Genomic DNA, 72,089 nt, shown 5'->3' with positions numbered 1-72,089 from the left:
CACCCCTAGACGGAGCCCCTCTGCCTACTCCCGACTGTCGTCCACCTCCGGCTCCCCGTCCGTACTTGGGAGGGGCACTCTTATCCCCCTGCCCTGAACTGCTCCCAGGAAAGCCTCGCTTCTTTGCCTGAAAGTTTCTCACTTGTAGCCTAGCGCTTTCCACCCGCTGGGCTTTTTCCACGGCCTCGTTAAAAGCGTTAATCTGGGCCACCGCGAGATCCTTTTGTATTTCCACGTTCAGACCCTGAATAAAGCACCTTATCTGCCGTTGCTCGGTCATGATTAGCTCGGGGGCAAATTTGGATAGGCGAGTGAACTGGCTCTCGTACTCTGCTACGGACTGAGCTCCCTGACGCAGCCGAATAAATTCATCTTCCTTCCGTTCCTGAACTCGAGGAGGGAAGAATTTAGCGTTGAACTCTCGCATAAAGTTCACCCAGGTTCGGGGCATTTGCTCCCGTTCCCACTTCTGCCGGATGACGTTTCACCAGGAATGGGCCGCCCCTTCTAGCTGAAAGACAGCGAAGGTCACCTGCCTCTCCTCGATGTAATGCAGGGCAGCAAAAATATCCACCATTTTCTCTAGCCACCTTTCGGCTACATTTGGATCGGGCCCCCCAAGGAACTTTGGTGGGGCAAACTTCTGGAATCTCTCGAGAGCCCTGTCCTCGCTCTCCACATGGTTTCCAGAGTTAGGATTAGGGTTTTGACCCTGCTACTGCACCACTTGGGCCAATAAATTAGTCATTTGCTGCATGGCAGCAGCTATTTGAACTTTGGGATCAACCCTAGGTTCAAGGTCTGGTCCGGAGGAAGTTTCCCCAGCGCCCCTTTCAGACGTGGGTTGCCTACTCCCGCGTCCACGGCCTCGACCACTACGAGTGCCTTCCATAAAGTCTAGTCGATCTAGGGTGAAACGTAGATATAACAATAAAGGAAACGGTAAATTTAAATAAGGAACCAAAAAGGTGTGCACATTCAAAACATATTCACATATCACACATCAGTGTCAAACAAGTCACATATTAACAATCAGTCAAGTACAAACAAGGAAGTCCATGAGAAAACGGCGTCACCAAAAGTTATATATACAAAGCTAGTCCAAACATACAAAAATGGCTAGCTAAAGGTTCTTTCCCCGAACTACAGTTCCCATGTAATCAAAAGCGGTTCAAAAGCGGTCTTGCCTAATTCCCTACCGAGGCCACCGACTCTCCCCCGTGGCTAGAACTAGGGGTACTCCCCTCATCAGAGGTTCCATCACTAGGAGCCTCCACCTGCGCATTGGCGCCAATCACACCCTGGATCAGCGCCTCACACTCATTAATAATGCCACCGGAACGGTCTCTAACCTCTCGGACTGCAACTGCTCTTTAAGAGCATTAGTGCGTTCCTGCTCCATAGCTATGTCCTCCCGGCGCTTCCCTATCCGGTCGGCTTGCATCCTCGTGATGCCCCTCAGCCTAAGTAGCTCTGCGTGATCCCTGGCGGCGGCACGCCTAAGTCTCCTTCTTTTCGCCTAACACCGCCACGACCACATGATCGACGTAGGAGTGGTTTCGGCAACGGTCACAACGACGAGCCCGACTAGCGGTATACCAAAGCCGGATCGGGCCTCCCGGCCTCTCCTGGTATTCAATGACTCGTGGCCGCCTCTGAGGAGGCTCACCTCCACCCTCTCCGCTTGCTCCAGCCATGGCCTACAAGGATAGCAAAAGATTCATAACTCAGACAACGTAAGCATAGTCACACTTAACGGTATCTTAACACTTCCCTCACACAGGTCCTAAGGAACAAAAGTCAAACTTGCCTAGGTCATTTCTAACTTAGGCTCTGATACCACCTGTGACAGCCCCACCTTCCCCTAAGGCGTACCAAAGGGGTTAGCAGACTGCCTGCCCGACTCTCGCCAGGACTACTAGCGTGTTTATGTACAGTCTAGAACGTTCCGGAAGGTATTAGCGCGCTCAAACAAAACAAAACCATTGAAAATGGGGAAAAAAAAACCGGAAAAAATTTATCCGGAAAAGGGCCCGCACAAATAAAATGGGGAAAAAAAAACAAGTTTTTTGGGCCAAAATTTCAAAAACAATTTTTTTAATAACATGGTTAAGGGGGGTCTCGCTTGCCGTATTTGATCTCGCCCTGTTGACCCTCCGTCAACACTTAAAGAAGTAACCAATACCGTAGACCCCACTTTCTTCAATTTCCATCCACCTCACATACCCCTACCGAGCCCGAACTCCATTCAGTTTACAATGGTAATACTAGAGTATACCGGAATCAAGGGTCTCATACCCAATGATTCCATAGAAACGGTCCCCACGACTTATCAATCTCCTCGACCATGCCTTTGCTGGCTCGAGTGAATCGACCGCCAATGGAGTTGAGCTCAGAGCAAACAGTAAGAGTCGTTGGATACATGTCCAAACGACACCAATTCAGGTATATTCAAAGACATTCAATTGATACAGTAACTGTAACAGCCCCACCTCCCCCTAAGGCGAACCAGAGGGTTCGGCGGACCGTCTGCCCAACTCTCGCCGGGACTCACTACAATCCTCAGATAAATTACATCTCAAACTCCAAAAGGATATTAATAAACCAAATAACATTCCAAACTTAAAGGTTAAGTCAAAAGATAAACTTACATAAACAAAGTACTTGCATTACAACCAAACTCCCCACTTACAATTCCAAAGGACAAAATTCTAATTTACAATCACCTTAGTATATACCATCAAAATTTACGTTCATGTTCACTACCCGACCTTGAGTGTAACAAAACTAAAGCTACAAAATGCTCTCAATTTATGTCAAAGGATACTCTTGAAGCTACTCCAGTCCGTCATGACCGCCAGTTCCAAACACTTAAAATTAATAAGAGATCATTGGATGAAATGAACACACAGACGTTGTAACACATAATTTAATCACATGCGCAGTGGCACTTTCAACTAGGAGATGGTGTTCTCGAGAAGAACACTGCTCGAGCCTCTCAACTGAACAGTGTCTCGAGTGTCCAGGAGATAGGTGCTCATTTGGAGGACCTGCTCGAGTGTCTCGGACTAGAAGGACAGTGCAGTAGGTCAGTATCAGTTAGGGGTGAGCAAATTCGGTTCTTACCGAATTCATAACCGATTTCAAATTCAATTCGGTAATTTGAAATCGGGTATTTGGTAATTTGGTACAAATTCAGTACGTACCAAATTCACCGAATTCTAATATGGTATGAAATAGGTAATGAGATTATGAATTAGGTAATAACCAATTTCGCATTCAAATTTGGTAATTGAAATCGGGTACCGCATTACCACATTCGAATTACCAAATTGGTATATAAAATTATATAATATATAGATAAATGCTATTTAGTATTAGTATATACTACTAATACTTTATTATATTATATAGGTAAATGCTATTAATAATAATTAGTATATGGTATTATCAATTTATCATCATATCATGTACTTATAATAATAATAATATATAATAATGTACAATATATTATTTTAGTATTTGTTAATTGTTATATGACTATAATAATACCAATATATAGTAATACATAACAATATAAGATAACTATAATACTTATTATTTTATACATGAGTAACATGACTAGAATTAGATAATAATTAACACATATATGTATAATACTAAATATTAAACAATAAACATAATTAGTAATTAAATTTAAATATTGGTAATTTGATACATCATTCATGTTTGAATTATTTAATATTTGAATGTGTAATCTCTAACTTGCAAGTATTAGTGTACTATACATATTTAACATAAAAATTCATATTATCTATTCACTAATCTTAATTCTTAAGACTTTAAGTATAGATAAGACAACTAAGTAGTTAGCAGTGTAAGTGAATGCATATGAATTGCCAATCAATGTACTAGTGTATTGACTTTCACAATAATATATGTAAGTAAATAAGTTTTATTTTGATTTGAAATAAATTATAAGTTTGTAAGTAATATAACTTATCACTACTCATTGTAATTTGTAAGTTGGTAACTAATATTACTTATTATTAATCATTGTAAATTATAAATTCATAAATTATCACTAATCATTATACAGTCTAAGGTTTATTCTAGTTTAAATTAATCACTTTTTATGTGTTCCTTAAATCATAGACTAATGATTTTAGGCATAAGTTATCAAATAAGTTAAAATTCATATTATCTATTTACTAATCTTAAGACTTTAAGTATAGACAAGACAACTAAGCAGTGTAAGTCTGTAAGTGAATGTATGTGAATTGCAAATCAATGTATTAGTGTATTGACTTTCACAATAACATGTGTAAGTAAATAATTTTTTATTTTGATTTGAAATAAATTATAAGTTTGTAACTAATATAACTTATCACTAATCATTGTAATTTGTAAGTTTGTAACTAATATTACTTATTATTAATCAGTGTAAATTATAAATTCATTGTAACTACTAACTAATATTGCTTATAATTAATCATTGTAAATTATAAATTCATAAATTTTCACCAATCATTGTATAGTCTAAGGTTTATTCTAGTTTAAATTAATCACTTTTTATATGTTTCTTAAATCATAGACTAAGGATTCTAGGTATAAGTGATCAAATAAATGCCAATTAAACCACAAAATGATTAGAACATAAGTAATGTGTTCAATTATGAATAAATTTAGGGATCAAATCAGTAATAATTTATAAATCATAGATGAATTCGGTTTAATCGAATTCATTACCGTTTTCGAATTTGAAATCGGTTGCGGAATGAATTCGGTTATGCCCAATTCGGAATTGAAAACGATTTAAATTTTTATAGGTAGAATAATCGAATTCACCGAATTCAGTGCACTGAATTACCGAATTTGCACCGAATGCACACCCCTAGTATCAGTCAGTGCAGTAGGTCAGTAACAGTCAGTATCAGTGAAAACACAGAAATTTAGTTTTTAGTAGATCGAGTGCGATAAAGTACACACCCGCCTAATAATGGTATGACAGTTATCCAGTATTATACAAGAAAGTCACGTAGCATACACGCATGCAAGGAATACTCACCACTAGCGAAGGTAATCGGAGCTAATCACCGAATCATCTCTCGGCTCGCCCGTGAACTCTGTGGTTAAAGTACATAGATATTATACCAAGAATTTATCAAATTCAAATCACAATACTCGTATAAGAAGATAGCCATAGCCATCAAGCTCAACTTAAACACTAAGGAAGAAAACATCCACATTTAAGGGTTTAGTCAATCAAATTAAAAAGTCATATGCAAGAGCACTTGATTCAAAATCCCAGAAATATGTGAGATACCTAAACACATTCTAAGAACATACAAGCCACTTTGGATCAAAACAAAAAGATCTTTTAGGAAAAAAAATATAGCGTAACTAGTTTTCTAGTTTTTTTATTTTTATTTTGGTCACTATTTGAAAGTCAATAGGTGCAACTAGAAATCATGTTTTGAACACTTAGTTAGGTCATAAGAAACTAGGGTTATGATACTTATATGGTACATGCAAAGTCGGACCAAGGAAACGGGAGTAAAAGAAAGGTAATCAAGACGTAAAAACAATGGCAGTTTCGACACCCTACGGTATTTTGGGCACTACTGTGGCTACGCATCTCGGATTCATGTGAATTTTATGCCGTTTCGAAGCTAAGACATAGACCTACATTTCTTATGAAGACATCAACACCCAGTTCTCATGTTTTCAGGGTCAAACAGTCATGGTCAGAGGCTTCCGTAAAATCATGACCAGAAATAAGGCTTTGCGCGGACACTAGGATTCTGGCTGTAACTCAGGCTACAATGATCCAATTGATCTGAAATGTTTCAGGTAGAAATATAACTCAATTGTCTACCACTTTTATGTTTTGGACAAAAGCTGTTTCGATCTATAACATGTAGCAATTCGCAGCTCAGTTTTAGTCACAAAACAGGGCAGAATTAAACTGTTAAAGAAACTTACCCAAACCTTTCACACCGGCAGCATTCTTGACAAAATTTGAAACAGGGGTTACATTGGTCCAACCTTCACCAAATTTTGACACAAAAAACTACATCCAAAGATCTACATATGTTTAGAAGGTCACTTTAAGAGCTTCGGATCACAACCAAGTCAAATTTTAGCTATACAGTCCAGCAGCTATAAAATTAAAGTAGAACAGTATTGAAAATCAGCAAACTTTGGAAATTTACCATAATTCACACAAATAGAACCAAGGTCTGAAATTTTCATGGTTTATATCCCCATGAATCTAGTTTCCAACGTAACAAACGGAACTCAATTCCGACCTTCCTACACCAAGTTATGGCTATTCTCCCAAAACTGTTCCAAGGTACCTGCTCCAATTCGAACTTGCAAACTAACCATTCAATCACTCGTATCAATGAAGCCCTAAATTTCAGCAATCAATCATCAAACAAAATAGAAATATTAGCCATGAATCATCTAAAATTTAACCATACTTCTCCCCTTGTACAAGAGGTCCATCAATTAACAAGTATTACTTACGAATCAAACAACTAGTTACATGAACAAATGAAACCCTCAATTTCAGCCAAGGTAACCCAACTTCAAGTCCATAGAACTTCATAAAAATCATGTCTTTAGTCTTCTAATCACATCAATAATCAAAGGCCCTTCAAGTTCATAAAAGAAAGCTTGAGTTTCTAGTTTTACCTCTTGACCAAAGATGGAACTTAGAAGCAAGAAAAACTTGGTTCTTCTTGGAGCAAACCACCTCCTTGTTCAAGTTTTAGTGAAAGATTGAAGTGCTATGGCTTTCCCCTCTTGATTCCTCCAAGTTCTTTGCTACAACTCAAGATGAAAACAATGAAGCTTTCCCTCTTTTTTTTTTCTCTCCTTATCCACGGTCCTCTCCCTTTCTCTTCAACTCTTCAAGAGACCAAGTTATAAGATATACACTAGCTAATGTCTTGGTCAAGACTTAAGGGATGTGCAACACTTGTCTTGCTAGGATTACTTCTTAATCAAAAAATCTCCCAACTATGAAATTATTGATACCTAGCCCATTTAATTTTCCTTATCTCTAGAATTTACCCCACTAACTTATCAAAATAAACTTGGTTATACAAGTGCAACTCACATTGATTTCCAAAAACAAAGAAAGCAAAGTCATCCACAGACTACTAAATTTCAAAGTAAGGCTAATCAAGAAAAAAAATAGTTTTAACGAATGGTGTAACACCTAAAATACATATCTTTATCTATTCATATGGGTTGGTTTGAGTTCTCACAGTAACAGTCACATAAGCCAGTCACATAAGCCCTTGAGTGTAGGAGTGATAAAGTACACCCTTAACTCAACCAAGCTCATCAATACACAGAAGCATTCAAGCCATAGATTTCAAGTATAGCGAAGCCATGAAGTAACAAGTATGTGAGTAATACACTCACCAATCAAACAAAAGGAATTTCACAATTTTCCGTCCAATGAGCGCCTTGGGTCACCGGCACGCCCTAAAACATTCAAGTAACCACAATGAGACTCGAATACGAGTCATAAACCGAATCCACATACTAATAGAGTAAAATCAAATAGAATGTATAAGTGCAAAATCAAACTAGGACATGTGCGGAAATGAAGTTTAGGTTGGAAAACAAAAGGCAGATTTGACGTTGCTTAGCAGAATGAACACAACTGAAGCTACACTTATCGGATTGAGGTGAAAGTTATACCGTTTCGAAGCTAAGACAAAGGGCTACAATGTTGAAGAAGGCCACTCAGTCCAGTTTGTAGTGTAACTAGGTCAAAATTTCAATGTACCAAACCAGAATCGTACAAACAGGTTAGCTAACCGCATTCTGGTTAAACGACCATAACTCAGGCTACCGAAGTCCAATTGGGGCGTTTCCAGGGCCGTTAGAAATTTAAGACACATCAATAAAAATTTAATGTTTTGGCCAAAATCAAACTCAGTACGCATCAAGGTGAACGGTCGCGGTCAGTTTGGGTGAACTGCCAACCCTGACCGCTGAACTCCTACCTAGGGCAGTCTGGGTATTTCCATCGTTTCACAAGCTACCAAGCTCAGATTGAGCTGAAATTTTACAGAAAACTATAAAACATTATTTTCTACAACTTTCATGTTTTAACCTAAGGCTAATTCGACCTTCTTCCTATCCAAATAGTACCAGGCAGAACAGGGTTAATTGAAACCCCAATCTGGAATTTTCCGCACAAAGTGGAAATTTTCCGCAATTAGCTACAATTTACGCCCTATAGCTTCATTCTAGACTATCCCAAGCCATCATCCATGGCCACACAATATTAAACATATAAAAACAGAAAAATAAAGAATAAATATAAAAATTCACCAATCTCTTCCAAAAGTCAAGAAATCTTCCACAAAATCACATCTTTAACCAACACAAGTAATTAATTAAACATTATCAAGACCAAAGATGGAATTCCTTAGCTACTCACCTTGCAACCTGAAGAAAGGAAGCTACTTAGCACCACTATCTTCCAACCCACTTCACCAACTACTTTAATACCACCTAGCTAAGGGTTTTTATGGAGTGATTTGAAGTTTAACCGGTTGATTTGTTAGATTGAGCAAGATTGAGGCAAGAAAATTGAGAGCTTTTCCTTTCTTTTCTTCCTAGAGAGGGCCGGCCAAGAAGCTTGAAAATGAGGATGATTTTTGGGTCAATTTTTGTTTAATTGGTAAAGTGATGAATAGTGGTCAAAGGTAAGATTAAATCACCAAGTGACACTGTGACAGCCCCACCTCCCCCTAAGGCGAACCAAAGGGTTCGGCGGACCGCCTGCCCAGCTCTCGCCAGGACTACAGAGTCGATTCACACAAACCCAACATAGTACGCGCGATAAGATCCAAAGAAAATGGAAACTACAAATATTTACATTGGAGTCTTGAACAAATTCAGATACAGTGCAATCCGAGGTATTCATACTACACAAAATACAATTAAGGCTTCGTTTTCGAAAGAGCAAGTACAATTAGGGTTTCCAACCATTGAGGAGCTATACAAAATATCTAAACTAGCTCAACTCATGCTTCAAAGTCACAGTTCCCAAAAAGTGGTTCCCTGTAAGGAAAACAAAGGTAACAAAGAGGGGTGAGCTTGCGCTCAATGAGGTACCAGACATATAGCAGTAAAATCATGGCATTTCACGTTTAACAAATCAGGTACACATGCCAGATGTAAAGTAAAGTAGTTAGACACAATGATTCAAATAGGAAGGATACAGGTGGCTCTCAGGAGCCAGATTTCCATTTGCAGTACTTGATCCGAACCCGTTGACTCTCCGTCAACGTACATAGAACCAACATATCCGTAGACCCCACTTTACACCAATTTCCGTCCACCACACATACCCCTACCGGGCCCGAACGCCGAACAGAACAGAAGTGGTAATACTCGAGTATACCGGAATTAAGGGTCTCAATACCCAAAGATTCCTGAAACAGACTACCGTGGTTCGTTATCTAATCGACCAGGCCCTTGCCGGCCCGACTTGAGTAACTAGCCACAGGTGTTGAGCTCAGAGGTCACAGAAAGGTCGTTGGATACCAGTCTCCAAACGACGTCCTAACAGACTCAGATACAGATAACAGATTCAGATACAGATAACATATTACATATAGTCAAGAGGCATACAGACAGACAAGAGAACGAGTGTGATAAAGTACACTCTCGTATCAAACAGATTAAACAGATAGTACAATCATTCAGATTACAGATTGCAAGTGCAGAAATCAAGTTAAGCAACAAGTGAGGGGAGTGGTACACTCACCGGTTCAAGTACGGATACTTCAAAAGTTTTCACTTCAAACTGGCTTTAATCGCCAAGAAACCCTAAAATAACCAAAGTAAAACAATTGAGGGTTTCACCTCCAAAATCGAGTAAACAGAATACACAAGTGAGGCTCGACCACTAGTCGTATGCCTCGCCAAATAATTACTAATACAAGGGTGCAAAACATGATTTTGGAAACAAAAGTAACGAGAGGACCTAGGGTTTGAACGACCCAAAAAGCCTTTCATTTCTTTCAAAAGACAACTCAAACCTAAAGAGACTAAACGGCCTAGAAAAATTGGACAGCATTTCCCCTGAATTTGCTTACTTTTCCAGCCATCATGGCTTCATTATTTTTCTCACTCAAGCCCAAAGTCATACGCAATATAAATTCATCACAACAGCCGTTCAATAGGCTCAAAGTCATTCAAATACAAGAATTAGCTGGGAAAATGACCGGAAATGAAAGTTAAGCCCTAAAACCCAAAACAGTTTTGACGTCATTTAGCGTATTGGACACAACCGGTCCAATGATTATCAGATGGAGGTGAACTATACACCGTTTCGAAGCTAACAGAAAGGATTACAATGTTACAGAAGGTCACTCAGTCCAGTTTGTAGTGTAACTAGGTCAAAAGTTCAATGTACCAAACCGAACCGTATAAACAGGTTAACAAACCGCATTCTGGTTAAATAACCATAATTCAGGCTACCAAGGTCCAATTCACTTGATTCCAAAGCCATCCGAAAGCTAAGATACTAGGCTATATTTCTTAAGAAGACATCATTATCTACAATTTCATGTTTAAACCCAAGGCTAATTCGGCCTCTAACTATGAGGAACAGTACCGGGCAAAATGTGATTACATGAAACCCTAACTTCTGAAATTTTCCGTCAAATGCGGAAATTTTCCGCAACAACCACAATTTGTGCATTCTAGCTCCATTCTAGATTATTTCCAACCATCATACATAGCCACACAATGGTAATCATATTAAAACAGAAAAATCATGAATAAATAGAAAAATGTCATCAATCTCACTAAAATCATGAAATAACCCACAAAAACACCTCTTAGGCTACCACAAGCCATTAATTATACATCATCAAGAACAAAAGAGGAGTTCCTTAGATGCTCACCTTAGCAACTCAAGAAAAGAGACCACTTAGCACCTTAGCCTTCCAAACAACTTCACAACTAACCTTAATATCACCAAACTAAGAGGTTTTATGGAGTAGTTTAAAGATTAAACGGTTGAAGTGAAAGATTGGGCAAGATTGGAGACTAGAAAATTGAGACCTTTTCCTTTCTTTTTGGCTTGGAGAGAATTGGCCAAGAGCTTGCAATTAAGGGGTAATTTTGGTCAATTTTTGATTTATTTGGTAAAGTAGTGAATAGTGGTCAAAAGCAAGAAGTAATCTCCAAGTGACACTTGTCACTTCATTTAATACAACTCTATCCTTTTGTCTCTCTCACACCAATTCATCTAGTATCCTCTAATTATCTCTTAACACCTGATAAAATAAACCCGGTATCCAACACTTAACTTAATTGGCCGAATTTTACCGAACTTTCCGCACTAGCGGGTCCCACGTCCGGTATACACTCTTAATTTCTCAAAAACTAACCGATACTAGAACAATCATTTTAAAACTATATTTACTCATAAAATTTATTTTTAAAATTTTGCGAATAAAGAAAATATGGAAAAACGTGCAATTAAAAGAAATTAAAACCTAGAAATTAAGAAAATTACGGGTCCTCACACTCTCTCCCCCTTAAAGAAATTTCGTCCTCGAAATTTTTTTATCAACGGAATCTGTCAAAATCTAAGGTACCCAACGGACCATACCATCTACGTCCTCAGACGAGTCAGGACCCTGATGGTGTTCTAAAGAGTACACCTGAGCCGGTACCTTAGATCCAGTCCCTTCCTTTTCCGACTGTCCAGGGTTAGTCTTAATGGGTTGCGGGGTCCCTTTTCCTTTTCGTAATCGAACTGGGCAGTCAGCAATCTGATGATCGGTACTTCCGCAGCGCAGACATTTTCCCTCTTTCTTCCAACAATTTGCCTCCGTATGATTTGGCCCTCCGCAATATCCACAGGGACCACGAGTAGCAGAGACCGGTTCCCTCTGAGAGACATCACGCGACACCCCTAGTTGTCGCACTCCCCTGTTTCCCTTTCCAATCTTAGGGGGCGTACTTGTACCTTCTTGTTCAGAGCTACTCCCAGGAAAGCCCCTTTTCTTGGCTTGAAAGTTTTTCACCTGCAGCCTAGCATTCTCTACTCGTTGTGCCTTCTCTACGACCTCGTTAAAAGCATTAATCTGGGCCATCACGAGGTCCTTCTGAATTTTTACGTTCAAGCCCTGGATAAAATGCCTTATTCGCCGCTGCTCGGTCATGATCAGCTCAGGAGCAAATTTGGACAGGCGGGTGAACTGACTCTCATATTTCGCTACAGACTGGGCCCCTTGGCGAAGTCGGATAAACTCATCTTCCTTCCGTTCCTGGACTAGAGGAGGGAAGAATTTAGCGTTGAACTCTCGCATGAAGTTCACCCAGGTTCGGGGCGTCTGCTCCCGTTCCCACTTCGGTCGAATGACGTTCCACAAGGAACGGGCCGCCCCTTCTAGGTGGAAGACGGCAAAGGTTACCTGCCTCTCCTCGGTATAGTGCAAGACAGTAAAAATATCTATCATCTTCTCCAACCACTTCTCAGCCACGTCAGGATCGGGGCCTCCAAGAAATTTGCGTGGGGAGAACTTCTGAAATCTCTCAAGGGCTCTATCCTCGCCCTCTATGTGATTACCAGGGTTCCCAGGGTTGGCGTTAGGGTTTTGACCCTGTTGGTGCACTACTTGGGCTAGCAAATCAGTCATTTACTGCATGGCAGCAGCTATTTGGACGTTGGGGTCAAGGTTCAGGGTTTGGTCCATATGAGGTTTCTCCAGTGCCCCTCTCAGATGTAGGTTGCCTAATTCCACGCCCATGGCCCCGTCCACTACGAGTGCCTTCCATTGGTATAATCAATCTAGGGTCAAAGCGGGAATATAATATTAAACATAGGTAGGCAAAAGCAAGTAACAAGAGGTACGCACAGATCAAAAGCATATATACATACACAACTATACCGAACCAGTCACACAGTAGCAGTCAATTAGATACAAATATGAGAAATCCATGGAAGTAGTGGAGTCATCCAAATCTACGAGAACAACACCATTTATATCTTAATCAAGGTTGATCATGCTTAACAATACCCGGACAGACCGTGCGAAGTTCCATAGAATCACATTTCTAGTTCGCCCAAGTCCTTTCTAACCTAGGCTCTCATTTCTTTTGTACCCGGGGCGCAAGAATCCCATCGAAGATAATTCACAACTTGAGCCGGCCGGTCCCAAGAGTAAATCATCCATATTAAGGATTCCTACCCGACATACATACCTAACTTCTTCAAGTCCCATGATAAAGGTCTTTACACTTATGACATGCACGGTTCATAGCTTATGCTCAAACGGGCACTTAGACACATTCACGAAATCAGGACCATAACACCACTGGCCCAAGCTCACTCCACGCAGAGACCACGCGAAGCAGCTCTGATACCACCTGTGACAGCCCCACCTCCCCCTAAGGCGAACCAAAGGGTTCGGCGGACCGCCTGCCCAGCTCTCGCCAGGACTACAGAGTCGATTCACACAAACCCAACATAGTACGCGCGATAAGATCCAAAGAAAACGGAAACTACAAATATTTACATTGGAGTCTTGAACAAATTCAGATACAGTGCAATCCGAGGTATTCATACTACACAAAATACAATTAAGGCTTCATTTTCGAAAGAGCAAGTACAATTAGGGTTTCCAACCATTGAGGAGCTATACAAAATATCTAAACTAGCTCAACTCATGCTTCAAAGTCACAGTTCCCAAAAAGTGGTTCCCTGTAAGGAAAACAAAGGTAACAAAGAGGGGTAAGCTTGCGCTCAATGAGGTACCAGACATATAGCAGTAAAATCATGGCATTTCAAGTTTAACAAATCAGGTACACATGCCAGATGTAAAGTAAAGTAGTTAGACACAATGATTCAAATAGGAAGGATACAAGTGGCTCTCAGGAGCCAGATTTCCATTTGCAGTACTTGATCCGAACCCGTTGACTCTCCGTCAACGTACATAGAACCAACATATCCGTAGACCCCACTTTACCCCAATTTCCGTCCACCACACATACCCCTACCGGGCCCGAACGCCGAACAGAACAGAAGTGGTAATACTCGAGTATACCGGAATTAAGGGTCTCAATACCCAAAGATTCCTGAAACAGACTACTGTGGTTCGTTATCTAATCGGCCAGGCCCTTGCCGGCCCGACTTGAGTAACTAGCCACAGGTGTTGAGCTCAGAGGTCACAGAAAGGTCGTTGGATACCAGTCTCCAAACGACGTCCGAACAGACTCAGATACAGATAACAGATTCAGATACAGATAACAGATTACATATAGTCAAGAGGCATACAGACAGACAAGAGAACGAGTGTGATAAAGTACACCCTCGTCTCAAACAGATTAAACAGATAGTACAATCATTCAGATTACAGATTGCAAGTGCAGAAATCAAGTTAAGCAACAAGTGAGGGGAGTGGTACACTCACCGGTTCAAGTACGGATACTTCAAAAGTTTTCACTTCAAACTGGCTTTAATCGCCAAGAAACCCTAAAATAACCAAAGTAAAACAATTGAGGGTTTCACCTCCAAAATCGAGTAAACAGAATACACAAGTGAGGCTCGACCACTAGTCGTATGCCTCGCCAAATAATTACTAATACAAGGGTGCAAAACATGATTTTGGAAACAAAAGTAACGAGAGGACCTAGGGTTTGAACGACCCAAAAAGCCCTTCATTTCTTTCAAAAGGCAACTCAAACCTAAAGAGACTAAACGGCCTAGAAAAATTGGACAGCATTTCCCCTGAATTTGCTTACTTTTCCAGCCATCATGGCTTCATTATTTTTCTCAATCAAGCCCAAAGTCATATGCAATATAAATTCATCACAACAGCCGTTCAATAGGCTCAAAGTCATTCAAGTACAAAATTTAGCTAGGAAAATGACCGGAAATGAAAGTTAAGCCCTAAAACCCAAAAACAGTTTTGACGTCATTTAGCGTATTGGATACAACTGGTGCTACGATTATCGGATGGAGGTACAATATACACCGTTTCGAAGCTAACAGAAAGGGTTACAATGTTACACAAGGACACTCAGTCCAGTTTGTAGTGAAACTAGGTCAAAAGTTCAATGTACCAAACCAGAACCTTATAAACAGGGTAACAAACCGCATTCTGGTTAAATAACCATAATTCATGCTACCAAAGTCCAATTCACTTGATTCCAATGCCATCCGAAAGATAAGATACTAGTATATGTTTCTTAAGAAGACATCAACAACCAATTTGGTAGTATTCCTGGTCAAAAGAACCAATTACAGAAGCTGATTCTCAGTTTCGGGTGACTACAGGGCAGCAGGGGTAATTCAGTCTTTTCACAGGCTACGTTGCTCCGATTAAGCTGAAATTTTGTAGGCTACTATAAAAAATCATTATATACAACTTTCATGTTTAAATCCAAGGCTAATTCGGCTTTTATCTATGAGGAACAGTACCAGGCAGAATGTGATTACATGAAACCCTAACTTCTGAAATTTTCCGTCAAATGTGGAAATTTTCCGCAACAACCACAATTTGTGCATTCTAGCTCCATTCTAGATTATTTCCAACCATCATACATAGCCACACAATGGTAATCATATTAAAACAGAAAAATCATGAATAAATAGAAAAATGTCATCAATCTCACTAAAATCATGAAATAACCCACAAAAACACCTCTTAGGCTACCACAAGCCATTAATTATACATCATCAAGAACAAAAGAGGAGTTCCTTAGATGCTCACCTTAGCAACTCAAGAAAAGAGACCACTTAGCACCTTAGCCTTCCAAACAACTTCACAACTAACCTTAATATCACCAAACTAAGAGGTTTTATGGAGTAGTTTAAAGATTAAATGGTTGAAGTGAAAGATTGGGCAAGATTGGAGACTAGAAAATTGAGAGCTTTTCCTTTCTTTTTGGCTTGGAGAGAATCGGCCAAGAGCTTGCAATTAAGGGGTAATTTTGGTCAATTTTTGATTTATTTGGTAAAGTAATGAATAGTAGTCAACAAGTAAGAAGTAATCTCCAAGTGACACTTGTCACTTCCATAAATGCATAGCTATCATTTTGTCTCTCTCACACCAATTCATGTAGTATCCTCTAATTACCTCTTAACACCTATTAAAATAAACCCAGTATCCAACACTTAACTTAATTGGCCAAATTTTACCGAACTTTCCGCACTAGCGGGTCCCACGTCCGGTATACACTCTTAATTTCTCAAAAACTAACCGATACTAGAACGATCATTTTAAAACTATATTTACTCATAAAATTTATTTTTAAAATTTTTGAATAAAGAAAATATGGAAAAACGTGCAATTAAAAGAAATTAAAACCTAGAAATTAAGAAAATTACGGGTCCTCACAGACACTTGTCACTCTCATTAAATGCAAAGCTATCCTTTTGTCTCTCCCACACTAATCCATTTGGTAATCTCTAATTATCTCTTAACATCTAGTAAAATAAATCCGGTATACAAAACTTAACCTAACTGGCCAAATTTTACTGAACTTTCCGCACTAGCGGGTCCCACGTCCGGTATACGCTCTTAATTTCTCAAAGACTAACCGATACTAGAAAAATAATTTAAAAACTATATTTACTCATAAAAATTATCTAGAAAATTTTCCTAATAAAAAAAATGCAGAAAAGCATGCACTTAAATAGAATAAAACCTAGAAAATGAGAAAATTTACGGGTTCTCACACTTTTAGCTCATCCCTTTAGTTTTGTTTTCCTAAACCAGGGAAGGCGAGCAAGGATGAGAGCTCGGTATAGACTAGCTTAGACTAGTTTCAATTTTTTTTTGGTAATGGCTCTCACCCTACCTTTTGGTACGGGCTGGATGTATGAAGAATTGAGAACCTTTGTATATTCGGTGTTTGTACTCCCTTTTAAGGCAGTTATGTATATAAGTTTCACTTTAAGTTTTGGATTGTTATTTCGTTTGATCTTGGGGTTTTATTTCGGATTTGATTGAGGTATGAATGAGTCCCGGCGAGAGTAGGGCAGGCGACCCGCCGAACCCTTTGGTACGCCTTAGGGGGAGGTGGGGCCGTCACACGGAGCACTACTTTCACGTGACTATCTCCTCGGAAAGTTGCTAACTTGATGATCACCACTTCCGCAAATCAAACACTTCCGCCCTTTCCGCCAACAATTATTATCGATGTGATTGGATTTTCCACAGTAGCCACAAGTCAAGTGAGAAGCCATCTTTTGGCTTTCTTGAGAAATATTCTCATGTCCGATTTGGCTTCCTTTTGTAGACCTTTCATCTACCGCCCCTAATGTCTATGATGGGCAGGGTAAAGGGTTCACTTTATGCACTTTAGAGGGTGCTATCGATTCACTAAGTTCCTCAATCACACTACCAAATGCACCCCTTTTCCGAGTTTGGGAGGCTTTTACCTGTGCCTTTGTATTCTCAATTCGTTGGGCTTTTTCAAGGGCTTCCGTAAAGGTATTAACCTGAACCGCCGCTAGAACTGCTTGAATTTCCAAATTCAATCCCTGTATAAACCGTCTCACCCTTCTTTGTTCCGTGGCCACTAATTCGGAAGCAAACTTAGATAATTTGGTAAATTTTGTTTCATATTCGGCCACACTTTGGGTTCCCTGGCGTAGCCCAATAAACTCCTCCTCCCTCTTTTCTTGGACTAAAGGTGGGAGGTACTTCTCATTAAATTCTTTTATGAAATTCACCCATGTCCAAACAGTCTGTTCTCTTTCCCACTTTGCTTTAATCACGTTCCACCATGCTTGGGCCGGTCCAACAAATTGAAACACCACAAAGTTCACTTGTTTTTGCTCAGTGTACTTTAAAGCCGCAAAGATGTTGATCATGGCCTCCAGCCACTGTTCAGCTATGTCCGGATCAGGCCCTCCAAGGAATTTCGGAGGTACAAATTTTTGAAACCTCTCAAGAGCCCGATCTTCTCCTATCTCAGGGTTCTGGGGTTGATTCACAGGCATTTGGCCTTGTTGGTCCACTAATCGTGCTAAAATATTTGTCATTTGTTGTATTGCCGTCGCCATTTGGTCCCCGGCTTCAACCCTCGGTCCTTGCTCTTGTTCAGTTGTTGTTTCCCTTTCTTCTCTTGGCTCTTGGGCTCGCTTAATCCCATGGGCACGACCACGTCCGCGACTACGTCTTCCCTCCATACCCTTCTCTCTCTCTCTCTCTTTTCCAAAAGGTAATATAATGAATAAACTCAGTAAGTTGACTAAAGTAACTAAATTCTAGCACACCCAATACACAAATAGACATATACACACATAACACATCATATATCTAGGAGACAGATGATCAAATACACAAATACATATCAAGGTAGACAGATAATCATATACACAAATACACAAACTAATGTCATGTAGTAACAATATAAGGATGAATCAAAAGAAAAGGTGATGTCGTCCCAGTCTCAGGTAAATAACCCCGTCCGGTCTCTCACGTCACTTTCTATCCAAACTAAACATCCGTTGACCTCTTGTACTCATTCTAGCCAAACAAAGTCTGTTCATGTTTCCAAAATGGAAATCTCACATACTTAGCATCGCCTCAACTCTAGAGTACTCGGGCACGAAAATCCGAAATAAGACAATTCACATCTCGAGCTAGCCAGTCCCAAGAGTAAATTATCTACAATCGAGACTCTTACCTGACGTACCTATTTATTATCCTCAAATACCACGAGAAAGATTTAAGGCCTATAACATTCACAATTCATAGCTTATGCTCGAACGAGCACTTAGTCCTTCATACTTATTCACCACTTAGTCCAGGCTCACTCCGCGCAGAGACCACGCGAAGCAAGCTCTGATACCAACTGTGACAGCCCCATCTCCCCCTAAGGCGAACCAAAGGGTTTGGAGGACAGCCTGCCCAGCTCTCGCCGGGACTCAGTCGTTCACTTCAGTCCTCAATTAAAACCGGAATAAAACCACAGGAATAAATATAGCAACAATCCAAAACTAAAAACGAAACTTATATACATTTCTATCTCAAAAGAGAGTACAACTATCGAATATACAAGGTTCTCAATTCGTCATACATCCAACCCGTGCCAAGCTCTAGGGCGAGAACCATTACAAAATTCAGATGTGACAGCCCCACCTTACCCTAAGGCGAACCAAAGGGTTCGGCGGACTGTGAGAACCTCGAAAAAATACCTATATATATATATTCATGTATGCATATTTCATTTTGCATTTTTGATTCTTAAATAAATTCTAGCTTTAATTCTACTTGTTCTTAAATAAGTACGTAAAAATAGTTTTATGTTATAAATAATTTAATTGTGCAAAATATTGAATTATTTGATTCTCGCCAAGTTAGAATAATATTTCTTGATATAAACTATTTTATTGTTTTAAGATTAATTCCTTGAATTTTCGATAACTAGTTTTAATCGTTAATAATGTTAAGTGTTAACGGGAACCCTAGAATTAAGATGAATCGATATATATTAGATAAACCGTTACAGGTACACTGGGTACACTTAGGACGTTAAAATCTCTATAATTGAACTTTGCGAGATTAGTATACTAGTAGGTATTCAAATTGCATTTGGGGCAAATTTTGGAATTTGATTAGGATTGAGGACTTAAGTGAAAATTTGGACGAAATGTGAAAAGACCAATTTAGCCCTCCACCATCTCGAAAATAACCATGCAACCACCGAGCTGCATTGGCCAGCCTTCAAATCCAAACATTTCATTGCTGCCGGGTGCATTTTTCTCCACTCAAACACTGCACCTCCCTTACCGCGGCTCATCTCCATTTCACCTCCAACTCACAACAACACTTCACTTCCTTCTTTTGCCTTGAACCGAGAGAGAGAAAAGAGCCGAGCTCTTCATGCTATTCTGGTCGCAAGCTAGAGAGAAAAGAGAGAGCCGAGAGCTGCCATTTCTTTCTTCACCTCCAACTGCAACACCACAGCCTGCATCCACCAAGCTCAGACCTGCGTACCGAGTTGCTGAGCAAGCCGAGAGGAGAGGAAAAAAAAAGAAAAAAAAAATTCAGCTTCCTATCGCGTGAGCTGAACTGCCATTTGAGGTAATTTCTGGACTTAGATTAGTTGATTAGAGGTAAATGAAGTTATCTATGGACATGCATGTGGTGGTTGTACATTCGGATGATGAATTGAGACTTAGGAAAAATCTGATGTAAAGAAATAGGGGTTTGCCGAGAGCTTAATCTGGAAATGCAGCTTTAAATTTGTTCATCTGAGGTAATCTGAGCTTAGAAATGTGATTAGCTAACTGAAAACAAGATGATTAAGCCGTGCATGAAGTTAATTAGTCCGGATTACGCTAGAAAATAAAAATGAAACAGGAATCTGCTGCATGCAAGCTCATCCGAGAGTAGTGAACAAAATTCTGGAATTGTGGATGAATGTTGTTGATGTCCGAACCTGATTTGGACTAGAACTGATAGTAAATTCATTAATTAGTCATACATGTTAGTTTTGAGTACAAAATACAAAGATTTAGCCGAGGAAAAATCCAGATTAACGACTAACTAAGCTACTGGAAATTTTTCTGGAATAGCCGAGAGATTTCATGTTTGTTTGCAGCCGTAATTGCTGTCAAATGGAAAATTGTGTTATGAAATGCATGTAGTATGTTAGCTTTAGGTATTAAGTGAAGTTTAGTTGAAGAAAACCTGGGTAAAGGATGGAATTCTGGGTCGAGATCGCATGAAGAAACATGCTGAAAATTTTCCAGTTTCAGCCGAGGGAAAGAATTTTCCAGATTTCTTTACGAATTTTGGTTCTAAATTCTTACATTAAGGCTTGACACATTGCATAACACTTTAGTTTTAACATGCATGCTAGATTTGAGTACGAAATGAAGAGATTATTGGAGATATTCTTGTCTTTAAAGCTGATTGCTGCTAAGACCTTTCTAATTTGGCCGAGAGAGGGAAAAAGAAATTTTATCTACTTTTTCCTTCGAAACCTTGGCTGTAAATTTCATATTGCTGCTTAAGGTACACCGTAGCATGATAACAATCCTTTGCATGTTAAGTTGGGAGTGAGTTAAATGAAGAAATAAGAGGAAGATAGTTGTACTTAAACTGTCGAGCTGCTGAAAATTTTAATTAGCTGAGGACGGATTTATTGTGGTTTCTTGGTGGAATTATTTGCTGGAATTATATGTTATTTGTTCTAGTTTAGGTTGGACAGAATGTATGTTAAGCGATTAGTGTTTTATGCAAGTAAAACAGGAACTTTGTTGAAAATTTGAAGTCATGTTGCTGGAAACTTGTTTAATGGCCGAGTGAGAGAGGAGCTGAAACTCTTATATTGTTTTTGAAATTTCATGATAACTGGCTGCAATCTTGAGTAAAACATTGTATAGTATCTTGTTCCTGTTTTCATGAACATTTTATTGATTCTTAACAGTTGAATTTTGGTTGATTTGCGGTAAGAAATGATTGTTTGATACCAAGAGCTAATGATTGATGAAACCTTGGACATTTGAGTAATCTTTACAAGAGTTATAATTTTGATGGAATTGTTTACGTGATTTGGCCGCAATGCATTTGGAAAATTCATGATTTATGAGTTGGAATTGTTTTGATGTCTCGGACTCCATTTGTTTAATTTTTGATTAGAAATGAACCTTTTGGAACCTAGGGCTAATGATTGACGAAACCCTAGTGAAATTGATGCTTGGAATGAGATTTATCTATATTGGCAAATTGGAGTATAATATTCAAATGAATTTGGAATCGTGAAATCCGTTTGGTCCTTGGAACTCGAGCACTTTTAAACCAAGCTTTGTTGAAATATTTTTGTTCTAGTGTCAAGCTATAGAATTTGAGTATAGTACGATAGTGTTAAAAATTCGGGTGTCGGGATTTTTTAAAGCCTTGCCAACTAGTTATTTCTTTTCTTTGCTTAAACTAGTTTTATTACTTTTAGGAAATAATTGTATTAACTTCTAAACTTTAAGTTTTTCGTGAAATTATTCCTGGCCAGTTATTTTAGAGGAAAATTGTTAAAAACGCTAGATTTTAATAACTTTAACTAAAAAGCGTAGAAAACTTGTTCGGCAAGAAAACTTACTTGAAGTAAAGTAATTCTAGTTGCACCTCTAGAAAGAAAAGTATTTTTTTTTAGGAAACTATATGAAACATTTTATCACCTTTGCTAATCTTAATTCCAAGAAAAAAAATGTCAAGTTATCTCGAGAAAATACAACTAGGTATATACTAGATAATCTCTTATATATATATAAACCAAGAACTTGTATAGTAAAACTTATAGTTTTAAAAACTTGGTTTTCTAGGTTAGCGAGGGCGTGGACTTCGATTCCCAGCTTGACTTTTGAGCTTCACTCTTGGTGAGTGTCCCTGCTTGTTCTATGCCTATTTGGTTAAAGTGCTTTCGTGACTCGATATGCGATAATTGGAAAATGATTGCTGATCCATCGAAGTGAGCAGTGTGTACTTATCACACTAGCCTTTCGAGTGGTGACTTGTTTGAAGTGTTTTTTGTGAATATTTAGCTTGCGCTTGCTATAAGTGTTGGACGTAAAGTCGTTGGGTGAATCCCTCGACCAGTCTATAAGTGTTGGACGTAAAGTCGTTGGGCGAGGGAGTCTATAAGTGTTGGACGTAACATCGTTGGGTGAATCCCTCGACCAGTCTAAGGTATACTCGAGTATTACCACTTTCATGCTTGGCGTGCGGGCCCGGTACAGGGGTAAGATTGGTGATTGGAGTTAAGAAAAAAAATGAAAAGATCTACACGGACCTTAGGTATTGAAAGTTGACGGAGGGTCGACTACGAAAAATTTTGATCAAGCTCGTGGGGAAAATGGCTTCTGAGAGCCCTATATCCTTTCTTGTGCTGTTAAATGCTTTCCTAATTGTTTACTTTAATTGAAGTTAATACTCGCTATTTGTTTTATGTGATTGCATGTTTTGGGGCACCGCTGAGCTTTAGCTCACCCCACGTTATTTTGTTTTCCTTGACAGGTCTTGGCATGTGAGAAAGATTTGAAATCTACTTTACTTGTTATGAATGTAATTCGAATTAAATAGTGTAGCTTTGTTTTGGGTTGCCACTTGAAGCTGGAAAAGTGCAAACCCTGGTTTTGTTACTTGGCTTGTAAGAATGTATCTGGCTTGCATGAATTTGTTAAATGGGATTTGTTTGGCTTTATTCCGTGGTTTGTAACGCGTAAAGTATTTAAGAATCGACGAGTCGCTATCTTAAAGTGCTGTTATCTCTGAAGTTAATGTGGTCTTGGTTATTGGTTCATTTTGGTGGATCAATATTGTAATAGCTTAGGCTATACTTCAGAAGGATTTGGGCTAGATTTCTTGCGTGAGTCCTGGCGAGAGTTAGGCAGACGGCCCGCCAACCCTCGGGTCGCCTTAGAGGGAAGTAGGGTCGCCACACGGACCGCCTGCCCAACTCTCGCCAGGACTACTAAGACAGTTATACACAATCTAAGACCTTCCGAAGGAAAATAGCGCAAAATCGCAAAACGAAAACGAAAAAATGAAAAAAAATTGGAACCGCAAATGAATAGTGACTGCCACGTCACCAGCCAGCCAAAATCCAATCGAATACAGATAATGTCATATAACTCAGGAGAAAACATTTCCAAACCAAATAGGATACATGAACATGGTTAAACAGTTTTATACACATACGTTTCAAATTTACAAATCCAAAGGGAAATATTTGGATCAAGGTACATTTAGGGTTTTCCAACTTCCAAGGAGCTATGCAAAAAGGTATTTATACAAGCTCTATTCTTTCTTCAAAATGATCATTGGTCCAAAAGATGGTTCCCTGTAAGGAAAACAAGGATAACGGGACGGGGTGAGCTAGAAGCTCAATGAGGTACCAAAATTATAAACAGTAGAAATCAAGAGAAAACACTTTTAAGGCACTTATTCACATCAAATACTAGAAATGAATGAACACCACAATGTAAAGGATACAGGTGGCTCTCAGGAGGCAAATTCCCGTTGCAATACTTGATCCAGTCTCGTTGACCCTCCGTCAACGCTCAAATAAAGAAACCAGTCCAGTAGAACACCACTTTAACGCCAAAATCCCGTTCACCAAACGTACCCCCTTACCGGGCCCGAACGCCAAACAGGAACAGGAATGGTAATACTCGAGTATACCAGAAATATTCTTTCTGAATTGTTTATGTGACTCAAAATCAACTTATAATCAAGTAAACATTATATACAAATGTCGTGATGAAAATCACGTGAGAAGGAGGACAAAATACCTTAATTTCACATTTAAAACGTCACTTGAAAGTAGTTTTCTCATAGCCAAAAAACCCTAATTCATACCTCTTTCTTTTGGGAAGGAGTAAGTAAACATTTGGAGTTTCAAATTGAAGAGGTATCATGTTTTAAAATGGTAAAACGGTCATGATATTCACCAAGCGGAAATATAAAAGTGCAAATAGAAAGTAGCTTCTCGAACATCCTTCGAGAGCAACAATGTAGTTTTCCAAGAAATACGCCCAACTTGACACAAAACACATTTCCAATACCACTTTAACTCACTCACATTACAAGAAAATAAATGGACGGCATTTCCCCCTTAAATTCTTCACTTTCACCCTACAATCAAAAACCCATTCTCATAACAATTAACCACAATCACACATACGATTCAAAAACCATAAAACACATCCAATTAGGCCATAATACCCTTCAATCAAAGCCAATTAGAAGCTTAAGAGTCAACCATAAGAAAACCCCCAAATCAAAACCCTAGAACCGGAATTTATCCCCACAAGCGGAAATTTTCCGCATTTGATCGTAATTAACGCACAAAAACTTCATTTAACACCATTTTAATCCAGCAATCCAAGACCAACCCATGATTATCATATAAAATCAGAAAAATTCTCAATAAATCAGAAATTGGTCCAACTTGACTTAAAACCATGAAATCATCCACAATATAGCATATTTAACCACTACTAAGCACTAGTAGACCATTATCAAAACAACAAAGGAACTTTCTTAGCAACTCACCTTATAACTCAAGAAAGGTAGGAACTTAAAGCTTCCCTTCCAAAAACAACTCCACTATTACCTTTAACCCTTCTTAGCTAGCCCTTGTACGGAGTAGTTTGAAAATCCAACGCTGAAATCTCAAGATTTGAGCACAAATTGAAACTAGGAAATGAAGAAGAGCTTTCTTGGTTTTTCTCTCAAGACAACCGGTCAAGCAAGGAGCAAAAGTGAAGATATTTCAGCCAAAAACAAGATAAGAAGGAAGAAAAAGCAGCTAGTCAAAGTTGACTGCCGGAGGTGACGTCACAATCCGGCCGGATTCCAGGCCGGATTCAAGGCAGTGGCTGACCAATTTTTTTTTCAAATCCCTCAAGCAATCCGGCCAAAAACTGGCCGGATTTCCCGCCGGATTTGGTACAAAACATTTTCAGCAGAAATTTTTCTTTCCAAGTTCACATGCCACATACGTCCGTACTTCCAACAAAGATATATAATCTCACACAATTACACTTAATATACACAATCACACGTTCACATAAATGCAACGAAACCCTTCTTTTAAAACAAATGGTTAACGAATTTTCATTTGAAAGGGGAAGTGAGAATGGCTAAGAAAATGTGACAATTTTTAGGGTTCTCACATTTTTAGCTTAGTCTCGAGGTTGTATCTTATTTCACTTGATGAGAGCGATCGAGTCCTGGCGAGAATTGGGCAGGTGGTCCGCCAAACCCTTTGGTTCGCCTTAGGGGATGGTGGGGCTGTCACAGGTGGTATCAGAGCCTCTTCGCGTGGTCTCTGCGCGGAGTGAGCTTGGACCAAGTAGTGTTATGGTCCTGATTTCATGAATAAGTATAAAGGATTAAGTGCTCTTTTGAGCATAAGCTATGAATCATGAATTATTATAGGTCTTAAATCTTTCTCATGGTACTTGAAGACAATAGATATGTACGTCAGGTGGGAATCTCGATTGTAGATAATTTACTCTTAGGACTGGCCAGCTCGAGTGGTGAATTGTCTCGGATTCTTGTACCCGAGTAAGCGGGAGTTGAGGGCAATACTAAGGACTTGCGATCTTTATTGCGGGGAACAGGAATGGGCTAATGTTTGGTGAGAGTAAGTGCCAGGAGTTAACGGACGTCTAGTTCCGATGGTAAGAGAAATGAGAGATTGGACGGGGAATATTTTAATCGAGTGTGGAACGGTATGTCGTGTTTTCTTTTGTTTTGCCTCTGTATTGCTACCGTATGTATTTGGCTTGTGGCATGTTAAGGGGAGACGTAGTCGTGGACGTGGAGCTAGTCGTGGCCGTGGGGCTAGGCAAGCTCAAGAACCAAAAAATGAAAGAGAAACAATAGCTGAGCAAGATCGTGGACCGAGGGTTGAGGCCGGAGATCAAGTAGCAATGACGATACAACAAATGACAAATATCTTAGCGCGATTGGTAGATCAACAAGGTCAGATGCCAGTGAATCTGTGAGGACCCGTAAAATTCTTTATATTTTTCTTAAAATTTCCATTAATTTGGAATTTATTCGAATTTATTACTTTACAATGACTTTAATATACATTCGCTACCCCAATAGCTACAAATAATCATAAAAACAAGGGTTTCCTTTTTACCTTCATCGTTATAATAAATTAGGGTTTTTATGCCTTTTCGTAATGTGGGTAATCGGTGCAGAGTGTGTACTAAATTTGGTGAGTAAGAGTGACTTTTAGATGAGAATGGAATGGCTATTGAAATGAGATGATTTTGTGTGTGACTTTGGGATTGATTGAGGAAAAGAATGAAGCCATAAATGGCTGAAAAATAGGTAAACACAAAGGGCGTGCTGCCCAAATTTACGCCCGAGGACTAGAGAAATATATTCGCGACTTGAGTAAGCCTTGAGAGCGAATACCACTTGAACCATCTAGGCTATTTGCATCTTCTGTAGTCGAGGGATATGAGCTAAAATTTTGCCGGAACTCGTACCCCTGAAAAGTGAACGTAGTGACCCCTTTCAAAATACGATTTTTCGGTCTTTGACACCAAAGTACGATTTCTAGAGTCTAAATCACGTCTTGATCAAACTTAAATGAGCAAGCATGAATATTACTTAAACGAGTTGCATTTACTTGATTTTCTTGAAGCGAAACTCCTATGTTTCGAACTCTAGAGAGTTTTACCTTTGTAAATGATATTTTATCGCAGATTTGGACTCCAACCAAGGAGTTGGACCTGAACGTGATTTTGAGAGGCACTAGACTTTTGGTGAGTGCTTCCAAATACCTGATTGAACTGGACTCTTGTTTTCAATACTTGACCAATATGATTTAATGATATGTCATTTGTTTGATCGGGCAAGAGTGTACTTTATCGCACTTGCCCTAATATGAGATATACTTGTTTATTGTTGCAATGGATTTGATATATTTGTATATGGTGCGCACTTCCTGGAATTCCAGAAACCCTGTGGCGAGTTACTCGAGTCGAGCCGGCAAGGGCTTGGTCGATTGGGTAATGAACCCTGGGTCTTTTGTTTTGTCGAGTGGAGTGATATCTCCTCGACTAATCGGTATACTCGAGTATTACCACCAGTGTTTATTGAGGATTTTGGGCCCAGTAGGGGGTTTGAATGGTGGACGTAGATTAGTGTAAGTGGTGCTCTACTAGATTGGTTTCTTTACTTGAAAGTTGACGGAGTGTCAACTATTACATGATCAAGCTCCTGGTGATGCAATGGGAATTTGGCTCCTGAGAGCCATCCGTATCCTTATACCTTGAGATGATCGTTACATGTAGTGTTATTGTTTCTTTTAAAACTTTACACTCGCTCACTTTGAGATTTGCTACTTGAAGTATTATTGTTCACTTTTATGAACTCTTGATGCTCATTAATTTGCTACGTTGATATTCGTACTTTTAAAACTGGTTATTTGGAACCTTACTGGGCTTTTAGCTCATTCCACGCCATTTGTTTTCCTTACAGGGGTACGAGCGAGGCGTGAGACGTGTACAGACTAGCGTAGTCTAGTTGTGTTGACTTTTGTAATTGTACTCGCACCAGTCGCTCGATTAGGGTTGAATGTACTAAGAACTTAAATCTTTTGATGTATTTGGGACTGTATGGTTGGTTGAGATAGAAATGGATGTATTCGTATGTTCCAAACTTGGGAACTATTATTTCGTTTATTATTGAGATTGCATCTTATTTTATTTGATGTGAGTGAGTGAGTCCTGGCGAGAGTTGGGCAGGCGGTCCGCTAAACCCTAGGGTACGCCCAGGGGAAGGTGGGGCCGTCACAAAATCAACCCCAGAATCCCGAGATAGGAGAGGATAAGGCTCTGGAGCGGTTTCAAAAATTTGCACCTCCTAAATTCCTTAGAGGGCCTGATCCAGATGTGGCTGAACAGTGGTTAGAGGCAGTGATTAACATCTTCGCAGCCTTGAACTACATGGAGAAAGTGTGAGAACCCAAAATTTTCTTATTTTCTAGGCTTTATTTTTTTTATTTGAACGCCTATTCTTTATTTTCTTTATTAGAAAAATTTTTTAGATAATTTTTATGAGTGAATACAGTTTTTAAATCATTTTTTTAGTATAAGTTAGTTCATGAGATTTTAGGAGTATACATTGGACGTGAGACCCGCTAGTGCGTTAAGTACGAATTATTCGGCCAATTAGGTTAAGTTTTGCGTAAATGGATTAAATTACTAGGTGTTAAGAGGTAATTAGAGGTTACCTAGATGGATTAACATTGGAGAGACAAAAGGATAGCTTTAAGCCTAAAAGGTGACAAGTGTCACTTTCTTATTCAACCTTGGACTTTGACCATCTTACCTCAACTTTACTAAATAACCAAAATTGACCGAAAAATCATCTTCATTCTTAGCGTCTTGGCCGAAACTCTTAAGGAAAGAAAAGAAGAGAAAGCTTCAACTACTTCTTCCATTTCTTGCACAAATCTTGTGATTCAACCATCAAACCTTGAAATCACTCCATAAAAATCCTTTACTAGGTAGGATTATAGAAGTTGGTAGAGTTGTTTTGGAAGAAAGAAACCTAAGCTACTACCTTTCTTGAGGTGTCAAGGTATGTTGTGTAGGAATTCATTGTTTGTTCATAATAATGACTTATTAATGACTTGTGGTAGCTAAAAATGTTATTTTGTGGAAGATTTGGTGATTTTTAGTAGAGTTTGATAAATTTCTGATTTTATTCATGATTTTTCTGATTTTATATGATAAGTGTTGATTAGCCATGGATGATGGCTTGATATAGTCTAAAGTGAAGCTTTGGTGTGTTAATTGTAGTTATTTGCGGAAAATTTCAGCTTTGTGCGGAAATTTCAGATTTAGGGTTTCAATTTGGGGCTTTTCTAGGGTTGTTGTGGAACTCTTGATTTGGCTTTGATTAAAGGGCATTGTAACCCTACTAAGGTGTATTGAATGGCTTATGACCTGTAATTGTAATTGTGGTTGTGTTGGATGAATATAAATGATTCTTTGTAGGATGGAAAATCTGAAATTTTAGGGGTTATGTTGTCCAATTTTAAATCTATGTGATTCCTTGGAATTAGGTTGCCTTGAGTGCATATGGGTCACTTTAGGGTGGTCTAAACCTTTGACACCAAGTGTTTCTTATTTCATTTCAAGTTCTACTTGGCCTTGTATTCGTAGCTTATCGATAGGTTTATGACTCGTGTTCAAGTCTCATTGTGCTTTCTTGATTATTTTAGGGCGTGTCGGTGATCCAAGGCATCCGTCGGGTGGAAACTTGTGAAATTACTTTGTTTGAATTGGTGAGTGTACCACTCACATGATTGTTACTTCATGGCTTTCTTGTACTTGAAATTGTGACTGAAATATGTGTGATGACTGTTTACGTTGGACGAGACGAGGGTGTACTTTATCACTCTCGTTCTCTACTACTTATTTGACTATTTACTGAACCATGTGAAACACTTTTGATTGCACTTGAACTAGTGTCGTTTGGACGTGTATCCAACGACCTCTACTGTTAACTCTGAGCTCTACCTCATTGGAAGTCAATTGACTCGAGCCAGTAAGGACTTGGTTGAGAAAATTTGACAAGCCATGGGGACTGTATTTGGGAATCTGTGGGTATGAGACTCTTGGTTCTGGTATACTCGAGTATTACCCTTTCTGATCTGCTTGGTGTTCGGGCCCGGTAAGGGGAATGTGTGGTGGATGGAAATCGGAGTAAAGTGGGGTTTACAGTTATGATTATTCTTTGTACATTGACGGAGAGTCGATGAAATGAGATCAAGTATGACAAATGAGGAAAAGGGCTCTTGAGAGCCGTCCGTATCCTTTTACTCTCTTTATTTTGTGATATTGGCTTTGCTTACTTGATAAAAGTATTGGAATAGAGTATCCTTGTGTTTATGTGATTCTTAAATGCTTAAGTGATGGTACCTCTCTGGGCGAAAGCTCACTCCGTTCATTTTGTTTTCCTTACAGGAAACAACCTTTTGGACTTGTGATTTTGAAGAATGAGTTGAGCTAGTTTAGATATTTTGTATAGCTCCTCAATGATTGGGAACCCTAAATGTATCTTGAACTGAATGTTTCCCTTTTGATTTGTAAATGTACGAATATGGTATATAAACGTGTTTAATCATGTTCATGTGTTATTTTGGTTTGTATAGGTCCATTTCAAGGATTGTATAAAGTTACTTGTATTCAATTGGGTTTCGGACAGGTTCGGATTTTGAACGAAGAAAGAAAAATTTTGGCGGGAAATTTCTGCAGTGGAATCTGGCCGCAAATCCGGCCAGTTCTTGACCGGATTGTCTTGGATTTTTGGATCCGGTTGGATTTGGCTACTGCCTCCAATCCGGCCGGGAATCCGGCCGGATTGTGACGTGGCAGGCACTATTCACTTTCCGTTTCGATTTTCATTTTTCCGTTTTGTGATTTTTGCTTTGTTTAAGCGCGCTAATGTATTCCTGAACGTTTTGAGTTGTGTATAACCGTCTTAATAGTCCTGGCAAGAGTTGGGCAGACAGTTCGCTAACCCCTTTGGTACGCCTTAGGGGAAGGTGGGGCTGTCACAGTTGGTATCAGAGCCTAGGTTAGAAATGACTTAGGCAAGTTTGATTTTGTTTCTTAGGACCTGTAGGGACTGTGTTAAGACGCCGTTAAGTGCGATTATATTGTCTAAGATGTAAACCTTTGTTATCCTTGTAGGTTATGGCTGGAATGAGTGGAGAGGGTGGAGGTGATCCATCTCAGAGGCGCCCGCGATTCATCGATTACCAGGAGAGGCTGGGAGGTCCGATCCGGCTTTGGTATACCGCTAGCCGGACCCATCGCTGTAGGCGTTGCTAGAATTACTCTTATACGGACCACGTGGTCGTGGCGGTACTTGATGAACGAAGGAGGCTTAGACGTGCAGCCGCCAGGGATCACACTGAGACTCTTAGGCTGAGGGGCATCATGAGGATGCAAACCGATCGGATTGGAGAGCTCCAGGGGGACGTGGCCATGGAGCAAGAGCGAACAAACGCTCTGAGGGAGCAGTTGCAGGTGGTTAACAACCGCCTCATGAATGTGATCCGGGAAGTTAGAGATCGTTCCGGTGGTATCATTAATGAGTGCGAGGCGCTAATCCAAGGGGTGATTGGCGCCAATGCGCAAGTGGAGGCTTCTAGTGATGAAACGCCTGGAGAAGGGAGTACCCCTAGTTCTAGCCAAGGGGGAGAGTCAGTGGGCTCTGTGGGAAACTAGGCTAGAGCTCTTTTGAGCCAAGTTTTGATTCCATGGGAGGAGTAGGTTAGGGGATGAACTTTTAGCAAGCCGTTTTGTATGTTTGGACTGGCTTTGTACATAGCACTTTTGATGACTCCGTTGTCTCATGGAATGTCTTTTGTTTGTGTTTGGCTGGTTGTTACTGTGAAACTTGTTTGATATGGTTGTGTTATGTGTATATATATGTTTGATTTGTGAGTAGCTCTTGTTCCTTGTTTATGTTTACATCTATCTTTAATGTTATATTTATGTTTCGGCCCTAGATTGGTTAATTTCAATGGAGGGAACCCATAGTGGACGGGATCGTGGTCGCGGGTTTAGGCAACCCTCGAATGAAGGGGGTAACCAAGAACCAACAGTTGGACCGAATCCAGAACCTAGGGTCGATCCAAATATTCAAGTAGCCGTAGCCGTTCAACGAATGACTGACTAGTTGGCTCATGTAGTAGAGCCTCAGGGCCAAAACCCTAATCCCCAACCCAGAAACCTTGGGAACCCTGGTAATTACGTGGAGAGCGAGGATAGGGCTCTCGAAAGGTTTCAGAAATCAGGATAGGGAACCCTAATCTTTGATTTGTGAGTAGCTCTTGTTCCTTGTTTATATTTACATCTATCTTTAATGTTATATTTATGTTTCGGCCCTAGATTGGTTAATTTCAATGGAGGGAACCCATAGTGGACGGGATCGTGGTCGCGGGTTTAGGCAACCCTCGAATGAAGGGGGTAACCAAGAACCAACGGTTGGACCGAATCCAAAACCTAGGGTCGATCCAAATATTCAAGTAGCCGTAGCCGTTCAACGAATGACCGACTAGTTGGCTCATGTAGTAGAGCCTCAGGGTCAAAACCCTAATCCCCAACCCAGAAACCTTGGGAACCCTGGTAATTACGTGGAGAGCGAGGATAGGGCTCTCGAAAGGTTTCAGAAATTTTCCCCACCAAAGTTTAATGGAGGGCCAGATCCAGATGTGGCCGAAAGATGGTTGGAAAATATGGTGGACATTTTTGCTGCCCTGCACTACACGGAAGAGAGGCAGGTGACTTTCGCTGTCTTTCAATTAGAAGGGGCAGCCCGTTCTTGGTGGAACGTGATTTGTATAAAGTGGGAAAGGGAACAAACACCAAGGACGTGGGCGAACTTCATGAGGGAGTTCAACGCTAAGTTTTTCCCTCCTCTGATTCAAGAACGAAAAGAAGATGAGTTTATTCGGCTCCACCAGGGGACCCAGACCATAGCCGAGTATGAGAGCCAGTTCACTCGATTGTCCAAATTTGCCCTTGAATTAATTGTGATCGAACAACGAAGAATACGACATTTCGTTCAGGGCCAGAATGTGGAGATCCAGAAGGACCTAGTTGTAGCCCAAATCAATGCTTTTAGTGAGGCCGTGGAGAAGGCCCAACGAGTGAAAAGTGCCAGGCTACAAGTGAGAAATTTCCAAGATAAGAAGCGAGGCTTCCCTGGCAGTAGTTCGGGGCATGGGAGGTTCCCAAGGAGGTTCGGTTTCTGCATCTCGCGGCCCTTGCTGGTATTGTGGAAAGCCAAACCACAAGGAGGATAATTGCTGGAGAAAGGAAAGAAAGTGTTTGCGCTGTGGGAGTGCAGACCACCAAATAGCCAATTGCCCGGTTCTGCCACGAGATGGAAAGGGAAGCCAGCAACCGACGAGGACCAATTCTGGATCCAACCCTGACCCTAGGGTTGACCCCCACGATCAAATAGCTGCTGCCATGCCGCAAATAACCAACATACTGGCACAAGTAGTACAGCAACAGGGTCAAAACCCCAATCCTAACCCTGGAAACCCTGGCAACCACGTGGAGAGCGACGACAGGGCTCTTGAGAGATTCCAGAAGTTTGCCCCACCAAAATTCATTGGGGGGCCCGATCCGGATGTCGCCGAAAGGTGGCTCGAGAAAATGGTGGATATTTTTGCTGCTTTGCACTACACCGAGGAAAGGCAGGTGACCTTCGCCGTCTTCCAGCTAGAAGGGGCGGCCCGTTCCTGGTGGAACATTATTCGACAGAAGTGGGAATGGGAGCAGACGCCCCGAACCTGGGTGAACTTCATGCGAGAGTTCAACGCTAAATTCTTCCCTCCTCTTGTCCAGGAACGGAAGGAACATTAGTTAATCCGACTTCGCCAAGGGGCCCAGTCTGTAGCGGAATACGAGAGTCAGTTCACCCGCCTGTCCAAATTTGCTCCTGAGCTGGTCATGACCGAGCAGCGGCGAATAAGGCGTTTTATCCTGGGCTTGAACGTAGAAATTCAGAAGGACCTCGCGGTGGCCCAGATTAATGCTTTTAGCTAGGCCGTAGAGAAGGCGCAACGAGTAGAGAATGCTGGGCTGTAGGAGAAAAACTTCCAAGCCAAGAAAAGGGGCTTTCCTGGGAGTAGCTCTGAGCAAGCAGGTACATGTACGCCCCCTAAGATTGGAAAGGGAAACGGGGGAGTACGACAACCAGGGGTGTCGCGTGATGTCTCTCAGGGGGGACCGGTCTCTGCTACTCGTGGTCCCTGTGGATATTGCGGAGGGCCAAATCATACGGAGGCAAATTGTTGGAAGAAAGAGGGAAAATGTCTGCGCTGCGGAAGTTCCGATAATCGGATTGCTGACTGCCCAGTTCGATTGCGAAAAGGAAAAGGGACCCCGCAACCCATTAAGACTAACCCTGGACAGTCGGAAAAGGAAGGAACTGGATCCAAGGTACCGACTCAAGTGTACTCTTTAGAACACCATCAGGGTCCTGACTCGGCTGAGGATGGAGAAGGTACGATCCGTTGGGTGCCTTAGATTTTGATAGATGCCATTGATAAGAAAATTTCGAGGACGAAATTTCTTTAAGGGGGAAAGAGTATGCGGACCCGTAATTTTCTTAATTTCTAGGGTTTATTTTCTTTTAATTGCACGTTTTTCCACATTTTCTTCATTAGAAAATTTTTTAAATATTTTTATTAGTAAATATAGTTTTTTAGATGATTTTTCTAGTATCGGTTAGTTTTTGAGAAATTAAGAGCATATACCGGACGTGGGACCCGCTAGTGCGGAAAGTTCGGTAAAATTCGGCCAATTAGGTTAAGTGTTGGATACCAGGTTTATTTTAGCAGGTGTTAAGAGATAACTAGAGGATACTAAGTGAGTTGGTGTGAGAGGGACAAAAGGATAGCCATGCATTAATTGGAGTGACAAGTGTCACTTGGAGATTAATTCTTGCATTTGACCACTATTCACTACTTTACCAATTTATCAAAAATTGACCAAAAATCCTCTTTATTTTCAAGCTTCTTGGCCGGTTCTCTTTAAGAGGAAAAGAAGAAAAACTGTCTCAAATTTCTTGCTCCAAACTTGCTCAGTCCAACAAACCAACCGTTTAATCTTGAAAGTTCTCCATAAAAATCCTTCTCTTAGTAGTTGTGAGGTGATTTGTGAAGTTGTTTGGAAGGCTAAGGTGCTAAGTGGTCTCCTTTCTTGGTTGTTAAGGTGAGTAGCTAAGGGGCCTCTCTTTCTTCTCAATAATGCTTAATTAGTGACTTATGTGAGATGAAGTGATGATATCAGGTGTTGTTTCATGATTTTTGGTAAAAATTGGTGAAGTTTTCTATTTATTCATGATTTTTCTGTTTTCATATGATTAATATTGTGTGGCCATGGATGATGGTTGGGAATGGTTTAGAATGAAGCCTTAGGGTGTAATTTGTGGCTATTTGCGGAAAATTTCCGCTTCGAAAGGAAATTTCGGAAATTAGGGTTGCAATTGAACCAATTTTTCCCGGTACTATTTCCCCTAGTTAGAGGCCGAATTAGCCTTGGGCTAAAACATGAAAGTTGTAGGGAATTATATTTTATAGATTCCTACAAACTTTTAGGCCAATCGGAGCAATGTACCCTATGAAAAGACTGAAATAACCCTGCTGCCCTGTTTCTGTCCGAACCTGGTAATCAGCTTTGGTAATTGGTTAATTTGATTGGGAATACTATTGATTTGGTTCTTGATGTCTTCTTAAGAAATATACCCTAGTCTCTTAGCTTTCGGATGGCTTTAGAATCACTTGAATTGGACTTTGGTAGCCTGAATTATGGTTGTTTAACCAGAATGCGGTTTGCTAACCCGTCTATGCGGTTCTGGTTTGGTACATTGAACTTTTGACCTAGATACATTGTAAACTAGACTGAGTGATCTTCTATAACATTGTAGCCCTTTCTGTTAGCTTCGAAACGGTGTATATTTCACCTTCATCCAATAATCGTAGTGCTGGTTGTGTCCAATACGCTAGATGACGTCAAAATTGTTTTTGGGTTTTAGGGCATTCCGTTTACTCGATTTTGGATGTGAAACCTTCAATTGGTTTACTTTGATTATTTCAGGGTTTCTAAGCGATTAAAGCCAATCTGAAGTGAAAACTTTTGAAGTATCTGTGCTTGAACCGGTGAGTGTACCACTCTCCTCATTTGCTGCTTAACTTGATTTCTGCCCTGCAATCTGTGATTTAAATGACTGCACTATCTGTTTATTCTGTTTGAGACGAGGGTGTACTTTATCACACTCGTTCTCTTGTCTGTCCATATGCCTATTTACTGTTAATCTGTTAACTGTATCTGAATCTGTTCGGACGTCGTTTGGAGGCTGGTATCCAACGACCTTTCTGTGACCTCTGAACTCAACACCTGTGGCTAGTTACTCAAGTCGGGCCGGCAAGGGCCTGGTCGATTAGATAATGAACCACGGTAGTTTGTTTCAGGAATCTTTGGGTATTGAGACCCTTAATTCCGGTATACTCGAGTATTAGCACTTCTGTTCTGTTTGGCGTTCGGGCCCGGTAGGGGTATGTTTGGTGGACGGAAATTGGTGTAAAGTGGGGTCTACGGATATGTTGGTTCTATGTACGTTGACGGAGAGTCAACGGGTTCGGATCAAATACTGCAAATGGAAATCTGGCTCTTGAGAGCCACCTGTATCCTTTCCCTTTTAATCACTGTGTCTAACTGCTTTCCTTTATATCTGGTATATGTATCTGACTGGTTAACGTGAAAGGCCATGATTTTACCCCTATATGATTGGTACCTCATTGAGCGTAAGCGCACCCCATTCTGTTGCCTTTGTTTTCCTTACAGGGAACCACTTTTGGGGACTATGATGTTTTGAAGCACGAGTTGAGCTAGTTTTAATATCTTTTGTAAAGCTCCTCGATAGTTGGAAAAACCCTGAATGTATTTTGATCCAATTATCTTCCTTTTGTTTTATAAATTACAATCGTATGTGTATAACACTGCTTAATCCTGTTTATGTGTCCTTCCGAGTTATATGACATGGCACCCGCTATTCATCGACGGTTTTGATTTTTGTGTGGCTATTTTGCGATTTTGACTTGTTTGAGCGCGCTTTTATTCTCCCGGAACGTTTTAGATCGTGTTTAACTGCACCGTTAGTCCTGGCGAGAGCTGGGCAGGCAGTCCGCTAACCTCTTTGGTTCGCCTTAGGGGAAGGTGGGGCTGTCACAGGTGGTATCAGAGCTACTTCGCGTGGTCTCTGCACGGAGTGAGTTTGGGCCAAGTGGTGTTATGGTCCTGCTTTCGTGAATGCGTCGAAAGGTATAAGTGCTCTTTTGAGCATAAGCTATGAACTGTGCATGTCATAAGTATAAAGATCTTTATCATGGGACTTGAGGAATATAGATATGTATGTCGGGTAGGAATCTGTAATAAGGATGATTTACGCTTGGGACAGGCCGGCTCGAGTTGTGAATTATCTTAGATGGGATTCTTGTGCCCAGATACGGATGAGATGAGAGCCTAGGTTAGAAAGGACTTGGGCGAACTAGAAATGTGATTCTATGGAATTTCGTGTGGTTTGTTCGGGTGTTAGTAAGCATGATTAACCTGGATTAAGATATAAATTGGGGCATTCTCGTAGATTAGGGATGGAGGCCTAGAAGGGAAATAACTTTTCATTAGTTATTTTGTACTTGTGACCTAGTTTGTCTGTAGTACTTTTGAATGACCCGCTACTTTCTTGGATTTCTCATATTTGTATCTAATTGACTGCTACTGTGTGACTGGTTCGGTACAGTTGTGATATGTATATATGCTTTTGATCTGTGTGTACCTCTTGTTACTTGCTTATGCCTATAGTTATCTTTAATATGATCATTGTGCCTTGACCTTAGATTAACTTAGATCAATGGAGGGCACTCGTAGTGGACGAGGTCGTGGGCGTGGAATTAGGCATCCCACGTCAGACAGAGGCGCTGGGGAAACCTCATCTGGACCTAACCCTGACCCTAGGGTTGACCCCACGTTCAAATAGCTGCTGCCATGCCGCAAATGACCAACTTACTAGCACAAGTAGTGCAACAACAGGGTCAAAACCCCAATCCTAACCCTGGAAACCCTGGTAACCACGTGGAGAGCGACGACAGGGCTCTTGAGAGATTCCAAAAGTTTGCCCCACCGAAGTTCATTGGGGGGCCCGATCCGGATGTCGCCGAAAGGTGGCTCGAGAAAATGGTAGATATTTTTGCTGCTTTGCACTACACCGAGGAAAGGCAGGTGACCTTCGCCGTCTTCCAGCTAGAAGGGGCGGCCCGTTCCTGGTGGAACGTCATTCGACAGAAGTGGGAACGGGAGCAGACGCCCCGGACCTGGGTGAACTTCATGCGAGAGTTCAACGCTAAATTCTTCCCTCATCTAGTCCAGGAACGGAAGGAAGATGAGTTAATCCGACTTCGCCAAGGGGCCCAGTCTGTAGCGGAATACGAGAGTCAGTTCACCCGCCTGTCCAAATTTGCTCCTGAGCTGGTCATGACCGAGCAGCGGCGAATAAGGCGTTTTATCCTGGGCTTGAACGTAGAAATTCAGAAGGGCCTCGCGGTGGCCCAGATTAATGCTTTTAGCTAGGTCGTAGAGAAGGCGCAACGAGTAGAGAATGCTAGGCTGTAGGAGAAAAATTTCCAAGCCAAGAAAATGGGCTTTCCTGGGAGTAGCTCTGAGCAAGCAGGTACATGTACGACCCTTAAGATTGGAAAGGGAAACGGGGAAGTACGACAACCAGGGGTGTCGCGTGATGTCTCTCAGGGGGGACCGGTCTTTGCTACTCGTGGTCCCTGTGGATATTGCGGAGGGCCAAATCATACGGAGGCAAATTGTTGGAAGAAAGAGGGAAAATTTCTGCGCTGCGGAAGTGCCGATCATCGGATTGCTGACTGCCCAGTTCGATTACGAAAAGGAAAAGGGACCCCGCAACCCATTAAGACTAACCCTGGACAGTCGGAAAAGGAAGGGACTGGATCCAAGGTACCGGCTCAGGTGTACTCTTTAGAACACCATCAGGGTCCTGACTCGGCTGAGGACGGAGAAGGTACGATCCGTTGGGTACCTTAGATTTTGATAGATGCCGTTGCTAAGAAAATTTCGAGCACGAAATTTCTTTAAGGGGGAGAGTGTGAGGACCCGTAATTTTCTTAATTTCTAGGGTTTATTTTCTTTTAATTGCACGTTTTTCCACATTTTCTTCATTAGGAAAATTTTTTAAATAATTTTTATGAGTAAATATAGTTTTTTAGATGATTTTTCTAGTATCGGTTAGTTTTTGAGAAATTAAGAGCATATACCGTACGTGGGACCCGCTAGTGCGGAAAGTTCGGTAAAATTCGGCCAATTAGGTTAAGTGTTGGATACCAGGTTTATTTTAGCAGGTGTTAAGAGATAACTAGAGGATACTAAGTGAGTTGGTGTGAGAGGGACAAAAGGATAGCCATGCATTAATTGGAGTGACAAGTGTCACTTGGAGATTAATTCTTGCATTTGACCACTATTCACTACTTTACCAATTTATGAAAAATTGACCAAAAATCCTCTTTATTTTCAAGCTTCTTGGCCGGTTCTCTTTAAGAGGAAAAGAAGAAAAACTCTCTCAAATTTCTTGCTCCAAACTTGCTCAATCCAACAAACCAACCGTTTAATCTTGAAAGTTCTCCATAAAAATCCTTCTCTTAGTAGTTGTGAGGTGATTTGTGAAGTTGTTTGGAAGGCTAAGGTGCTAAGTGGTCTCCTTTATTGGTTGTTAAGGTGAGTAGCTAAGGGGCCTCTCTTTCTTCTCAATAATGCTTAATTAGTGACTTATGTGAGATGAAGTGATGATATCAGGTGTTGTTTCATGATTTTTGGTAGAAATTGGTGAAGTTTTCTATTTATTCATGATTTTTCTATTTTCATATGATTAATATTGTGTGGCCATGGATGATGGTTGGGAATGGTTTAGAATGAATCCTTAGGGTGTAATTTGTGGCTATTTGCGGAAAATTTCCGCTTCGAAAGGAAATTTCGGAAATTAGGGTTGCAATTGAACCAATTTTGTCCGGTACTATTTCCCCTAGTTAGAGGCCGAATTACCCTTGGGCTAAAACATGAAAGTTGTAGGGAATTATATTTTATAGATTCCTGCAAACTTTCAGGCCAATCGGAGCAATGTATCCTATGAAAAGACTGAAATAAACCTGCTGCCCTGTTTCTGTCCGAACCTGGTAATCAGCTTTGGTAATTGGTTAATTTGATTGGGAATACTATTGATTTGGTTCTTGATGTCTTCTTAAGAAATATACCCTAGTCTCTTAGCTTTCGGATGGCTTTATAATCACTTGAATTGGACTTTGGTAGCCTGAATTATGGTTGTTTAACCAGAATGCGGTTTGCTAACCCGTCTATGCGGTTCTGGTTTGGTACATTGAACTTTTGACCTAGATACATTGTAAACTAGACTGAGTGATCTTCTATAACATTGTAGCCCTTTCTGTTAGCTTCGAAACGGTGTATATTTCACCTTCATCCAATAATCGTAGTGCTGTTTGTGTCCAATACGCTAGATGACGTCAAAACTGTTTTTGGGTTTTAGGGCTTAACTTTCATTTCCGGTCATTTTCCTAGCTAAATTTTGTACTTGAATGACTTTGAGCCTATTGAATGGCTGTTGTGATGAATTTATATTGCGTATGACTTTGGGATTGATTGAGGAAAATAATGAAGCCATAAGTGGCTGGGAAAATAGGTAAATACAGAGGGCATGCTGCCCAAAATTTTAGCGCTACGCGATTTCCTTCAATTGAGTTGATCTTAGTACAAATGAAGGGTTTTGGGGGTTGTTTGTAACCCTAGGACCAACTGTTATCTTTTCGGTCAAAAGTCATATTTTATTCTTTTGTACTAGTACTTAATTTGGAAAGGCGTACAACATGTAGTCGAGCCTCACTTGTGCATTCCGTTTACTCGATTTTGGATGTGAAACCTTCAATTGGTTTACTTTGATTATTTTAGGGTTTCTTGGCGATTAAAGCCAATCTGAAGTGAAAACTTTTGAAGTATCTGTACTTGAACCGGTGAGTGTACCACTCCCCTCATTTGCTGCTTAACTTGATTTCTGCCCTGCAATCTGTGATTTAAATGACTGCACTATCTGTTTATTCTGTTTGAGACGAGGGTGTACTTTATCACACTCGTTCTCTTGTCCGTCTGTGAGGCCCCAGTCCGTTCGTAAGTCGATATTAGGGTTCTTGGTTCTTCATTCTGTCCGAAATTTTTGGTCCTAGATAGAGGCCGAATTGGCCTTGGCTTAAAACATGAAAGTTGTAGGTATTGATGTTTTAAAGGTTCCTATAAAATTTCAGGTCAATCGGAGTAGTGTAGAATGAGATAAGCCGAAATTACTATTGCTATTCTGGGTTCATCAGGATGTTAGAACTGCGTCTGAAATGGGTTGTTTTGCCTGGAATTGTTTTGGATTGGGTGTTGAGGTCTTCTGATGAAATGTAGCCCTGTTTCTAAGCTTTCGGATGGCTTTGGAATTTCTGGATTTGGCCTTGTGTAGCCAGAGTTATAAACGAAATACTCAGACCTGTTGTAACCGTCAAATTCTGTTACGTTTTGGGAAAATTTCTGACCGTGATTTTTTTCGATTTTGATAGAGTACGATCTGGGTGTCGACTTCTTCATAAGAAATGTAGATCTTGGCCACAGCTTTGAAACGCTAAAGTGCGTCAAAATCCGAGTCCCGTAGCTCTAGTTATGATCGAAATAAGAATGCATGTCAGAACTATTTTTATATCCGGACAGTTTACGACTGGAACTTTGGCTTCACATTTGACTAGATTACAAGCTGTTTGGGCTTGCGACCAAAACACCAAACTTATAGCCCTATATCAGAGCTTTCTAACGCCCTTGGAAATTCATGAATCGGATTTATAAAACCTGAGATATAGCCGAGCAAACAAGGCCTGCCCGTGAAAATGACCATTTTCTGGTCAGATCTGTTTTGGTCCTGATGACCAATTTCCGTTCCGAATTTGGATTGCCGACCTTCATGAAAGTTGTTCCATTTGGAATGAACCATCTAACTGCCAATTTTCAGCTCTTTTGACCATGTGTAGCATGGACAACAGTTTGCACTCAAAACTGACCATTTGTGTATTGGCCAGATTTCGTAAGTGATTGTGTTTGGTTCATTTGGGACTGAAGCCTCCAGTTTCAGTTCTGGATGTCTTCATAACAGTTGTTGTTCATCCTTTAAGCTTCGATATGGCATCTCATACGCCTTAATCCGATATTCGTAGCTCAACTTATGAGTAAACTAGAAACGAGTGTCAAATCTGCCGTTTCCGCTAACGGCCGTTTCCGTTTCCGTCCGTCATATTTACGTGCGCGCGTGTCGTTTTTGCCGTTTTGCTTGTTTTGGATGTGTTAGTAGCCGTTTGTGATATAATGTGATAAAATCTTCTATTTCAGATAGTGGTGAGCTAGGCGGTGCCGGTGGGGCCCACTACTAGCGAACGCGCGAAGCGATTTTCTTTAGTACTACTTTTGGTATTTTGAGTAAGTATTCAGGCCGCTCTTACGTGTTAGTTGCTTATGTGTTTCGATATACATGAAAAGGGTATCTAGGCGAGGGTGTACTTTATCGCACTCGACCTAAACCCGAATTTGTGCACATATTTGTACATGACATATGTATGTGACTCATTTTGGAACTCAACCCCTTGAGCTTGTGGCTCGGGGTGACTTTTGAATAATTTTGTGACGTTTGTGAGTTTGGGGCCCGATCTCGTGACCTAGATGGACTATTCGAGCCGGTTAGGGCTTGGTCGAAGTCAGTCCAACTTAGTCTGAGGTCACCAAGTTTGTGAATCCGGTTCACCGAGTTGTGAACCAAGTTTGTGACCCGAGCTTGTGACTCAAGCTCAAGTTTGTGATTTCGTTCGCCCGGGCAAGTTTGTGAGGTGACTGGCCAGTGAGGGTGATAAGGTGTCGGTGGGTGTACAAGTGAAGTTCTACGGACCATTATGTGTGGTCGACGGAGTGTCGGCAGGAGGTCATACATGGCACATGAATTGGCTTTGGAGCCACCTGTATCCTTATTATGTGATGTTACTTTTCTGCTTTTGCTTTACTCCTACTGTGTAAATGTGGCTACGTGAAATTTACGTTTTTACCCTGTTTACTTACTAAGCTTCTAGCTTACCCCGTTTCCTTTGTTTTCCTTAGCAGGGGACGACGCGGGGAACTTTGGGACTCTGCCGTTAGTATCGTTAGGTCTCGTTTGTAATAGTTGGACAGTTAGGATGTTTGTTTTTGTTTTGGTGGTTTGTATAAGGACCCTCCTTAGGGTCTACCTTCTACTGGTTGTTGTTATAGTATATTAGGGAGGTTTGACTTGATGCTTTTGAAGATGTAAATAGAATATCTGGTGGTTGTATATATTATGAATTGTTGTCTTGTGGTTTAATATAGTTTTATTAGCTTTAAGTTTTGAGTCCGGGCGCGAGCTAGGCAGGCGGCCCGCCGATACCCTTGGGTTCGCCCTAGGGAGAAGTGAGGTCGTCACAGGTGGTATCAGAGCGCCTAGTGTAAGTGCCCGGTGCAACCCAATGAGTACAAACAAATTCACAATGATGCACAAAGATATATCAAATTTAAGCACAATAAAGAAAACTTAATTAAAGAGAAAGGATAAGAAATGCAAACCAAATATCAAACCAATAGCCTCTTCAATAGATGGCGATGCTAACCAAGATGTACATGTGAAGGCTCACTCCTTCCTCACCCCAAACACACTTTGGTTGAGCCAAGGAGTTTTACAACTATTCTAGTTAACCCTCAACAACCTACACTTGAAAGATCACACACCCAATTTAGAACTATTTTGTACAAATGAGGCAACCTTCACCAAGGTTTTACCACTTCAAGTGATAGGTTCACCTTCACCAAGGTTTTACTCCACCTAGAGAGTAACCTTCACTTGAGCAACCTCACAACCCAACTTTCCCAACCCCTTATACAACCAACAAAGAATCTTTCTACTCAAAAATCTCACTTGTAAGCTTGTATTTTGTGTTGGCAAAAGTTCTTTTACTTCTTGTGCTTTGGGGTGTTTATAGAAGGTGAAAAATGGCTCCAAAAGGCTCTCCAACGGTCAAATATTAAATGCTGTCAAAACTAGCCGTTGGCCTGTCGGATGTCCGACAGCTTAGTCATCGTCCGATCCCATCGTCCGAAAATCAGTCAAGTTGTTGTTCGGACGTCCGATGGGATTTTATCGTCCGAGCTTCAGTGTCCGAACGTCGTCCAGAGAGTTATCAAATATTCGTGGAAATTTTAGGACGTCCGATGAGATTGATGTGCGTCCGATCCATCCGGACGTCCGATGCTTCCTTACGAGCGTCCGACAGAATTTCCTTCTTGATGTTCTTCATCCTTTCGGACGTCCGATAGCTTCCTTTCGGACGTCCCACATGAGTGCCCTGTTTTTGCTTCTTCTTTTGTGCCACAAGAATCTGTTCTAACAAATTGCTCACATAAAAACATTAGCCCAAATCTACATTTTGGTTTGTTAATCATCAAAACCAAGGACTGATCAACCAAGGTCAACAATCTCCCCCTTTTTGATGATGACAAACAAAATGAAGATTTCTTTGATCAAATAAGTTCAAATAAAACTCCCCCTTAGAAAATGCCAACATACAAAGAAACTTCAATAAGTCCTACTCCCCCTTTTGGCATCAATCAAAAAGCCAACTTCCCCTTTATTTTTCAAGTCAAGACCATAATAGGGTCCTTGGGAGTTATTACAACATGATCTAGCAATCCACATGGATTTCATACCTTTTCTCATATTTTTCTTTACATAGCAATCATTTTGCATATGTCCAAATTGGCAACAAAAGTGACACATGATAGAAGTATTTTGCACATAGGTGGATTTAATGCAACTAATTTTCTTACTTCTTATCATAGCAAACTTATTTGTACCTTGAAAAGATTTGCTTTCTTTTGTTTGAGAAAACGTTTGTTTTTCATTTTGGAGAAACTCGTTCAAGTCATTAATTCTTTTCTTTAACACATTTTGTTCCTCCAACATTTTTTCATAAAACTTTGTTTTCTCTTCCAACTTCCTTTTCAAATTATTTTTGCAATCAAAAACACTTTTTTGATTTTTTAAATCATCATTTTCCATTCTCAAACATTTGTTTTCTTGAAAAAGTTTGGAGTTTTCTTCCAACAAATCATTTATTTTTGTTTTCAAATCTTTATTTTTAGCATAAGATTTTCTCAAACTTTTATGCATTTTAATCATAAGAATTTTCACATCATCATCTTCATTATCTTCATCACAAGAAGAGTGATAAGAACTTACCTCATCTTCTCCAACGGCCATTAGTGCCATTTGGGCCAACTCTTCTTTTTCTCTTTTTGAATTGCATTCATCCCATGTAATTTTGCAATCTCCTCTTGAACATCTCTTGTTGAAGATCTTCTTGAAACTTTTGATGTGAGGAGTTATATCATTGTCCACTTCCATGATTTCATTACCCATGAAGGATGGGTTATCCCCCACTTCAGATGCTTTAAAAGCTATGCCTCTCTTATACATTCTTGCATTTTCTTCGTCTTGCACTTTGAATTTCAGTTTTAATTCATAAGAGGTTAGGGTATCCACAAGAGATTCAATGGACATAGAATTTAAATCCTTTGCCTCTTCTATAGCATTTATTTTGTTTTCCCATTCTTTTGGCAAGGCATTCAAAATCTTTCTATTTTTCTCACCCAAAGAATATTCTTTTCCAAGCAATTTAAGATCTTCAATAATGTTACAAAATCTGCTACACATCTCATCAACATTTTCAAGAGGATGCATTTTGAAAAATTCATATTGAGAAACAAGAAAAGATTTCTTTTGTTCTTTAATATCTTGGTTACCTTCATGAAATACACACAATTTATCCCAAATATCTTTAGCTGATTTACAACCTTTAATCCTACTAGATTCATTTACATCTAATGCATTGTACAATATACACATGGCCTTGGCATTCAAAGAAAGGTATCTCTTGTCTTTTTCATTCAATTCTTGTCTAGTCTTTAATCTACTCAAATTGGTGGTAGAGTCAACTATTCTAGCTTCATAAGGACCATCTTCTACCACATACCATAATTCAATATAAACGGATTGTAAGAAAATCATCATTCTTTGTTTCCACATGCTAAAATGAGAACCATTAAACATAGGTGGTCTATCAATAGATTGCCCTTCTAAAAAGGAAACTTTTATGGTTGCCATGATCTTTACTCCAAGCCGATTGAGCTTAGTCTCAAGGAGACCAAGCTCTGATACCAATTGTAAGTGCCCGGAGCAACCCAATGAGTACAAACAAATTCACAATGATGCACAAAGATATATCAAATTTAAGCACAATAAAGAAAACTTAATTAAAGAGAAAGGATAAGAAATGCAAACCAAATATCAAACCAATAGCCTCTTCAATAGATGGCGATGCTAACCAAGATGTACATGTCAAGGCTCACTCCTTCCTCACCCCAAACACACTTTGGTTGAGCCAAGGAGTTTTACAACTATTCTAGTTAACCCTCAACAACCTACACTTGAAAGATCACACACCCAATTTAGAACTATTTTATACAAATGAGGCAGCCTTCACCAAGGTTTTACCACTTCAAGTGATAGGTTCACCTTCACCAAGGTTTTACTCCACCTAGAGAGTAACCTTCACTTGAGCAACCTCACAACCCAACTTTCCCAACCCCTTATACAACCAACAAAGAATCTTTCTACTCAAAAATCTCACTTGTAAGCTTGTATTTTGTGTTGGCAAAAGTTCTTTTACTTCTTGTGCTTTGGGGTGTTTATAGAAGGTGAGAAATGGCTCCAAAAGGCTCTCCAACGGTCAAATATTAAATGCTGTCAAAACTAGCCGTTGGCCTGTCGGACGTCCGACAGCTTAGTCATCGTCCGATCCCATCGTCCGAAAATCAGTCAAGTTGTTGTTCGGACGTCCGATGGGATTTTATCGTCCGAGCTTCAGTGTCCGAACGTCGTCCAGAGAGTTATCAAATCTTCGTGGAAATTTTAGGACGTCCGATGAGATTGATGTGCGTCCGAAGCATGCGTCCGATCCATCCGGACGTCCGATGCTTCCTCACGAGCGTCCGACAGAATTTCCTTCTTGATGTTCTTCATCCTTTCGGACGTCCGATAGCTTCCTTTCGGACGTCCCACATGAGTGCCCTGTTTTTGCTTCTTCTTTTGTGCCACAAGAATCTGTTCTAACAAATTGCTCACATAAAAACATTAGCCCAAATCTACATTTTGGTTTGTTAATCATCAAAACCAAGGACTGATCAACCAAGGTCAACACCTAGGTTAGAGGACTTGGGCAATTGTGGGACATACGTGATAGGTTCGTTAGGATTACGTGATTCTCTTTAAGTTGAATGATATATTTTAAGTTGAAATGTCGGTTAACTAACGAATTAATGTTTGTAGGTATGGATTCGGGCAGTTGTTATTCTTGGTTTTGATGATCACAAAAGTTTGTTGAAATGTAAGCATATGTTCGATTAACTCCAGACTACGAGGCTTTGGATGTGACAAACAAGATTGGAATAATATAAACAAATTTAGTCATTGTTTTGTTCCGATAAAAGATACTGTCTTTTATGTATGACAATTTTGTTAGTCTTGGTTCCTTGAAATGTTTTATCTAACTTTCTTCAAATATAAGTGTTGTTGCCTATCAAAGAATCAGGTACGAATATGTTGTAAGCAAAAACAGGACACTCATGTCGGACGGCCGAAAGGAATCTGTCGGACGTCCGAAGGGATGAAGAACATCAGGAAGGAGTTTCTGTCGGACGCACATCGATCATGTCGGACGTCCTAAAAATTCCACAAAGCTTTGATGACTCTCTGCCTAGACACTGTCGGACGCTCGCAAGGAAGCATCGGACGTCCTGAAGGATCGGACGCATGCTTCGGACGAACATCAAGATCATCGGACGTCCTAAAAATTCCTCGAAGATTTGATAACTCTCTGGACGACGTTCGGACACTGAAGCTCGGACGATAAAATTCCATCGGACGTCCGAACCTCAATTTGGCTGTTTTTCGGACGATTGGTTCGGACGATAATTTGATCGTCGGACGTCCGAAAGCCCCAACGGCTAGCTGACTCTTCATCTGCCTTCTATCCGTTGGAAGCTTTAATGAAGCCCATTTCTGTTCCCCTTTAAAATCAAACTGTTCTGAACGAAGTAAGAACTTTTACACACTTGGTCTACAAGATCTAAAGAGATATTTTAGCTAGAAAATAGTCTCCAAAGTTAGATTTGTTCTCTAAGTGGTGTGAACTTCTTGTGAGCTTTTCTCTTGTGGTTGAAAGTTTCATTAGTGTAGCTTTGTTGAGGGTTATCTGAGTGTTTGTAAAACTTCTTAGCTTGACTAAGTGAGGCTTAGGGCAAGGAGGAAGTGCTCCCTCCATTGTACATCTAGTTGATCATATTTCATCAAAGAGAAGTTGCTCAACCGTGTGATTGGTCTTCAAGTTTGAGGAAAGCTTGGTAGACAATTGGTTTGATTTCCTACTTTACTTTTTTGTTCAATAAAATTCTCATTGCTTATATAAACTTGTTTTTCTGATCAATATTGCTATTGTCTTCTAATTTACTTGATTGAACTTTACTAGAAAAGAAGGTAAATTTTTATTAAAGAAAAAGTGCATAAATTTGGTTAAGATTTTTAATCAACCCAATTCACCCCCCCTCTTGGTTGTCTTTGGGACTTACAATTGGTATCAGAGCTTGGTCTCCTTGAGATTAAGCTCTAACGGCTTGGAGTAAAGATGACAACCAGTCATGCTATGTTTGTTGAGGGGCAATCTGTTACTAGGCCTCCCATGTTCAGTGGCTCCAACTATGTTAGCTGGAAAGAACGGATGATTATCTTTTTGCAATCTGTTGATATTGAACTATGGTTTATTGTGAGTGAAGGACCGCATGAAGCTAACTTTCTTGATGCAGATACAGGGTTGCTTCGGCCAAAAATGAGAGCTGAAATGAATGCTCAAGATAGGACTAACCTCACATTGAATGCCAAGGCCATGAATGTTCTTTATAGTGCCCTAGATTCAAATGAATCAATTAGAGTAAAAGGCTGCAAATCGGCCAAAGAAATGTGGGATAAACTAAGAGAAATCCATGAGGGTGGTGACAACGTTAAAGAACAGAAAAAGGCTATCTTGGTCACAAAATATGAATCATTTAGAATTGAACCTCTTGAGGATATTGACAAAATGTATTGCAGGTTCACTGACTTGATCAAAGATCTCGAGGTGTTAGGCAAAGAGTACACCTTGGGAGAGAAGAACAGGAAAATTCTCAATGCGTTGGGCAAAGAATGGGAAAATAAAGTGACTGCAATAGAGGAGGCTAAGGATTTAAGTTCTGTGCCTATTGAATCTATCATTAACTCACTAACCTCTTATGAGTTTAAACTGAAATCTAAAGTGCAGGAGGAAGAGGAAGCTAGAGCAAAGAGAAACATTGCTCTAAAGACTACTCAAGGTGAAGATGATACAGCTCACTTGGATGATGAAGACTCGGATGGTGATGATAATGATCTTGCTCTCATCACCAGAGGCTTCAAGAGAATCTTGAATAAAAGAAAGTTTAGAAGGGGAGGACCTAGCAATCAATTCCAGAATCAGCCATCTATCGCAAAGTACAAAGGAAAACAGGATTTCAACAAGAAACAGTTGGACAAATGCTTCGAATGTGGACAGATTGGACACTATGCAAACGAATGCCCCATGAAGAAGATGAAAGATGGAAAAGCTGATCGGAAGCCAAGATTCAACAACTTTCAGATTACTTGGAATGAATGCAACTCCGAAGGGGAAGTAGAAGAAGAAGAAGAATCAGCTCAAATGGCCTTCATGGCTATTGGAAATAATGAGGTAACTTCCACACACTCTCAATCTGAAAGTGATGATGATGAAGATGATGATCTTGAATCCTTTGTTGAAAAACTGCATAATGCCTTGAAGGAATCTTATGATAAAAACAAGCAGTTAAAACAGAAAATGGCTTTTCTCATTCAAGAAAATGCAAGTCTTTTTCAACAAAATAAACAACTAAAGACTGACAATGAAAGTCTTGTAAGAGCCGGATGTAATGTTCAAAATGAGCTTGATAGAAAGACAAATATTTGTGAAATGCTGAAGGGAAGACATTGTGATTTGAAAAAAAGAATGGACAACTTGGATGAGACTTTGAAAGCAAGAAAGCAGGAGTTTATCAAAAGGAACATGTCATCTACACATCCTACTACTCTTCAAAGAACATTTGCACACAACAAAAATGCACATGGTTTCACAACATATAGAAGAGATGGATTGAGATATGTCAAACCAGTACATGTTAAGGACTCTTCCATTATGTGTGGTTTTTGTTGTCAAAGAGGGCATTTGAAAGGTGATTGCTATGTGAAAAGAAATCTGAACAAAGGGATGAAATGCATGTGGTTAGTTAGATACAATGCTAACTATTGTGGACCCAAAAATTAAAATGGGTACCAAACACTTTCTCTTTTCAGGAAAAATGCTCAAACAAGTCAAAATGGTTTATTGATAGCGGTTGCTCAAGGCATATGACCGGTGATCCTTCTTTGTTCATAAAGCTGAAATCAAAGTCAAGTGGAAAAGTAACATTTGGTGATGATGTGAAAGCTAAGACAATTGGAATAGGTGATGTTGGTAAGGATGGTGATACTTTTGTCCATAATGTGCTCTTAGTTGATAACTTAAGTTATAACTTGCTTAGTGTTAGTCAATTGTGTGATAAAGACTTGAATGTGTTGTTTAAAAAACATGAATACATTGTGCTTGATTCCAAATATAATATTGTGTTCAAAGGTAAAAGGTTCAACGACATATATATTGTGGTTCTTGATAAAATTGATTCTTCTAGCTTAAAATGTCTTAAAGCTTCAAATGAAGATCCTTGGTTGTGGCATAGAAGACTCTGTCATTTTAACATGGATTTACTAAAGGAAATTTCGAAAAAGGAGTTGGTTAGAGGCTTGCCAAAAATCAGTTTTGATAAGGACAAAATATGTGATGCATGTCAATTTGGGAAGCAAACAAAAAATTCCTTTAAACCTAAGATGTGTGTATCTACTTCTAAACCTTTGGAACTCTTGCATCTTGATTTATTTGGTCCCACTCAAATTACTAGCTTGGGAGGTAAAAGATATTGTTTTGTAATTGTTGATGATTATTCTAGATACACTTGGGTGATATTTCTTGCTCATAAAGATGATGCCTTCAAGAATTTTACTTCATTGTTTGCTAAAGTGCAAAATCTGCTTGGGTTAAAAATTGTTAGGATTAGAAGTGATAATGGGACGGAATTCAAGTATTGTGGTTTTCCAGAATTTTGTGATCATAATGGTATAACACATGAGTTTTCTATTGCAAGGACTCCACAGCAAAATGGTGTTGTAGAAAGGAAAAACAGGACTCTCCAAGAGGCTGCTAGAACTATGTTGAATGAATGTAGGTTACCTAAATATCTTTGGGCTGAAGCGGTAAACACCGCATGTTATGTGATGAATAGGATACTCTTGAGACCTATTTTAAAGAAAACTCCTTATGAGCTGATTTTTGATAAGAAACCTACGGTTGGTTATTTCAAAGTATATGGTTGTAAATGATTTATTTTGAATCTAAAGGAACATCTTGGTAAGTTTGATAAAAAATCTGATGTAGGAATATTTTTGGGGTATTGTGAGAATAAAAGAGGATATAGAGTTTTTAATAGAAGGACTCTTGTGATTGAAGAAGCTATACATATAACATTTGATGAAACCAATGATGATAATTCCAAAAGTTCGTGTGAGGATGATGATGTAGGTGTTCGAGAAGGAATGGAAAAGCTATCAATTGGAAATGAAGGAAGCTCTAAACCAGCAGCAACTGAAATGGAAAATGAAGTTCATAATGATCAAGAAGAGGAAGATGAAGACAGAAATGATGATCCACTCAAAGATCTTCCCAAGGCTTGGAAATTCAGCCAAAATCATCCAAAAGAGCTTATAATTGGTGATCCATCCGAGAAGGTAAACACTCGTTCCTCATCTAGAAAATTGATTGACAATTTTACTTTAGTTTCTCTTTTTGAACCCAAAAATATCAATGATGCTTTAAAGGATGAAAACTGGATTTTGTCAATGCAAGAGGAACTTAATCAATTTGAGAGAAATGAAGTTTGGACACTTGTTAATAGACCTCAAAATCAACCTATCATTGGCACAAAGTGGATTTTTAGAAATAAGTTGGATGATAAAGGTGTTGTTGTAAGAAATAAAGCCAGATTAGTTGCTAAAGGATATGCACAAGAAGAAGGAATTGATTTTGATGAAACATTTGCTCCCGTAGCTAGATTAGAATCTATTAGAATGCTTCTTGCTTTTGCATGCTTTAAAGGCTTCAAATTGTTTCAAATGGATGTTAAAAGTTCTTTTTTAAATGGTTTTATTGATCAAGAAGTATATGTGGATCAACCCCCCGGTTTTGAAAATACAAAATTTCCAAGTCATGTGTTTAAACTATCTAAAGCTTTATATGGTCTAAAACAGGCTCCAAGAGCTTGGTATGAAAGACTAAGTGGTTTTTTGATTGAAAATGGTTTCAAAAGGGGTGTTGTGGACACCACACTTTTTACTAAGCAAGTGTTGAATGACCTTCTTATTGTGCAAGTATATGTTGATGATATTATTTTTGGTGCTACTAATGAATATCTATGTAAGGAGTTTTCCACCACTATGCAAAGTGAATTTGAAATGAGTATGATGGGAGAATTAAATTTCTTCCTTGGACTTCAAATACATCAAGCTCTTGAGGGAATTTTTATAAATCAAGCAAAATATACCAAGGAATTGCTGAAAAGGTTTGGCATGGAGGACTCAAAGCAAGTTGGAACTCCAATGTGCACTTCTACAAAGCTTGACAAAGATGAAGAAGGTAATCATGTGGATGAAAAGCAATATAGAGGTATGATCGGAAGTCTACTCTATTTAACCGCAAGTAGACCTGATATTATGTTTGCTGTTTGCTTGTGTGCTAGATTTCAATCTTGTCCAAAAGACTCACATTTGAATGCTGTAAAAAGAATTTTTAGGTATTTGAAAGGTACATTAGACTATGGTCTTTGGTATGCTAGATCTAATGAGTTTGCACTATATGGTTATTCGGATGCTGATTTTGGAGGTTGTCGTGTGGATAGAAAGAGTACTAGTGGAACTTGTCATTTTCTTGGAAATTGTTTAGTCTCTTGGTTTAGCAAGAAACAATGTGCAATCTCTCTGTCTACAACCGAAGCGGAATATATTGCCGCTAGTGCATGTTGTGCTCAACTTTTATGGATGAAGCACACCTTGAATGATTTTGGATTGTTGTATGACTGCATGCCTGTATTCTGTGATAATACTAGTGCTATAAATTTGACCAAAAATCCTATTCATCATTCTAGGACAAAGCACATAGATATTAAGCATCACTTTATTCGTGATCTTGTTCAAAAAGGTGAAATATGTGTAAATTATGTTTGTTCTAAAGATCAATTTGCGGATATTTTTACAAAAGCTTTGCCATTAGATCAGTTCATTCATCTAAGATCAAAATTAGGAATAATCGAAAAATCATCTTAATTTTTGGGTCTTCGGACGTCCGAAATAAGATGAACGGACGTCCGATGATGTTCTTCAGCCATTTTCCAGATTGCGCCTGTTCGGACGCAGCTGTCGGACGCGCAACGTCGTTCGGCCGTCCGACAGTGCAACGGATCAATTTTTTAAATAACCTTCTTTCTCATTTGCTTCAGACTCTTCCTATTCTATTTCCTCTCGGACGAAAACTCTCTCTTCCCTCACTCTCAAATTCGTACCATTTTGAAGCTCTCATTCTCAAATTGACTCAAACAAAACTTTTTCTGACTGATTGCGATTCATTTCTCCTGATCATTTCCCCGAATCGCATAACATTTCACAAATTCCCAAATTTTCTTCAAAACCCTACTTTCTCATAACCGCTCTGCCATATCTTGTTTAAGGACTTTTTGTCCCAAAATTTCTGTGCAAATCACTTCCCTACTACTGTGTGCATCATTTGCATTCTTCATTCCACACATTTCACACGATGGTGAATCTGAGAGGAGGAAAGGTTACTGCCGGACGCAAGCATCCACTCAGGGATGAGGATGAGGATCTTCCTACGGTCAAACGTTCATCCAAACGCTTCAAGAGAGGAGCCATAAAGGGTCAAATGTCACGGCCTACTCCACAACCCACCTCTCAGCCTGAATCTGGACAGGGAACCTCTGCTCAACCGCCTCCAAAATCAGCCCCACCCCCTACATTCTTTGATGATACAGCAAGAGACAAACACTCCTTGATATCCCAGAAAGGTGTTATCCCTCAACGCACTGTAAACCCTTCTGAATTTCGTCTCATAGGTTTAGAACCCATTCTGAAGTTGTTTGCTTTTCAGAAATGGTCGCATATCATTTCTATGCCAAATGTTTACTATCCTGAAATGATGCATCAATTTTTTGCTAATCTTAGGAAAGGGTCTGACCAAACTGAAATCTTTTCCAGGGTTAATGGGGTAGACTTAATCTTTGACTCTGAAATTGTGAATTCCATTTTAAATACTACCATTGAACGTGGGTGCAAGGATAAAATTACAAATTTCTTTTCCTATGAAGAGCACCCTAATGCTGATAATCATTTTGATGGGGCTAAAATGATGACCTATTTTAAAAGAAGTTTTTCCTCCCCTGCTGATGCTAAACTGAATGATCTTGCCCCTGTGAATTTAATTACTTTTTCTATCATTTCAAACCTGCTTGTGCCTACTGATGGCCATAGCACTGATGCAAATAAAATGGAGTTGTACCTCTTTTATTGTTTTCGAGAAAAAATTCGGATTGATTTTGGTTTTGTCATGTGCAAGTTTTTACTTCGCTATACCACTGACTCTCGCAGAAAACTATCCTATGGAAAGTTTCTTCAAAAGATTTTTGAGTTTTTCAAAGTTTCAATTTTAGGTGTTTGTCCCAAAGAAGCATCTTCTTATGCCTTTACCAAAGGATACTTTGAAAGGAAAAATCTTGTTTTTAAAGATAATATGTGGTCTTATAAAGAGGCATCGTCCAGTGAACGTAGGTCTAAGGCTGCACATGATTCTTCATCTATTCCACTCACTCCCATTCATCCTAGGAAATCTGCCACTAAGGCATCTTCCTCCTCCAATGATGGAGTGATTGAGCTTCTTCATGAACTCAAACAGCATGTTCTTCTTCTAGAACATGGCCTAATGCTCACCATGTCCTCTGAGCAACAAACTGCCTTTCTAGACAAAAAGAACCTTCTCTTTCCCCCACCTGTGGTTGAGGAAGTGTCCCATGACAAAGAGCCACACCCCACTGATCCAAGCTCATCAATTCCAGACCCTGGTTCATCAACTCCTGTGACTTCTCATGGTCCTTCCACAGCAGATAAAGGCAAGGAACCAGTTGAAGTGGATGCTGAAGCTGATGACGAAACTGAAGAGGAGGACCTCTCCCAATATCAGCTCTCTCGAAACTGAAGCTCGGACGATAAAATTCCATCGGACGTCCGAACCTCAATTTGGCTGTTTTTCGGACGATTGGTTCGGACGATAATTTGATCGTCGGACGTCCGAAAGCCCCAACGGCTAGCTGACTCTTCATCTGCCTTCTATCCGTTGGAAGCTTTAATGAAGCCCATTTCTGTTCCCCTTTAAAATCAAACTGTTCTGAACGAAGTAAGAACTTTTACACACTTGGTCTACAAGATCTAAAGAGATATTTTAGCTAGAAAATAGTCTCCAAAGTTAGATTTGTTCTCTAAGTGGTGTGAACTTCTTGTGAGCTTTTCTCTTGTGGTTGAAAGTTTCATTAGTGTAGCTTTGTTGAGGGTTATCTGAGTGTTTGTAAAACTTCTTAGCTTGACTAAGTGAGGCTTAGGGCAAGGAGGAAGTGCTCCCTCCATTGTACATCTAGTTGATCATATTTCATCAAAGAGAAGTTGCTCAACCGTGTGATTGGTCTTCAAGTTTGAGGAAAGCTTGGTAGACAATTGGTTTGATTTCCTACTTTACTTTTTTGTTCAATAAAATTCTCATTGCTTATATAAACTTGTTTTTCTGATCAATATTGCTATTGTCTTCTAATTTACTTGATTGAACTTTACTAGAAAAGAAGGTAAATTTTTATTAAAGAAAAAGTGCATAAATTTGGTTAAGATTTTTAATCAACCCAATTCACCCCCCCTCTTGGTTGTCTTTGGGACTTACAATTGGTATCAGAGCTTGGTCTCCTTGAGATTAAGCTCTAACGGCTTGGAGTAAAGATGACAACCAGTCATGCTATGTTTGTTGAGGGGCAATCTGTTACTAGGCCTCCCATGTTCAGTGGCTCCAACTATGTTAGCTGGAAAGAACGGATGATTATCTTTTTGCAATCTGTTGATATTGAACTATGGTTTATTGTGAGTGAAGGACCGCATGAAGCTAACTTTCTTGATGCAGATACAGGGTTGCTTCGGCCAAAAATGAGAGCTGAAATGAATGCTCAAGATAGGACTAACCTCACATTGAATGCCAAGGCCATGAATGTTCTTTATAGTGCCCTAGATTCAAATGAATCAATTAGAGTAAAAGGCTGCAAATTGGCCAAAGAAATGTGGGATAAACTAAGAGAAATCCATGAGGGTGGTGACAACGTTAAAGAACAGAAAAAGGCTATCTTGGTCACAAAATATGAATCATTTAGAATTGAACCTCTTGAGGATATTGACAAAATGTATTGCAGGTTCACTGACTTGATCAAAGATCTCGAGGTGTTAGGCAAAGAGTACACCTTGGGAGAGAAGAACAGGAAAATTCTCAATGCGTTGGGCAAAGAATGGGAAAATAAAGTGACTGCAATAGAGGAGGCTAAGGATTTAAGTTCTGTGCCTATTGAATCTATCATTAACTCACTAACCTCTTATGAGTTTAAACTGAAATCTAAAGTGCAGGAGGAAGAGGAAGCTAGAGCAAAGAGAAACATTGCTCTAAAGACTACTCAAGGTGAAGATGATACAGCTCACTTGGATGATGAAGACTCGGATGGTGATGATAATGATCTTGCTCTCATCACCAGAGGCTTCAAGAGAATCTTGAATAAAAGAAAGTTTAGAAGGGGAGGACCTAGCAATCAATTCCAGAATCAGCCATCTATCGCAAAGTACAAAGGAAAACAGGATTTCAACAAGAAACAGTTGGACAAATGCTTCGAATGTGGACAGATTGGACACTATGCAAACGAATGCCCCATGAAGAAGATGAAAGATGGAAAAGCTGATCGGAAGCCAAGATTCAACAACTTTCAGATTACTTGGAATGAATGCAACTCCGAAGGGGAAGTAGAAGAAGAAGAAGAATCAGCTCAAATGGCCTTCATGGCTATTGGAAATAATGAGGTAACTTCCACACACTCTCAATCTGAAAGTGATGATGATGAAGATGATGATCTTGAATCCTTTGTTGAAAAACTGCATAATGCCTTGAAGGAATCTTATGATAAAAACAAGCAGTTAAAACAGAAAATGGCTTTTCTCATTCAAGAAAATGCAAGTCTTTTTCAACAAAATAAACAACTAAAGACTGACAATGAAAGTCTTGTAAGAGCCGGATGTAATGTTCAAAATGAGCTTGATAGAAAGACAAATATTTGTGAAATGCTGAAGGGAAGACATTGTGATTTGAAAAAAAGAATGGACAACTTGGATGAGACTTTGAAAGCAAGAAAGCAGGAGTTTATCAAAAGGAACATGTCATCTACACATCCTACTACTCTTCAAAGAACATTTGCACACAACAAAAATGCACATGGTTTCACAACATATAGAAGAGATGGATTGAGATATGTCAAACCAGTACATGTTAAGGACTCTTCCATTATGTGTGGTTTTTGTTGTCAAAGAGGGCATTTGAAAGGTGATTGCTATGTGAAAAGAAATCTGAACAAAGGGATGAAATGCATGTGGTTAGTTAGATACAATGCTAACTATTGTGGACCCAAAAATTAAAATGGGTACCAAACACTTTCTCTTTTCAGGAAAAATGCTCAAACAAGTCAAAATGGTTTATTGATAGCGGTTGCTCAAGGCATATGACCGGTGATCCTTCTTTGTTCATAAAGCTGAAATCAAAGTCAAGTGGAAAAGTAACATTTGGTGATGATGTGAAAGCTAAGACAATTGGAATAGGTGATGTTGGTAAGGATGGTGATACTTTTGTCCATAATGTGCTCTTAGTTGATAACTTAAGTTATAACTTGCTTAGTGTTAGTCAATTGTGTGATAAAGACTTGAATGTGTTGTTTAAAAAACATGAATACATTGTGCTTGATTCCAAATATAATATTGTGTTCAAAGGTAAAAGGTTCAACGACATATATATTGTGGTTCTTGATAAAATTGATTCTTCTAGCTTAAAATGTCTTAAAGCTTCAAATGAAGATCCTTGGTTGTGGCATAGAAGACTCTGTCATTTTAACATGGATTTACTAAAGGAAATTTCGAAAAAGGAGTTGGTTAGAGGCTTGCCAAAAATCAGTTTTGATAAGGACAAAATATGTGATGCATGTCAATTTGGGAAGCAAACAAAAAATTCCTTTAAACCTAAGATGTGTGTATCTACTTCTAAACCTTTGGAACTCTTGCATCTTGATTTATTTGGTCCCACTCAAATTACTAGCTTGGGAGGTAAAAGATATTGTTTTGTAATTGTTGATGATTATTCTAGATACACTTGGGTGATATTTCTTGCTCATAAAGATGATGCCTTCAAGAATTTTACTTCATTGTTTGCTAAAGTGCAAAATCTGCTTGGGTTAAAAATTGTTAGGATTAGAAGTGATAATGGGACGGAATTCAAGTATTGTGGTTTTCCAGAATTTTGTGATCATAATGGTATAACACATGAGTTTTCTATTGCAAGGACTCCACAGCAAAATGGTGTTGTAGAAAGGAAAAACAGGACTCTCCAAGAGGCTGCTAGAACTATGTTGAATGAATGTAGGTTACCTAAATATCTTTGGGCTGAAGCGGTAAACACCGCATGTTATGTGATGAATAGGATACTCTTGAGACCTATTTTAAAGAAAACTCCTTATGAGCTGATTTTTGATAAGAAACCTACGGTTGGTTATTTCAAAGTATATGGTTGTAAATGATTTATTTTGAATCTAAAGGAACATCTTGGTAAGTTTGATAAAAAATCTGATGTAGGAATATTTTTGGGGTATTGTGAGAATAAAAGAGGATATAGAGTTTTTAATAGAAGGACTCTTGTGATTGAAGAAGCTATACATATAACATTTGATGAAACCAATGATGATAATTCCAAAAGTTCGTGTGAGGATGATGATGTAGGTGTTCGAGAAGGAATGGAAAAGCTATCAATTGGAAATGAAGGAAGCTCTAAACCAGCAGCAACTGAAATGGAAAATGAAGTTCATAATGATCAAGAAGAGGAAGATGAAGACAGAAATGATGATCCACTCAAAGATCTTCCCAAGGCTTGGAAATTCAGCCAAAATCATCCAAAAGAGCTTATAATTGGTGATCCATCCGAGAAGGTAAACACTCGTTCCTCATCTAGAAAATTGATTGACAATTTTACTTTAGTTTCTCTTTTTGAACCCAAAAATATCAATGATGCTTTAAAGGATGAAAACTGGATTTTGTCAATGCAAGAGGAACTTAATCAATTTGAGAGAAATGAAGTTTGGACACTTGTTAATAGACCTCAAAATCAACCTATCATTGGCACAAAGTGGATTTTTAGAAATAAGTTGGATGATAAAGGTGTTGTTGTAAGAAATAAAGCCAGATTAGTTGCTAAAGGATATGCACAAGAAGAAGGAATTGATTTTGATGAAACATTTGCTCCCGTAGCTAGATTAGAATCTATTAGAATGCTTCTTGCTTTTGCATGCTTTAAAGGCTTCAAATTGTTTCAAATGGATGTTAAAAGTGCTTTTTTAAATGGTTTTATTGATCAAGAAGTATATGTGGATCAACCCCCCGGTTTTGAAAATACAAAATTTCCAAGTCATGTGTTTAAACTATCTAAAGCTTTATATGGTCTAAAACAGGCTCCAAGAGCTTGGTATGAAAGACTAAGTGGTTTTTTGATTGAAAATGGTTTCAAAAGGGGTGTTGTGGACACCACACTTTTTACTAAGCAAGTGTTGAATGACCTTCTTATTGTGCAAGTATATGTTGATGATATTATTTTTGGTGCTACTAATGAATATCTATGTAAGGAGTTTTCCACCACTATGCAAAGTGAATTTGAAATGAGTATGATGGGAGAATTAAATTTCTTCCTTGGACTTCAAATACATCAAGCTCTTGAGGGAATTTTTATAAATCAAGCAAAATATACCAAGGAATTGCTGAAAAGGTTTGGCATGGAGGACTCAAAGCAAGTTGGAACTCCAATGTGCACTTCTACAAAGCTTGACAAAGATGAAGAAGGTAATCATGTGGATGAAAAGCATTATAGAGGTATGATCGGAAGCCTACTCTATTTAACCGCAAGTAGACCTGATATTATGTTTGCTGTTTGCTTGTGTGCTAGATTTCAATCTTGTCCAAAAGAATCACATTTGAATGCTGTAAAAAGGATTTTTAGGTATTTGAAAGGTACATTAGACTATGGTCTTTGGTATACTAGATCTAATGAGTTTGCACTATATGGTTATTCGGATGCTGATTTTGGAGGTTGTCGTGTGGATAGAAAGAGTACTAGTGGAACTTGTCATTTTCTTGGAAATTGTTTAGTCTCTTGGTTTAGCAAGAAACAATGTGCAATCTCTTTGTCTACAACCGAAGCGGAATATATTGCCGCTAGTGCATGTTGTGCTCAACTTTTATGGATGAAGCACACCTTGAATGATTTTGGATTGTTGTATGACTGCATGCCTGTATTCTGTGATAATACTAGTGCTATAAATTTGACCAAAAATCCTATTCATCATTCTAGGACAAAGCACATAGATATTAAGCATCACTTTATTCGTGATCTTGTTCAAAAAGGTGAAATATGTGTAAATTATGTTTGTTCTAAAGATCAATTTGCGGATATTTTTACAAAAGCTTTGCCATTAGATCAGTTCATTCATCTAAGATCAAAATTAGGAATAATCGAAAAATCATCTTAATTTTTGGGTCTTCGGACGTCCGAAATAAGATGAACGGACGTCCGATAATGTTCTTCAGCCATTTTCCAGATTGCGCCTGTTCGGACGCAGCTGTCGGACGCGCAACGTCGTTCGGCCGTCCGACAGTGCAACGGATCAATTTTTTAAATAACCTTCTTTCTCATTTGCTTCAGACTCTTCCTATTCTATTTCCACTCGGACGAAAACTCTCTCTTCCCTCACTCTCAAATTCGTACCATTTTGAAGCTCTCATTCTCAAATTGACTCAAACAAAACTTTTTCTGACTGATTGCGATTCATTTCTCCTGATCATTTCCCCGAATCGCATAACATTTCACAAATTCCCAAATTTTCTTCAAAACCCTACTTTCTCATAACCGCTCTGCCATATCTTGTTTAAGGACTTTTTGTCCCAAAATTTCTGTGCAAATCACTTCCCTACTACTGTGTGCATCATTTGCATTCTTCATTCCACACATTTCACACGATGGTGAATCTGAGAGGAGGAAAGGTTACTGCCGGACGCAAGCATCCACTCAGGGATGAGGATGAGGATCTTCCTACGGTCAAACGTTCATCCAAACGCTTCAAGAGAGGAGCCATAAAGGGTCAAATGTCACGGCCTACTCCACAACCCACCTCTCAGCCTGAATCTGGACAGGGAACCTCTGTTCAACCACCTCCAAAATCAGCCCCACCCCCTACATTCTTTGATGATACAGCAAGAGACAAACACTCCTTGATATCCCAGAAAGGTGTCATCCCTCAACATACTGTAAACCCTTATGAATTTCGTCTCATAGGTTTAGAAACCATTCTGAAGTTGTTTGCTTTTCAGAAATGGTCGCATATCATTTCTGTGCCAAATGTTTACTATCCTGAAATGCTACATCAATTTTTTGCTAATCTTAGGAAAGGGTCTGACCAAACTGAAATCTTTTCCAGGGTTAATGGGGTAGACTTAATCTTTGACTCTGAAATTGTGAATTCCATTTTAAATACTACCATTGAACGTGGGTGCAAGGATAAAATTGCAAATTTCTTTTCCTATGAAGAGCACCCTAATGCTGATAATCATTTTGATGGGGCTAAAATGATGACCTATTTTAAAAGAAGTTTTTCCTCCCCTGCTGATGCTAAACTGAATGATCTTGCCCCTGTGAATTTAATTACTTTTTCTATCATTTCAAACCTGCTTGTGCCTACTGATGGCCATAGAACTGATGCAAACAAAATGGAGTTGTACCTCTTTTATTGTTTTCGAGAAAAAAATTCGGATTGATTTTGGTTTTGTCATGTGCAAGTTTTTACTTCGCTATACCACTGACTCTCGCAGAAAACTATCCTATGGAAAGTTTCTTCAAAAGATTTTTGAGTTTTTCAAAGCTTCAATTTTAGGTGTTTGTCCCAAAGAAGCATCTTCTTATGCCTTTACCAAAGGATACTTTGAAAGGAAAAATCTTGTTTTTAAAGATAATATGTGGTCTTATAAAGAGGCATCGTCCAGTGAACGTAGGTCTAAGGCTGCACATGATTCTTCATCTATTCCACTCACTCCCATTCATCCTAGGAAATCTGCCACTAAGGCATCTTCCTCCTCCAATGATGGAGTGATTGAGCTTCTTCATGAACTCAAACAGCATGTTCTTCTTCTAGAACATGGCCTAATGCTCACCATGTCCTCTGAGCAACAAACTGCCTTTCTAGACAAATAGAACCTTCTCTTTCCCCCACCTGTGGTTGAGGAAGTGTCCCATGACAAAGAGCCACACCCCACTGATCCAAGCTCATCAATTCCAGACCCTGGTTCATCAACTCCTGTGACTCCTCATGGTCCTTCCACAGCAGATAAAGGCAAGGAACCAGTTGAAGTGGATGCTGAAGCTGATGAAGAAACTGAAGAGGAGGACCTCTCCCAATATCAGCTCTCTCGAAGAACTCCTGGATCCACATAGTTCACTACTTAGGACATTTGCATTCTGTTTGTCTATTTTATGTGTTTGTAATGGTCAACATTTGTAACCTTCTTTTAATGTTTCTCTTGTTGGTACTGTATGTTTATGTTAAGTATTTTGAATGATGACTGTGTTTATGGATGTTTAAGTATTTTGGTGCAATGAATTTGGTTTTCATTGATGAATGTGTTTGTGGATGTGTTGATGTGATTGGTTGCCCTTTTGTGATGACAAAAAGGGGGAGAGGACTGGATTGATTGATGATTGATGATTGGTATTGATTGATGATTGATGATTGGTGATGTTGGATATGTTGTTTAAATTGGCTGATATGCTTAATTGTCATATTTTTGGAAAATTGTTTAACTCGGATGGGCAGCCAAGTGAGGGGGAGCTTTTTCAAAATTTTCAAAATTTTATGATTCACTAAATAAGGGGGAGTTCGTGAGAAAGGGGGAGCTTATAATGCAATCATCAAATTTCATTTCAAACTTTTGTTTTGTCATCATCAAAAAGGGGGAGAATGTTATTCTTGGTTTTGATGATCACAAAAGTTTGTTGAAATGTAAGCATATGTTCGATTAACTCCAGACTACGATGCTTTGGATGTGACAAACAAGATTGGTATAATATAAACAAATTTAGTCATTGTTTTGTTCCGATAAAAGATACTGTCTTTTAAGTATGACAATTTTGTTAGTCTTGGTTCCTTGAAATGTTTTATCTAACTTTCTTCAAATATAAGTGTTGTTGCCTATCAAAGAATCAGGTACGAATATGTTGTAAGCAAAAACAGGACACTCATGTCGGACGGCCGAAAGGAATCTGTCGGACGTCCGAAGGGATGAAGAACATCAGGAAGGAGTTTCTGTCGGACGCACATCGATCATGTCGGACGTCCTAAAAATTCCACAAAGCTTTGATGACTCTCTGCCTAGACACTGTCGGACGCTCGCAAGGAAGCATCGGACGTCCTGAAGGATCGGACGCATGCTTCGGACGAACATCAAGATCATCGGACGTCCTAAAAATTCCTCGAAGATTTGATAACTCTCTGGACGACGTTCGGACACTGAAGCTCGGAGGATAAAATTCCATCGGACGTCCGAACCTCAATTTGGCTGTTTTTCGGACGATTGGTTCGGACGATAATTTGATCGTCGGACGTCCGAAAGCCCCAACGGCTAGCTGACTCTTCATCTGCCTTCTATCCGTTGGAAGCTTTAATGAAGCCCATTTCTGTTCCCCTTTAAAATCAAACTGTTCTGAACGAAGTAAGAACTTTTGCACACTTGGTCTACAAGATCTAAAGAGATATTTTAGCTAGAAAATAGTCTCCAAAGTTAGATTTGTTCTCTAAGTGGTGTGAACTTCTTGTGAGCTTTTCTCTTGTGGTTGAAAGTTTCATTAGTGTAGCTTTGTTGAGGGTTATCGGAGTGTTTGTAAAATTTCTTAGCTTGACTAAGTGAGGCTTAGGGCAAGGAGGAAGTGCTCCCTCCATTGTACATCTAGTTGATCATATTTCATCAAAGAGAAGTTGCTCAACCGTGTGATTGGTCTTCAAGTTTGAGGAAAGCTTGGTAGACAATTGGTTTGATTTCCTACTTTACTTTTTTGTTCAATAAAATTCTCATTGCTTATATAAACTTGTTTTTCTGATCAATATTGCTATTGTCTTCTAATTTACTTGATTGAACTTTACTAGAAAAGAAGGTAAATTTTTATTAAAGAAAAAGTGCATAAATTTGGTTAAGATTTTTAATCAACCCAATTCACCCCCCCTCTTGGTTGTCTTTGGGACTTACAGCAGTTCTAGCGGCGTGGGACCGGGACCGAGACCTCCGAGTGGGAGGGGCTCGGATGACCGGGTGCTGCGTAAGCGGGCGATCCGCTATCGGAGGAGGCTTGGGGAGCCCTACACTTTGTATTCTCCCTTCGGCCAGGTGTCGCGCCGACCCTGTGCGTGCTGGTATACCTATAGCTATCCTGACGAGGTCGTCCTGGCTGTGGACGACGAGCGACGCAGCCTGCTTAGACAGCTAGACGAGGCTAGAGAGGTTGGCCTTGGGCAGGCGATGCGTATTAGGGACTTGGAACGGGGTCTCCGAGAGGAGAGGGAGAGGACGGATGCTTTGCACCGTCAGCTTCAGGACACACACCAGCACCTCTTCGCTATGAAGAGGCAGTTGAGGGATAGGGCTCGGAGTATGTCGGTCGACTGCGAGCTCCTACTAGATCTAGCTGCAGAGGCACCGCCACGGGCCACCGGTCCAGAGAGGATGGACGAGGTGGACACGTTAGGTTCTGTTGGGAACCTGGGCCCTAGGGGAGGCGATTAGGGTCACTTTTTACTTTTGTTTAGCTAGTGTATGACTTTTGTTAGAACTAATTCGGCTAATTCCTTTTGTTACTTGGCCGACTAACTAGATTTTTGGAGCCGGAGTGCTCGTGTATATTGGGTTTTGTACCGACTGGAGGTCGGGTAATGTGTAAATCTTTTGGTGTGACTTTGTAAATACGTGTATATATTTGAATAGAATTTTGAACTTATCTTTTGTGTGCCTTTTGTGCGTAAGTTTTGTGTCTCTTCTTTTGCTCATAGTCTGGATAATAAGTATACGTATTGTTCCGAATCGACCTAAAGGGCCAGCAAGAGTGTATGCAATGGGTCAACAGGAGGTGATTGACCCTTCGGCAGGTTTTGAAGGTACGCTTTGACCAGCGAATTAATGTCGAGGATGAAATTGTCCTAAGTGGGGGAGATTTTGAGGCCCCAGTCCGTTCGTAAGTCGATATTAGGGTTCTTGGTTCTTCATTCTGTCCGAAATTTTTGGTCCTAGATAGAGGCCGAATTGGCCTTGGCTTAAAACATGAAAGTTGTAGGTATTGATGTTTTAAAGGTGCCTGTAAAATTTCAGGTCAATCGGAGTAGTGTAGAATGAGATAAGCCGAAATTACTATTGCTATTCTGGGTTCATCAGGATGTTAGAACTGCGTCTGAAATGGGTTGTTTTGCCTGGAATTGTTTTGGATTGGGTGTTGAGGTCTTCTAATGAAATGTAGCCCTGTTTCTAAGCTTTCGGATGGCTTTGGAATTTCTGGATTTGGCCTTGTGTAGCCTGAGTTATAAACGAAATATTCAGACCTATTGTAACCGTCAAATTCTGTTACGTTTTGGGAAAATTTCTGATCGTGATTTTTTTCGATTTTGATAGAGTACGATCTGGGTGTCGACTTCTTCATAAGAAATGTAGATCTTGGCCACAGCTTTGAAACGCTAAAGTGCGTCAAAATCCGAGTCCCGTAGCTCTAGTTATTATCGAAATAAGAATGCATGTCAGAACTGTTTTTATATCCGGACAGTTTACGACTGGAACTTTGGCTTCACATTTGACTAGATTACAAGCTGTTTGGGCTTGCGACCAAAACACCAAACTTATATCCCTATATCAGAGCTTTCTAACGCCCTTGGAAATTCATGAATCGGATTTATAAAACCTGAGATATAGCCGAGCAAACAAGGCCTGCCCGTGAAAATGACCATTTTCTGGTCAGATCTGTTTTGGTCCTGATGACCAATTTCCGTTCCGAATTTGGATTGCCGACCTTCATGAAAGTTGTTCCATTTGGAATGAACCATCTAACTGCCAATTTTCAGCTCTTTTGACCATGTGTAGCATGGACAACAGTTTGCACTCAAAACTGACCATTTGTGTATTGGCCAGATTTCGTAAGTGATTGTGTTTGGTTCATTTGGGACTGAAGCCTCCAGTTTCAGTTCTGGATGTCTTCATAACAGTTGTTGTTCATCCTTTAAGCTTCGATATGGCATCTCATACGCCTTAATCCGATATTCGTAGCTCAACTTATGAGTAAACTAGAAACGAGTGTCAAATCTGCCGTTTCCGCTAACGGCCGTTTCCGTTTCCGTCCGTCATATTTACGTGCGCGCGTGTCGTTTTTGCCGTTTTGCTTGTTTTGGATGTGTTAGTAGCCGTTTGTGATATAATGTGATAAAATCTTCTATTTCAGATAGTGGTGAGCTAGGCGGTGCCGGTGGGGCCCACTACTAGCGAACGCGCGAAGCGATTTTCTTTAGTACTACTTTTGGTATTTTGAGTAAGTATTCAGGCCGCTCTTACGTGTTAGTTGCTTATGTGTTTCGATATACATGAAAAGGGTATCTAGGCGAGGGTGTACTTTATCGCACTCGACCTAAACCCGAATTTGTGCACATATTTGTACATGACATATGTATGTGACTCATTTTGGAACTCAACCCCTTGAGCTTGTGGCTTGGGGTGACTTTTGAATAATTTTGTGACGTTTGTGAGTTTGGGGCCCGATCTCGTGACCTAGATGGACTATTCGAGCCGGTTAGGGGTTGGTCGAAGTCAGTCCAACTTAGTCTGAGGTCACCAAGTTTGTGAATCCGGTTCACCGAGTTGTGAACCAAGTTTGTGACCCGAGCTTGTGACTCAAGCTCAAGTTTGTGATTTCGTTCGCCCGGGCAAGTTTGTGAGGTGACTGGCCAGTGAGGGTGATAAGGTGTCGGTGGGTGTACAAGTGAAGTTCTACGGACCATTATGTGTGGTCGACGGAGTGTCGGCAGGAGGTCATACATGGCACATGAATTGGCTTTGGAGCCACCTGTATCCTTATTATGTGATGTTACTTTTCTGCTTTTGCTTTACTCCTACTGTGTAAATGTGGCTACGTGAAATTTACGTTTTTACCCTGTTTACTTACTAAGCTTCTAGCTTACCCCGTTTCCTTTGTTTTCCTTAGCAGGGGACGACGCGGGGAACTTTGGGACTCTGCCGTTAGTTTCGTTAGGTCTCGTTTGTAATAGTTGGACAGTTAGGATGTTTGTTTTTGTTTTGGTGGTTTGTATAAGGACCCTCCTTAGGGTCTACCTTCTACTGGTTGTTGTTATAGTATATTAGGGAGGTTTGACTTGATGCTTTTGAAGATGTAAATAGAATATCTGGTGGTTGTATATATTATGAATTGTTGTCTTGTGGTTTAATATAGTTTTATTAGCTTTAAGTTTTGAGTCCGGGCGCGAGCTAGGCAGGCGGCCCGCCGATACCCTTGGGTTCGCCCTAGGGAGAAGTGAGGTCGTCACAGGTGGTATCAGAGCGCCTAGTGTAAGTGCCCGGTGCAACCCAATGAGTACAAACAAATTCACAATGATGCACAAAGATATATCAAATTTAAGCACAATAAAGAAAACTTAATTAAAGAGAAAGGATAAGAAATGCAAACCAAATATCAAACCAATAGCCTCTTCAATAGATGGCGATGCTAACCAAGATGTACATGTGAAGGCTCACTCCTTCCTCACCCCAAACACACTTTGGTTGAGCCAAGGAGTTTTACAACTATTCTAGTTAACCCTCAACAACCTACACTTGAAAGATCACACACCCAATTTAGAACTATTTTGTACAAATGAGGCAACCTTCACCAAGGTTTTACCACTTCAAGTGATAGGTTCACCTTCACCAAGGTTTTACTCCACCTAGAGAGTAACCTTCACTTGAGCAACCTCACAACCCAACTTTCCCAACCCCTTATACAACCAACAAAGAATCTTTCTACTCAAAAATCTCACTTGTAAGCTTGTATTTTGTGTTGGCAAAAGTTCTTTTACTTCTTGTGCTTTGGGGTGTTTATAGAAGGTGAAAAATGGCTCCAAAAGGCTCTCCAATGGTCAAATATTAAATGCTGTCAAAACTAGCCGTTGGCCTGTCGGACGTCCGACAGCTTAGTCATCGTCCGATCCCATCGTCCGAAAATCAGTCAAGTTGTTGTTCGGACGTCCGATGGGATTTTATCGTCCGAGATTCAGTGTCCGAACGTCGTCCAGAGAGTTATCAAATCTTCGTGGAAATTTTAGGACGTCCGATGAGATTGATGTGCGTCCGAAGCATGCGTCCGATCCATTCGGACGTCCGATGCTTCCTCACGAGCGTCCGATAGAATTTCCTTCTTGATGTTCTTCATCCTTTCGGACGTCCGATAGCTTCCTTTCGGACGTCCCACATGAGTGCCCTGTTTTTGCTTCTTCTTTTGTGCCACAAGAATCTGTTCTAACAAATTGCTCACATAAAAACATTAGCTCAAATCTACATTTTGGTTTGTTAATCATCAAAACCAAGGACTGATCAGCCAAGGTCAACAATCTCCCCCTTTTTGATGATGACAAACAAAATGAAGATTTCTTTGATCAAATAAGTTCAAATAAAACTCCCTCTTAGAAAATGCCAACATACAAAGAAACTTCAATAAGTCCTACTCCCCCTTTTGGCATCAATCCAAAAGCCAACTTCCCCTTTATTTTTCAAGTCAAGACCATAATAGGGTCCTTGGGAGTTATTACAACATGATCTAGCAATCCACATGGATTTCATACCTTTTCTCATATTTTTCTTTACATAGCAATCATTTTGCATATGTCCAAATTGGCAACAAAAGTGACACATGATAGAAGTATTTTGCACATAGGTGGATTTAATGCAACTAATTTTCTTACTTCTTATCATAGCAAACTTATTTGTACCTTGAAAAGATTTTCTTTCTTTTGTTTGAGAAAACGTTTGTTTTTCATTTTGGAGAAACTCGTTCAAGTCATTAATTCTTTTCTTTAACACATTTTGTTCCTCCAACATTTTTTCATAAAACTTTGTTTTCTCTTCCAACTTCCTTTTCAAATTATTTTTGCAATCAAAAACACTTTTTTGATTTTTTAAATCATCATTTTCCATTCTCAAACATTTGTTTTCTTGAAAAAGTTTGGAGTTTTCTTCCAACAAATCATTTATTTTTGTTTTCAAATCTTTATTTTTAGCATAAGATTTTCTCAAACTTTTATGCATTTTAATCATAAGAATTTTCACATCATCATCTTAATTATCTTCATCACAAGAAGAGTGATAAGAACTTACCTCATCTTCTCCAACGGCCATTAGTGCCATTTGGGCCAACTCTTCTTTTTCTCTTTTTGAATTGCATTCATCCCATGTAATTTTGCAATCTCCTCTTGAACATCTCTTGTTGAAGATCTTCTTGAAACTTTTGATGTGAGGAGTTATATCATTGTCCACTTCCATGATTTCATTACCCATGAAGGATGGGTTATCCCCCACTTCAGATGCTTTAAAAGCTATGCCTCTCTTATACATTCTTGCATTTTCTTCGTCTTGCACTTTGAATTTCAGTTTTAATTCATAAGAGGTTAGGGTATCCACAAGAGATTCAATGGACATAGAATTTAAATCATTTGCCTCTTCTATAGCATTTATTTTGTTTTCCCATTCTTTTGGCAAGGCATTCAAAATCTTTCTATTTTTCTCACCCAAAGAATATTCTTTTCCAAGCAATTTAAGATCTTCAATAATGTCACAAAATCTGCTACACATCTCATCAACATTTTCAAGAGGATGCATTTTGAAAAATTCATATTGAGAAACAAGCAAAGATTTCTTTTGTTCTTTAATATCTTGGTTACCTTCATGAAATACACACAATTTATCCCAAATATCTTTAGCTGATTTAAAACCTTTAATCCTACTAGATTCATTTACATCTAATGCATTGTACAATATACACATGGCCTTGGCATTCAAAGAAAGGTATCTCTTGTCTTTTTCATTCAATTCTTGTCTAGTCTTTAATCTACTCAAATTGGTGGTAGAGTCAACTATTCTAGCTTCATAAGGACCATCTTCTACCACATACCATAATTCAATATAAACGGATTGTAAGAAAATTCATCATTCTTTGTTTCCACATGCTAAAATGAGAAACCATTAAACATAAGTGTCCTATCAATAGATTGCCCTTCTAAAAGAAACTTTTATGGTTGCCGATGATCTTTACTCCCAAAGCCGATTGAGCTAGTCTCAGGAACAAGCTCTGATACCAATTGTAAGGTGCCCGGTGCAACCCAATGAGTACAAAACAAATTCACAATGATGCATAAAGATATATCAAATTTAATCACAATAAAGAAAACTTAATTAAAGAGAAAGGATAAGAAATGCAAACCAAATATCAAACCAATAGCCTCTTCAATAGATGGCGATGCTAACCAAGATGTACATGTGAAGGCTCACTCCTTCCTCACCCCAAACACACTTTGGTTGAGCCAAGGAGTTTTACAACTATTCTAGTTAACCCTCAACAACCTACACTTGAAAGATCACACACCCAATTTAGAACTATTTTATACAAATGAGGCAGCCTTCACCAAGGTTTTACCACTTCAAGTGATAGGTTCACCTTCACCAAGGTTTTACTCCACCTAGAGAGTAACCTTCACTTGAGCAACCTCACAACCCAACTTTCCCAACCCCTTATACAACCAACAAAGAATCTTTCTACTCAAAAATCTCACTTGTAAGATTGTATTTTGTGTTGGCAAAAGTTCTTTTACTTCTTGTGCTTTGGGGGTGTTTATAGAGGTGAAAAAAAATGCTCCAAAAGGCTCCTCCAACGGTCAAATATTAAAATGCTGTCAAAAACTTAGCCGTTGCCTGTCGGACGTACGACAGCTTAGTCATCGTCCGAATCCCATCGTCCGAAAATCAGTCAAGTTGTTGTTCGGACGTCCGATGGATTTTATCTCCCGGAACGTCGCTCCAGAGGAGTAGCAAATTCTTCGTGTAATTATAGGAGTCCGATGAGATTGA

Source organism: Coffea eugenioides, unplaced genomic scaffold (assembly GCF_003713205.1).
Source record: "Coffea eugenioides isolate CCC68of unplaced genomic scaffold, Ceug_1.0 ScVebR1_195;HRSCAF=788, whole genome shotgun sequence".
In the NCBI taxonomy this organism is placed as follows: domain Eukaryota; kingdom Viridiplantae; phylum Streptophyta; class Magnoliopsida; order Gentianales; family Rubiaceae; genus Coffea; species Coffea eugenioides.
This window is presented reverse-complemented; position numbering follows the sequence as displayed.